The sequence below is a fragment of the Oreochromis niloticus genome, linkage group LG3, assembly GCF_001858045.2.
Source record: "Oreochromis niloticus isolate F11D_XX linkage group LG3, O_niloticus_UMD_NMBU, whole genome shotgun sequence".
NCBI lineage: Eukaryota > Metazoa > Chordata > Actinopteri > Cichliformes > Cichlidae > Oreochromis > Oreochromis niloticus.
This window is the reverse complement of record NC_031967.2, coordinates 62,641,648-62,710,420: the sequence shown is the minus strand read 5'-3', so window position 1 is coordinate 62,710,420 and position 68,773 is coordinate 62,641,648. Positions and strand designations below refer to the sequence as shown.

Genomic DNA, 68,773 nt, shown 5'->3' with positions numbered 1-68,773 from the left:
TGGGCCACGAAGGACACACCCGACCCATCCTTCAAATTCGGGGAAAAGGAGGACGCATTTGTCGGCTGCATTCGGAGGAGTCTACGAATTTGGACAGCCTTCGGCGCGTCGCTGTGACGTAATCGGTCTACAAATGCGGCCTCAGGAGGATGCAGCCCATGAATTTGGACACGACCACTGTGTGAGTACTCAGGTCGCATCAGAGCATCGGGTCGTATAGTGTGAGACCCTGCATCGTGACCTATGAACTTCTAACCCCTGCGAGTCAATCGTACAGTTTGAGCAGGAGCTGAATCGCGCGACTGAAAAAATCGCACAGTGTGAGCCCGGCATAACGCCAATTAATACCAAGCAATCTATTATTCTCAACAGAGATAAACTCAACATAAACTGAACCCACATTAAAGTTAGCTCGGTGCTTACCTTTAGATGAGCCCACAAACCGAGAGAAACTCCGTGATGAAGCTGGAAGTCTTTCCGAACACAGGAAACAGATCAGGGAGCAGAGACCCACGTGGTTCACGCTGATCTCAGCTAGGATCCAGGAGACAAGGGTGTGCAGATCGATGCAGATATCGATCCAAAGGTTGGTAGTGGTATATGTTCCTGTAGGTTCACTACTTTACTCCCGTTTCATGAAAAAGCAGCTCTCTCTGCTGGATTCCTCTCCTGCACACACAACACTTTGTCCGCCTCCTTTTCCTGGCTCTCTGGTGATTTGTTAGTGTACGGTCACGTGACTCAGCTGCACAACGTAACCACGTGGGGGTGTGATTTCGAAATTCGCCCCTATCTCCTTTTCCTAAACTCTTTTCCTTGGCCTCGATGAAAACGTCATCGTGGGAAGGAGATTTGCTAAGGACTCAGGGAGAGAGAGGAGCGGTGCCTTAGGCTGTATCCCAATTCAGGTTCTGCAGTCTCAAAGTATGCAGCCTTAACGGTCCACAAAGGCCGCGTACTCAAAGACCGCTAAGACCGGAAGTGCGAGGCTTGTAGGCTTGTGAAATGGGACGGTCTGGCCTCCGTCGCGCTGCCCAGGTTGCCTAGCAACCATGATGCCAACCGCTGGAAACGTTTCATACAGCTTTGTTTGACAGAAATGAAGAATAACATATTTCGTTCTCTGTATAATAAAATAAGTAAGTAAATAAGTAAATACACTGTAGATAGACTGCATGATTTTGTCAGTTTGTTGTAAAGCTAAAAACAAAAAAAAGAAGGTGGAGTGGAATATTTAAGTTTTAAAATAATTTCTTCAAGGAACAAATGGTTACTGAATGAAAAAGACACGATTGGGAACGCCTTCCTGAAACACGCTTTTAATCTGATGACTGGAGATAAGTTATTGCGTAAAGGTAATAGCAAAATTTAAGATCTACCTGGAAAAGTGTTCATTTTTCCTGAGAAAGCTCTTCTGGCTCAGTTCCAGGATGAGAGACGTGTTCACACTCGCTCTGTGTTGTTGAACAGTTTAAGTGAACTTTCTGTGAGTCTGCATTTCTGCTGAAGTTGCCTATGAGAAATTTTGTAATAAACTGTCACCCCAAAAAATCTATACATTCTCTGATATTTGGAAATATGTGAAATATATATATAAAAATAGACTGTGAATAATATGTTTACTGTAATGTAACATAAAAAAGTCAAATTGTTAATATACAACAACAAACTGTCAAAAATACACAGATCTGTAGTGTATTGTAAAACTGTTGAAGTCTATTTTACTGCTCCAAATTCAATGAAAGCAGTGAAAATTAAACAAAAAGAGGTGCATGTTCTGTCATTTTCCACAGACTTGTTGGTTAATCAACAGAGTTGTAAAATAACAAAAAGTTTTTGTTTTTTTTGTTTTTTTACCATAAACAACATAAAATAAACGTATGAAATTTCTGAGCAATATTACAAAGTTATAACTGAAAACTGATGCAATTAAACATCGATCAGCACATCACATGACCTGGCTGTGTCGAGCGGTCAGTATGGAGCGTCTCCACCTAAAGCTCAGAGGAGTGCAGCAGGCTGTCATGCAGGAATACTTTTTAAACTTGTACTTAAAGATGACGTTGTTACGTCCCCTCCGAAGGGGTCTAGGCGTGCAAGTGAGGGGACCAGTAACAAATGGGTCCGGAAACAGAATGAAAAGCAAAACACAGAGAGTTGTTCTATAATAATATAGTTTTATTACAAATAATATAGTTCTGTTACAAACAAGATTAACTTAAAGAGCCGGCAACATCGATCAGCACATCACATGACCTGGCTGTGTCGAGCGGTCAGTATGGAGCGTCTCCACCTAAAGCTCAGAGGAGTGCAGCAGGCTGTCATGCAGGAATACTTTTTAAACTTTTACTCATGATGACGTTTAGATTGTTTAATGTTGGATTATAATATGTGTGAAACGTGTCCGTCATGAATGATATCAGGTCGTCTTGAGCCACTAACAGGATTCCTGTAACAGGGCTGCAATCAATTTTTGGCAAGGTTACTTTTATAAAACCTTTGTTTTCGCAGTTTTAAAAAAGTATTTTCTGCATCAGAACTGCATATTTAAAGAGCCGAACAACATAGAAATCTCAGTAAATACAACACAATAGCTCCATATAGGTAAACACTTTACACATAAAACCCCCCACAAAAAAACCAGGAGGAGAGCAGCTACCTGAACGCTACTCCAACAGAGGTTCATTATCTTTTTAATAACTTTGCTTCTTCACGATGTACGACTCTGGATGCTGTAGCTCCTGTAAAAAATAAGGCCTCAGATAAGAAAGAAGTTGCCACCACGGTACAACTCGTCATCTGCCTACTTTCCTCTGTGCTGGTCTGCTTTGACAATGACAAATACAGATTAACAATGAAAATTTCACTCAGCAGCTGCTGGGCGATCAACATACACACCAGAGCACACTGATTACATCCAGATTTTGTTTCTTGCTTGTTTTTTTGTTTTTGTTTTTTTTGTAAACATGCACACACCTTATAATATTGTGTAAGATGTAGTTTTACTCATTTTCAAACAATGCAGTTGAAAATTTGTGGATTTTAAAATCTCATAGAATGTGTTTTTTAAGTATTTTTTTTTAATGATGTACGGTGGCCCTGAAGTGCAAACCACAAAAACAAATCACAAAACGCACAACAAATTGAAAAGCGCAAAAACAAATTGAAAAGTGCAAAAACAAATTGAAAAGCGCAAAAACAAATTCACTTAACGCAAAAACCAATCACAAAACACACAACAAATTGAAAAGCGCAAAAACAAATTGAAAAGCGCAACAACAAAAACCAAACCGGAAGAGGTAGGTACCAATGCTGCAACAACAGGCATCACTGATTGGATGATGGATCCCGTAGCCTTTTGAACCGGAAGTTGTTCTGCCGAACGTGGTTATGAGAAAGAGCAGTCAACGGCTGTATCCCAATTCAGGGTCTGCAGCCTTAAAGTACGCAGCCTCAACGATCCTCAAGGGCCGCGTACTCAAAGACCGCTAAGGCCGGAAGTGCGAGGCTTGTGAAATGGGACGGTCTAGCCTCCGTCGTGCTGCCCAGGTTGCCTAGCAACCATAACACCAACCACTGGAAACGTTTCATACAGCTTTGACGGAAATGAAAGAGAACATATTTTGTTCGTGTTTGTTTCTACACGAGCTTTGTGTGATTTAATAAGTATCTGAGGCTGAGACCACAGGACTGTAAAATATGATTGCTGGCCTTCATATCTGTACTGAACAGTCATTTAAGATTAGCTAGTAAATAACAATTAGCTAATGTTGTTCATGAGACTAAAGTCAGTGTAAATATGATATGGCCAATATTATAGTTATTATATTAATCATAAGTTATTACAGCAGTGAGTTTGAACTCTCAAATGAAATCACTTCTATTGTCACATCACATGTGCAGGTACACTGGTACAGCACATGTGAGTGAACTCTGTGTCTAATACTGAGCTTCAGTAAAGATTCAAGTTGCAGTTATTTATATGTCCTATCACCTTAAATCTTCACTCAAAGACAAGTATCTTTGACAGTGCATATACAGATGTATTATATATATATAAGAGACAAAGGCTACGTTCACACTGCAGGCGAAAGCGCATCAAATCCGATTTTTTCGCCCCTATGCGACCCATATCCGATCTTGGTATGACAGTGTGAACGGCACAAATCCGATATTTTCAAATCCGATCTGGGTCACTTTCATATGTGGTACTGAATCCGATACATATCCGATGTTTTAGAAAGCGACTGCTGTGTGAACCGTCAAGTCGCATTAAATCCGTCTTTTACGTCACTGACACAAGACAGACGCCAATTATCAGCGCCGGAGAAGCGCCCGATAGGACATCGCGAACGATTTCCTACCATCCGGTGAAACTGTTGGGAAGACCACGTTGGAGAAATGTGAACATTTTATTTTTACTGTATTTTCTGCAGATTCTGACAGAAATCTGCAACTATCCTTTGAAGCACCGCCTCTCTAAAACAGCAATAAGGATCATTATTAGGTTATCTACATTATTATGTAAATAACAAAATAACTTAAAGCAAAAATCTGGAAACATAAAGTCTGAAGTCTTTATATTTTTTTTTTTTCCAAGTTTATTTACATTGCCACGCTATACATTTCAGACATATCAAGCTGGGATTTACATTAAAGGCATAGTTTCATCCAACAATATTCATTTTGTCACAAAAATGTGGAATGGAAATAACTGTTTGCATTGTTTAACAAAGCTTTATATCCTAGAAACAAACACCCTGCAAAAAAAAAAAAAAAAAAAAAAGAAGAAGAAGAAAAAAAAACACAGCCTGGCTGTTCAGTTCAGGAAACAAATGCTGTGTAACGCATATGTTTTAGAAAACACATGCACTGAATACTTGCTTCGGCCAAAGAAAATAAATTTTTTCTATCATGGAACATTGTTGATCTCATTACAGAGATGTGAAGTTGGTTTTTTTTGGGGGTTGTTTTTTTTTTCCCTTCCCTATTTCTTCTTCCCAAATCAGGCAACAAAGTATATATCTCATTTACAGTGACAATTTTTTTTTCTTTTCCCTCCTTTCTCTCCTTCCCCTTCCTCTCCCCCTCCTATTTACATAAAATATAATTACCATTATATAAACAATCATATATCTATGTCTGTACATATACATTTAGATGCCTAAATAAGTATATACAAAGGAGGGGGGAGAAGAAAAAAAAACAACGACAAAAAAAAAAAACAAATCAACAACAACAACAACAACAACAAAAAAAACCCCAAAAAGAACAATACACCTGCCCAAACCAATGTATGTAATCTTAGAGCCAATATGGGAGGAGGCCATCCCTCCCAGTTTTACTTATTAAAGTAATCTATAAAGGGTTGCCAAATTAGGTAAAACTGTTTTACATTATCTCTCAATGAAAATTTAATTTTCTCCAACTGTAAATAATACATTGTGTCCCTTAACAAAGCAGAGTGAGTTGGGGGGGCTTTATTTTTCCAGTTTAGAAGTATAAGGCGTCTTGCAAGCAATGTTATAAAACTCAAAACACAAACTTGTTTATTATTTAAGTATTTAACTGTAGCTACACCAAAAAGTGCTATTACTGGGTCTGGGGAGAGCTGTTTTTTAAAAATATCAGACAAAGTTTTAAATATTTTAGACCAGTAAATGGCAATATTAGGACATGTCAAAAACATATGTGACAATGAGGCAGGATTCTGACCACATCTATCACATCTTGAGTCCGTTCCTGGAAACATCCTTGAAACCTTCAATTTAGACAGATGGAGCCTATGTAGGACCTTAAATTGTAATAATCCGTGCCTGCAGCAAACGGAAGTCTAAAACAGCAATAAGGATCATTATTAGGTTATCTACATTATTATGTAAATAACAAAATAACTTAAAGCAAAAATCTGGAAACATAAAGTCCGAAGTCTTTATATTAAGGGCAATCAGTCAAACAATATTGTTTGCTCTGGGTCTAAACAGAGCGAGTTCTGTGTGACATCTTCTTTTGCGCATGCGGGCCGCTTTGAGCGTTCACACTGGAGAGCGTTTGATGTCGCATTTTATGTGTAGTGTGAACAAGCAGACAAAAAAATCAGATTTGATCAAAAAATCGGAATTGAGCATTAAGACCTGCAGTGTGAACGTAGCCAAATATTGTCCGTGTAATATGTTGGCATTACTAAATTTGGCTCAATGCTTACATATATGTGTAAAAAGAAAATGTACGAGCTGTGATAACTGTCTGATAGAATGAAGAGTAGACTGATATATGAAATATTCCTTTATTGGGTGAGAAAATCAGACCATGTCATAACTGCTTTAAGTCACACAGAATAGATATCAGAGCCTTAAACAGGCTGACTTCTGCTAAATGGGTCAAACTGGGCAGAAAGTATACAAACACATAACATCCTTATAGATTATGATGTAACACTATAGATCAACTTACCTCAGAATATATAAAGCATATAAACAATTACAGCAATATGATGCAACAAACACAGCAGTGCTACTAATCCAAAATACTCAAAGCTTCATAGAACTGAAACAAACATTTATTTTTAGCTCCATTCTGCTGCTGATACATACTTTAGGTTTCTGAATATTAAACTTGTTGCTGCCTTTCATAGTGTGTAACTTGAAGGCCCTGAGTACTTTCTCCCACACTGAAAACACTGGGATGATCAAATTATCTGAACATTACCTAATAATGATTCAGGACAGACAATTAGTTATGTTAAACTTTCCTAGCAGTCCTTCACAAACAGGGAACAGTCTGTCTATTCTCTCCATCTGTCAGCTGCTGCTGGCTCTTCCTCCTCCTCTTCCTCACACACTGCTGAGTTTGTCCTGGTGGATCATCAGGGGTGCAAAGCCTCACAGATGATGTGCAGCAGTGGGTCCCTCAGTCTGTCCTCACTCTGGACACTTGCAGTTGTCACACATGGAAATCAAATGTGTGATAAGCTGCAGGATTCAAACACAAGTGTAACTTATAAATACATGTTCATACTTTTATTCCACAATCAGAGAGAAAGAAACAGAGAGAGAGTGCAGGACAGACAGACAGGTGACAGTCTCAGGTGTACACACTGCTACAAAACAGCACAAGAGAAGGAGGATTTAGTGTTTGTGTTATTACGAGTGCTAAACAAGAAGAGTTCCAGATGGTCCAGTGGACACATGTGTGACTCCTGTGATTAAAGCATCTTTCTTTCAGCTTAACGAGTGAACCGTCAGCTCGTTCAAACACACGTTAAAGTCCGTTTGGCTCGACACCACCGAACAGAGGCAGCAATATAACATAGCTAACATTAACAGTGCAGTGAATCCTGCTTGTGCCGTCATATTCAGGACTGCAAACCGAGCAGCATCACTGACTTTCAGCTTGTTGTGTTTGTGGATATATGACTGACTTTAATTATCCATAAAATCATCACATTCTCTGTAAGATTAAGGTCAACTATTGTATTATTATATTTTAAATGCTTTAAAACAAAGTAAACGCTGAAAGTACAAACATCCCTAATGGCAAATAACTTTGCCGACATGTGGCCAACAGTAATGTTTTAATGTTCCTCATTATTAAACATTTGCACATAAAAAAGTGACATCATATTCAGTACTTACGTTTAACAGTTTACTCTTCGGCTGCTACGCTTCTGCCGTCTGCGGCAAAATTATCCACAGTGACTGCCGCGCTATGAATTGTGGGATATGTTGGGCCACGAAGTCTACACTGCCACAGCCTTAAAATTCATGGAAATGAAGGCCGAATTTGAGGGCCGCGTTTCGAGCAGCCTTTGAATTGGCTGCTTTAAGGCTGCAGACCCTGAATTGGGATACAGCCAACATGTTTTGTCCAAGTTGTGGAAAAAACTTGGTAGAGCAGTCACCAAACTACCGTACAGAACAACTTCCGGTTCAAAAGGCTACGGGATCCATCATCCAATCAGTGATGCCTGTTGTTGCAGCATTGGTACCTACCTCTTCCGGTTTGGTTTTTGTTTTTGCGCTTTTCAATTTGTTTTTGCGTTAAGTGATTTGTTGTTGCGCTTTTCAATTTGTTGTGCGTTTTGTGATTTGTTTTTCCGTTAAGTGAATTTGTTTTTGCGCTTTTCAATTTGTTTTTGCGTTAAGTGATTTGTTGTTGCGCTTTTCAATTTGTTGTGCGTTTTGTGATTTGTTTTTGTGGTTTTCACTTCAGGGCCACCGTAGTGATGACTTCATTTACTAATTCCAGAGTTATGTTAAAACTGAGCGAATGCCCACCCCAGACCAGCAGCCAGACCTTGAAATTTAACAGCTGACTACAGCAGCGATGAGCAGTTTGAAATCTCTGTGCTGGTTTTCATTTTTGCTTTGTGCCGTCATACCTAAACATTGAAAGAGAGATCGTATCTGTTGGTGTTGATTTGTTTTGGTGTGTGGCGCTGTAGCCTAAAACTTGTGTTGTTAGTAGACAGTGTGTTTCAGGTTCTTTTACAGACTAATGAAAAAGTAATGTACTGTATTGTAACAAATTACTTTCTTCAGAATTCAGTTAACTAACGTACCGCATTACTTTTAAGGAAAGTAAAGAGTAATGTGTAATATAGGGCTGCCACGATTAGTCGACTAGTCACGATTACGTCGACTATCAAAATCGTCGACGCCTAATTTAATAGTCGACGCATCGTTTAAATGCCGTAAAATCCTGAAAGGTGCAGGAATACAAGTAGGATTTAAGAGTGTAATAACGGACTGAAACAGAAGATGGCAGCACTGCGTGTACAAGGATAAACGCCAAGGACGAAGAAGAAGAAGCAGTCTCCGTTATCATGGCTACTCGGCAACGGAACTCGAAAGTCTGGGAGCATTTTGACCAAACAAAAGAAAAGAATGTCCAATGCAAAATCTGCAAAATGGAACTTGCCTTCCATGGCAGTACAACGGCGATGCACGAGCATCTAAAAAGGAAGCACGTTGTGGCATCCAACGACGAAGTGGTACAGTCGCCTCGGTAAGCTAATTGGCTAGTTAGCTGCTAACATTATCGTAAACAGCAAGCTGCTAATTATTTGTGCTGTCAGCGTTAATCTCGTTAATATGATGTTAACGCCATAACCGCATTAACGCGGCAAATCCCCGTTAGTCAGTGCCGTGCAGCCCTCGCACCGTGTTATCGAGCTAACGGGGATTTGCCGCATTAACGTCGTATTGACGAGATTAACGCTGAGAGCACTACTTATTATTGCTCATATTAATAGCTGTTAACGTTGTGTTTCAGGACTGCTAAAAAAATACGTTCGTCTTCAATGGACGACTTTGTCACCAAGCCACCAACGTGTACACCTCGGCAAGCAGATGTCCTGACTGAATCAATCTTAAACATGTTGGTGACGGACATGAGACCCCGGTCTATGGTTGATGATCAAGGTTTCAAAGAGATGATCAAGCAGTTCAACCCAGATTACCATGATAACTATCTACCAGGCCGATCCCACTTCACCAAATTGATGGAAAAGAAATATGATGCTACCTTTGAGAAGGTTGGTCTCTCTTTCTCTCCACTCTCTCACACCACAAACACAAAATAGCAATTTGTATTAGAATTTAATACATTTCATGATGAAATAATATTAAGAGCTTGCTGACTGAGCAACCAATAAATTAATCTTGGTTAAAGCATGTAATGGAAAGTTGTTTTGGTTTTTTTTGTTTTGTCTTTTACTGATATGTTGAATGTTTGTTGTTTAACATACGTAACTGGATTTGATGTAACTGAAAAAAAATATACTGTAATATATTTCCCTAATGCTTACTATTGTTCCAAATCATCTCATATCTTTAGGTAAAGCAGACTCTTGGTGGTGTCAAAGGTTTCTTCACCCTGACTGCTGATGTCTGGACCAGTCGTGCAACAGAAGCCTACCTGGGTGTGTCTTGCCATTTCCTGAGTGAAGATTGGAAGATGAAGAGCTTCATCCTTGATACCATGCCTCTTGAGGAGAGGCATACTGGTGCCAATATAGTGACATGGATGGAAGAGGTGCTAACAAAGTTTGAGATCTTGCCTGCCAAAATAAAAGCAGTAGTACATGACAGTGGTTCCAATATGGTGGCAGCAATGCGACTGCTTGAAGAAAAACATGGATGGGCCTCTATCCGCTGTGCTGGACACACACTCCAGCTCATAGTCAATACTGCTCTCAAAGACACCACCATAAGCAGAGCACTAGGTGCTGCTAGGCAGCTAGTGGAGCACTTTAAGAGAAGCGAGCTGGCTAGTACAAGACTAAAAATGAAACAGGAGCAAATGAATGTGAAGAAAAATACACTGATCCAAGATGTCAGTACAAGATGGAATAGTACATTCCACATGATAGAGAGACTCCTCGAACAGCGCTGCCCTCTCACTGCCACCCTTTCAGATCCCGAGGTAACGCCAAGGGGGAAACACTATTTCGACTTGAAGCCAGACCAGTGGGCGCTACTTGAAGAACTGAAGCAAGGTTTGGCACCTTTTGAGACTGCTACTGTTTACCTTAGTGGACAGCAGTACACAACAGTTTCAGGTCTTCCACAGGTGGTCAAAGGGCTGACACGGGCTGTACACCAAAGCCAACTGGAGACAAGCTCAGGAAAATCTTTCATTGCCAGTGCAGAAAAAGGCATAAAACAGAGATGGGGGAGTATATGCACTTTCTCAGCAGACAAAGAAAACCCTGTTATTCTCGCAGCTGCCTTGGACCCCAGATACAGAAAGTTGAAGTTTTTGGCTCCTGAAGATGTCATCAGAGTGCAGGGGACTGTTGAAGTGCTTGCTGTCAAAGAAGCAAATGCTGGGACACATGAGCATGCAAAAGTGCAGACAGACAATGGTTCAGGTAGAACTGAAAAGACTGCTCTGGACAACCTCCTTGAGTCTGACACAGACAGTCAGGGTGACAATGAGGAAGCAGCATCTAAGGAGGACCAAGATGTCCAAGTTGTGAGAAGTGAAGTTCAGCTGTACTTTAAAGAAGCCACAGTTTCTAAAAAGGATGATCCTCTTAAATGGTGGAGCGAAAATGAGGGACGTTTCCCCACACTATCAAAGCTAGCTAAATCTTTTCTGTGCATTCCTGCAACCTCCACCCCATCAGAGTGGATCTTCTCCACAGCAGGGAACATCTGCTCTCAAAAGAGAGCAAGCCTTTCTGCAGAACATGTAGAAAAGCTAACTTTCCTGGCTATGAACAATAATCTCGTGTAGATTGCTATACTGACTATGTAGTCCCAAAGTTATAGTTGTTGTATGTTAAGTATAGTTGTGAGGACTGAGCACAAAATGCTATTGTTATATTTTTTTGGTTTGCTTCAAACTTGAAATTTCATTAAAAGTTTAATAAACTATCATCTTGTCTTTATTTTTAGTTTCACATACCTTAAACACTTAAAGCTGTAAGCTAATGATAGTTATATAAGAGCAGATGCATGCTGCTGCAATAATCTGTACGTTTTACGTCCAATGGATGCATGATCCGATTAGTCGACTAATCGCAAGAATAATCGGTGACTAGTCGACTATCAAAATAATCGTTTGTGGCAGCCCTAGTGTAATACATTGCATTTGTTGTGTAATAACGCTAGCACTGGTTATTACAGGTGCAGATGCAGAAATTGTTCAATCATAGAAAGTTTGTACCAAAAAATAAATGAATAAATAAAAACTGAACCTCTGTACATGACAAAATTCATGAATGCAAATCTTTATTAACAGAGACGATGGAGAACTTTGCATTGCCATCATTTGGATTCCCTGCAAGTCAAGAAACTGCCAGATAAAACAGAAACATGCTTCACGGTTCAGGATCGGAGGGATATCTGAGTCTCTCCAAAAGTTGAATCTGTTCATCTGGACGTAGCGTTTTGTGGGAGAAACGTTTCGTCACTCATCCAACTTGGATCAGTGACGAAACGTTTCTCCCACAAAACGCTACGTCCAGATGAACAGATTCAACTTTTGGAGATTTACTTTCCTGGATGATTGAGAATGCATCAAGACGATATCTGAGTCTGTCAGATATCCCTGATGTCACTGATGCCCTCTTAACCCTTGTATGGTGTTCGGGTCTGTGAGACCCATGCCATTTAGAGGCCGTTGCCCCTTTAGGCAGTATATACCATCAAAACCTGCAAAATATGGTATAAGGATATGTACACTTGATTAGAACTGATTTTATTTTTTTTATAACATTTTATTGACAAAAAACGAGAAGCACATTAATTCATAAATGTGATCGAACAAAGGTAAAAGGAAAAAATTAACCATGTTTGCTGTTCACATGGCTCGTAATTGGGACATCTGTTGAGTAATTTAACATAAAATTGTTTGATAGTGTTAATTGGAAAGCCAAAACTCTAGCGGGTCCCCCAGACCCATGAACACTGGCTGAGTAACAAAAATACGAACACCATACAAGGGTTAACCCAATGGAGGTAGACAGGGACGGGAGGACACTGAGTAAGCTGTCATCCCTTCCACCCCATGTAGGCACCTGGTACATATACCTGTGGCTGAGTAAATGTTAGTTAAAGCCCAAAGCAAATGCTGATGAACCATATCTGCACTAAAACACAGATACTGTCATGGTCCTGAGTCTGCAGACTCAGTGGTTTTGTTTTGATTAACTTTCTCATGTTCTAGTTTTATTCTGATTTTGTTTTCTGTCTGGGAACTTCCTGTTTTACTTTGTAGATCTCTGTCTGATACTCATTCACACAAGCATTTTTATCCACACCCGAGTGTTTTCAGTGCAACATTCACACTCTGACGGATGCCTCAGAGAGCAGCTTAATGTTTTTTCAGTTAACATTTTCTTTCAATTATTAGCCAACCGGCTCAACGTCCTGAGCCACAGTCGGCCCATAAATATTCAACAGGACTCACAGATGGAGTAGAGAAGTCAGAAAGTGTTGTTTCATATGCATGTGACATTGGAGGCAGACATTTTATACACCCGGGGCTTAGCCCTAAAGGGTAGTATGTATGTGGGATTAGTTTTTTGGGTGGGGGGGTGGGTAACAAAAAAATATATCATATATGCAGGACACCTTAAACAAGTTCTTTAATTAAGCAGCAAGGGAGAGCAAATCAGGGCTGTATCAAGACACGAGGACTAAACCCCAATTCAACCAGACCCAGAACTGATCTGGAATTAAAACAGGACTACAACAGTTCAGAATCAGGACTACTTAGAACTTAACCAAGACAGAACCAGAATCAACCATTTGACTAGCATGTGTGTCTCACCTGCTGTCTCTGTTCTGTCCTCTCTCTCCCTCTCTGCTCCTCTCTCTCTCTCTCTCTGTTCCTCTCTCTCCCTCTCTCTCCCTCTCTGTTCCTCTCTGTTCCTCTCTCTCCCTCTCTGTTCCTCTCTGTTCCTCTCTCTCCCTCTCTCTCCCTCTCTCCCCCTCTCTGTTCCTCTCTCTCCCTCTCTCTCCCTCTCTGTTCCTCTCTCCCCCTCTCTGTTCCTCTCTCTCTCCCTCTCTCTCTTCTCTGTTCCTCTCTCTCTCCCTCTCTCTCTCTTCTCTGTTCCTCTCTCTCCCTCTTTGTGCTGACAATCAAGCCAAACACCAACATCATCAAATATACAGTTGAAACCAGATATTTACACACTCTTCAGATAAAAACACAAACACTTTTTTAAGTGTAAAACCTCAAATCACACAATTTTTTTAGACTGATAAATATAAAAAAAACATATTTGTTAAATTTTAGAGTAAAGAGAGAAACTTTCTGTATTTCTTAATTATAAATGGCACCAAACTGTATTCAAAATTGAGCCACACTTATGGAGCTCCACAATTCTTTTCCTGGTGTTTTGGTTGACATCTCTTGATTTTCCCCTGTCACAGAAACAGGCTCTGTGTTTTGCCTTATATGCATCCACAGGTGTGCCACCAATTTACTCACATGGACTCTACTAACCAATCAGAAGCTTCTTCAGCTCAGAATGGAATCGTCTGGAGTTTTCTTATTAATTAACAATAAACTTAGTGTGTATGTACTCCTAAATTTGATGAAGGTGATTAAAATAGACAGCTCTCTCTCTCTTTATTCTGACATTTAACTAATTCAAAAGATATTTCAATATTTATTTACCTAAAACGAAAACATTTAAATTGATGTTTAACAGTAAAAAGTGTGTATGTACTATCTGGTTTCAACTATGAATATACTGCTGTGTATTAAAAAATCTCTTGTTTTGCATAGAAATATATTGAAGAACACACAAAGCATAATGTATAAGATAAAATTTACCTGAGTTTTTTCTTTGAAAGAACCCTCTAATGTCCATCTACATCAGTACATAACTGAAACCGATGTCGTGTTTTATTTAGCCGTGTAAGGTAACAACTGAATATAAGATATGATATAAGACACATGTAAACCAAGACTCTCTAAAGAAACAGCGTTGTTGTTGTTCTGCTTTTTATTTTGCCATTTGTTGATTCACTCGAAGAGCAAGTAACGCACATGACAGGTGTGTGATTCATCTGGAAGTTATGTGCGGATTAGTGTACAATGAGAGCAATTTAGTATGTTTTTAGAGGCCCATGAGCAGTGTTGGTGCCCAGTCTGGATTTGTTACATCCATTTCATATGCTGCTTTGCCTGCAATAACGCTAAATCATAAGCTACTCAGTCGACATGATGACATGACGTGGTTCTGCAGCGTCACACATTAGCATGTTTTATCTCATTATCTATGACCTCAGCACATTGAAAATAACACTAAAAGCATTTTAATAGTGATATGAATTAATTTAGAACTCACCGGAAAGAAGATGCGGAGACCAAACCAACAAAAAGCTGGGGATTGCACAGAACTCGATCCGCTCGTCTCACCGCTGCAATGCAAGCCTGACGTCTTTGTTTAGTAATATCGGATACATGGGATCCCTCACGTTGCCTCCAGGTTGAAAAACGATGAAAAGAGAGCCCATTATCCAGCTTCTTGCCTTCACGATCGTGTGATCAAACGTTGCAACTGATAACACAACACGTACGAACCATAGCTGAAGCTGTATCCTGTGTCTAGCCTACTGTCATGGCGGAAAGGGGGCGTGGCCCACCTCCAGTGACGTCAACTCCAAAGCCCTATGAGGGGGAGAGGGTCACTTCGCCAGAGAGTTCCCCGAAAGGAGTGTAGACGACCACACTCACAAAATGATGACAGGCTGGATGCATCTATGCGTGTTTCTCTGTTTTTAAAGGAGTGGAAAGATGACAGCAACATCCCCGGGAGCGTGTTGATTTAACCTTTTAAATGCCACTTTCTGTGTCTGTGAATTTACCAGCGGAGTGTTATTTATGACCTAGTATTGCCAAATGCAGAGGTCACTGTGAGGATTGTGTATACACCTGCGCAGCGCTAACATTAACATTCTCTTTTCTACAGCAGAGGGTTAATCATGTGATCTGATTTATAGGACATACAATAGGTTCATTTTTTTTCTCTCACAGGATTACTGGGTTTATGTGTAAAGGCAACTGTGATTACAGGTTATATGTTGGTTATGTAATTACACTGTGTTGTTGAGAAAATGTTGGAGAAAATGTGAATACAGTGTCAAACATACTGTGTTTGAAACCAGCATTACTTCTTTTACAGCAGAGTGTTAACTTTAGGACCTTTTTGCAGCACCTCTGGAATCTGTTGATCCAGGAAAAATCTCCAGGATGCTTCATATGTTTTGCTAATGTTTGTTTCTCTCTAAGAGTGCTTGTGAAGGATTCAGCACAGACAGACAAGTGATGTTAGAGTAGAAGTGCAGTGATTGTGTGACATTTGTAGTGTTGGGCTCCTTATCTGATTACTGTTGAGCTCATAGTGATGAAAAGTGTGAGTGACATTGCTTAAAGAAAGTCACCGGTGACAGTAATGTTGAATAACACATGGGATGGTCCATGTCTGGGGCAAATTATGGCAATAATTGTGGATTAATGATTTGAGAAAACTTGCACATGATACTTGTATTTGATGCTGTAAACTAGGGCTGGGTGATATGGCCTGAAATTCATATCGCGATATAATTTGAAGCATGTGTGATAACGATATATATCACGATATATTCTTTTCTTCTGTATAACGTATTTTCCAAACTATAAGGCACACTTAAAATCCTTTAATTTTCTCAAAAATCGAGAGTGTGCCTTATGTATGAATTCTGGTTGTGCTCACTGACCTTGAACCGATTTTGGCGTGCAGAAATCTGTTAAAAAATGTTTTAGTACAACTTTGGTAAGCCTGCTGATGGACTGCTTGATGGATTGTCAGAGCATTACGGCTGCCGTAGTGAGGAGTAATCTGGGTCCAAAACTCCATCCCCTTCAGGTCCCAAAGTCAAACGAACACTGAGAGTTAAAAACAGTCTAAATTCTTTCATCTTTAATTAAATCATCAGCGTTGCTGCTTTATCGGGTGTAACAATTAAGTTTAACATCCATGCATCCATGAAAACCGAATTTATTAAATTTAACAGAGTTAGAAGTTAACAGGAAGTTCGCTCGCTAGTTTATACCTAAACATTTCATACCATGTTCTGACAGAGATTTTTGAAACTAATTAAAACGTACAGCTCTGCTACCACTTCCAACATAAGTGAAGACAGAAAACTAAACAGCAGTGGCGTTTGCAGGGTTACCGAAGTTGGACTACCTGGTATATAATGTTGTGCTACGTGATTGCTAGCGACACAGCTATGTTAGCATAACATTAGCACAGTGAAGCTGGAGGATGAACGTCAACTTTTTTTCCACTCGATAAAAGTTAACGTGAGGGATTCTGGTGGTCAGGGACAAATGCAATTGCATAGCAGGATGCTATACACGGGCCAAACTTCAGTCAGGAGAACATAATTTACTGATGATAATGGTTGTAGCCGCTGTGATACTTTCTACCAAAACAGGCGCAGCTTGATGACATCATCAACATGCGCTATCGCGATATACTCAAAATCTCTATCGTTGGCCAAATCTATATCGTTTCTATCGTATATCGTTTATATCGCCCACCCCTACTGTAAACTTCATTACTCTTATGATCTACAATTTTTTGCAGGTGTGAAGTTTGATTTACCTTCCAGATCTTGTTTTCCAGGCAATGATGGTGTGTATGCAGGCTCCTGGCAGAGCCAGGTGTTAAGCAAACTTAATATGCAAAACACACTGACATCTTTTATTGCAGGGTTACAGAGCTACTCCGGAGGAGACGTCCTGATGTTGCATTGGCAATGATCTAACTACCCCTTTTCTTTAAGAAAGGAGCCTAGTTCTGATGAGTTGACTCATGGGAGTGTCCATGTGTCAAGAGGAGGGATTCCAGGTTTAACATGAAACAATGTAACATGAAACAATGCATTCTGTGTTTTCCACGAGTTTTGTCATGATGTTTTTGTCCATGGCTTTTTACTGTGACTTGTGGGATTAACAGTTCATGTACAGGTATTAAACCTCTACAGGATGGTTAAGTCCATGTTCAGATAAGGTTTTAATGATCTTTAAGTAAACTTCACTGAACTTAAAGGAAAATGTGGTTTGAAGCCTCGCTTCTGTCAGTCTGCCGCAGGGCAGCTGTTGCTACGACTGTAGCTTGCCTCCACCAGTGTGTGAATGTCAGAGTGAATGAATAGTGGAATTGTAAAGCGCTTTGAGGGTCTCGAAAAGCGCTATATAAATGCAATCCATTATTATTTTTATTATGATGGTTGACATGTTTTGCAAATGGTTAGAAGTTTTAGAAGTGACTGGAGTAAAAAGTGACTGGAGTAGTTATAGCATGCAAGTTTTTTATTCTATTTTATTCTACTGTATATAGTATTTTATTTTATTCTATTCTGTACAGTTGTGTACTGTATTTATTCTTATTTTATTTTATTCTAATTTTTGCTTCATAACTTTTGCACTGTCCACTTCCTGCTGTGACAAAACAAATTTCCCACGTGTGGGACTAATAAAGGTTATCTTATCTTATCTTATCTTATCTTATCTTATCTTATCTTATCTTATCTTATCTTATCTTACAGCAACCTAACAAATAATTGTGTATATATTTTAGGGTAGCTAGACTGATTTTCTAGCATGTCAGTTCCTGATGCATAGGTGCATTAGGCCCATATTGTCTGAGTAAACATAGTAAAAACAGTTGTGAGTTCTTTTGACATGTGTACTCAACTTTGACACATTGTTTGACACCGTAAAGATAGGATTTTGGGTTCATCGCATTTCATTGAGGGATTTTTGTAGGCCTCAAACATGCTGGAAGCACCTAAAGCAGAAGGCTGTTCTTCCAGAGTTAAATGTGGTTGTTTTGGTTTCCCCAGTCACTGATGTGGGCACAGTAAAGATAATTGTAAATGTCTTTGAGAGGGTTTACACTGCTTAAATGGGTCAATTGCCCTACAATAGTAAAGAGTACAGTGCACTGCATAGATAGAGAGGAAAGATCTATAATTTTGTTGTAAATTTAGCTCAGAAGTCTTTGATATATGTTGGCTGTGTGGAAATTCATGGCTACTTCTGGGTTTTACTCTGAAACTCGGGAAGCACTAACATCAGTGTTGGTATATGTTTATGGTATTAATTTACCTACAGGTTCGGACATTCACTGTCTTTGATGGCAAACAACTGGACAGGGCAAAGCAAATGGCACAAAAGAGTGTGTGTGATGTTTGGTGATGCATGTGTACCTCAATCCCTAATAACACTGGGGATGAGGTTTTTTTTGTTTTTTTACAGAAACAGTTACTAAATTGGGAAACATGGGTTGATGAATTTAATGATAATGTCACGGTTCTGGGTCAGTTTGACCCAGTACTTTGAGTTGTTGTGTTTTGGTTTGTCTTTTGCATTATGGATTGTTTTCTTTTTCTCTTGTAGTGCTTGTGTTGGTGTTGGTGATGATGCTGATGGTTATTAGAGTTCCATGTTTCAGTTTATCCGTGTTTAAGGATTTGTTGTCTCATGTATTGTGTGCCCATTCCCTGATTACCACCCTGTGTAAATTAACCCTGTGTTTTCCTCAACCCGGTGTCGCGTCGTACCCTCAACAAGCTGTGTGTTTTGCCTCCATGTTTCCAGTCTTTTGTCTCCCGGCTCCAAGTGTTTATTAGTACTTTTGTGTTCTCAGTTTAGGGTTGTTATTTTGAGTCATGTTTGGAGTTTCTGCCACAGCGCAATAAAGCTGCCTTTTCCGTTTACCGAGTCCAGAGTTTGGGTCCTCTTCTCCTACCCTCACACAGCACACCATGACAGATAAAGTGGAAAATATATCACACACTGAGAAACTTCCTTATCTAAACAATGGGTGCTTATGAAAGAGCAGCTTGATGTATCTAAGGTTGAAGTTTTGTTGTTTTTTTTGGCAGAGCCCAGAGACGGAGTGCCCCCAGAACCCCACGCCTGTCCCGGACCCATCCAGGGAAGCCAGGCTACCAGGTCAGTAACCCACGTCCATCAGCACAGACCCTCCCCTAGCCCCGCTGCACGCAGCCACGAGGAAACCGTCACCTAAGAGCCAACAGAGCCCTTAATAGGCCATGACCGCTACCCCGGGTTGAGCCCCCCAAGGAAGATGCTCCTGGGGAACCCCCCGACGCCCTAAGCCTGTCCCTACCGCCACACCAATCACAACAGTGAAGGTAGGACCAAACTATGAACCCCCACCCCCACTAGGTGATGGAGCTAATCAAAGGAGCCCAGAGCAATTGATCTGATGTGGTGGCAGAGGCTGCATCGAGACTAATGTAATCTAATAGATAATTTCTATATTGGTTAGAATTAAGATTATTTTTATTTTTCCAGTTCATGAGGGCTGTTTTCTTGGCTATGCACAGGGCAGTGAAAACCATATGGGCTATATTCTTTTCTGTAGTGACATTATCTAAGCTGCCCAACAAACATACTAAAGGGGAAGTTGGAATGTTACATTTCAGACACTTTGATAAGTCTTCACATATCTCGCGCCACAACTTCTGAACTGGTGGACAGAACCAAAGAGCGTGGATATAATTGTCCGGTGAATTGGTCTGGCAGTGTGAGCAGTTGTTGGTAGACGTAAAGCCCATCTTGAACATCCGATGACCTGTATAGTGCACTCTATGTAGTATTTTGTATTGAATTAATTGAAGACTGGGATTTCTAATTAGATGAAAGGTTTTTAAGCAAATCTGAGACCAGAAGTTTTGGTCTAAGTTAACTGATAAATCCGCTTCCCATTTTGCTATAGGAAGTGATATTGATTCATCTGTTTTAGAAAGCATTCTGTATATTTTGGATAGTAATTTGGGGGTTTTAAGAGTAAGAAATTGAACCACACTTGATGGTGTTTGTAGTTCAGCTTGACCCGGTTTAAATTTCTTTTTTACTATGGATTTAATTTGTTGATATTCTAAAAATCTTTTCTTGCTGATCCCATATTGTGTAACTAGTCTGTCAAATGGAATAAATTCTGTTCCTTCTAATATATGTTCTAAGTACAGGGAGTGCAGAATTATTAGGCAAATGAGTATTTTGTCCGCATCATCCTCTTCATGCATGTTGTCTTACTCCAAGCTGTATAGGCTCGAAAGCCTACTACCAATTAAGCATATTAGGTGATGTGCATCTCTGAAATGAGAAGGGGTGTGGTCTAATGACATCAACACCCTATATCAGGTGTACATAATTATTAGGCAACTTCCTTTCCTTTGGCAAAATGGGTCAAAAGAAGGACTTGACAGGCTCAGAAAAGTCAAAAATAGTGAGATATCTTGCAGAGGGATGCAGCAGTCTTAAAATTGCAAAGCTTCTGAAGCGTGATCATCGAACAATCAAGCGTTTCATTCAAAATAGTCAACAGGGTCGCAAGAAGCGTGTGGAAAAACCAAGGCGCAAAACAACTGCCCATGAACTGAGAAAAGTCAAGCGTGCAGCTGCCAAGATGCCACTTGCCACCAGTTTGGCATATTTCAGAGCTGCAACATCACTGGACTGCCCAAAAGCACAAGGTGTGCAATACTCAGAGACATGGCCAAGGTAAGAAAGGCTGAAAGACGACCACCACTGAACAAGACACACAAGCTGAAACATCAAGACTGGGCCAAGAAATATCTCAAGACTGATTTTTCTAAGGTTTTATGGACTGATGAAATGAGAGTGAGTCTTGATGGGCCAGATGGATGGGCCCGTGGCTGGATTGGTAAAGGGCAGAGAGCTCCAGTCCGACTCAGACGCCAGCAAGGTGGAGGTGGAGTACTGGTTTGGGCTGGTATCATCAAAGATGAGCTTGTGGGGCCTTTTCGGGTTGAGGATGGAGTCAAGCTCAACTCCCAGTCCTACTGCCAGTTTCTGGAAGACACCTTCTTCAAGCAGTGGTACAGGAAGAAGTCTGTATCCTTCAAGAAAAACATGATTTTCATGCAGGACAATGCTCCATCACACGCGTCCAAGTACTCCACAGCGTGGCTGGCAAGAAAGGGTATAAAAGAAGAAAAACTAATGACATGGTAAGAGAGGTGGTGGGACTGCATCATTAACCAATAACACACTCACCACCAAACAAATTTTATTTGATCATTTTACCACTTTCGAATTTCATGCTATTGTTTTTAGCAGCCCTCCACTTTTATCTGTCACAATTTATCGACCACCTAAAGACAGTGCTGCTTTTTTCAAGGAATTCTCAGAATTTTTAACAAACATACATTCAAAGTATAATATGATAATTTTAACCGGTGATTTTAATCTGCACATAGATAATCCTTCTGACCCTGCATCAAAAGAATTCTTAAACATTCTTCATTGTATGGATTTTACCCAGCACGTCACGCAGCCGACTCTCAAGAGGACACACTCTGGACCTGGTCATCACCCATGGGCTGTCCACCAGTGTGTCCTCTGTTGTTGACTTGGCTGTCTCTGACCACTACTGTGTGTTTTTTAACATCACCGGTTTTATTCAGCTGGAGACCTCGGTGCGAACTGTGAGGAGGCGCTATCTAACCTCTGAAGTGGCTGCAAATTTTACCAGGGTTTTAGACGAATGCCCCCCTGTGATTTTACCTGCACCCTGTGATTTTATTTTTAATCATTTTAACCTCAAACTGAAGAAAAGTCTTGACTCCGTTGCTCCACTCACCACCAAAAAGATTAACGTAAAACGTGTATCACCCTGGAGAAACGAAGAAGTCAAAAAACTCAAAAGAAATTGCAGGGCAGCAGAAAGGAGATGGAGGAAAAATAAAAATGCAATCAACCATCAAATACTTTGCGAGCTACTTAAAATGTACAATAATACACTAAGGAATTCAAGAAATTCATACTTGGCCAAAATAATCAGTAATAACAAAAATAATCCCAAGGTCCTCTTCTCCACCATAGATCACTTATTTAACCCTGATTTTAACAGCTCCCAAAGAACCCCCACAGACTCGCTCTGTGAGCAGTTTGCAGCCCACTTCAGGGCAAAAATCAACACCATCAGATGTGATATTTTATCTTCTCGTGATATGATTTTAAACACATCTGAGGGCTCGACTGTACCTGAGGAGACACTGGACAGCTTTGTCCTGGTTAATGCTGAGAACCTTAAGAAAGTTTTCTCCACAGTGAGAACCACCACGTCTTTTAGATCCAATCCCCTCTTTACTTTTTAAAACACTTTATGGATTTTTTGAAGCTGAGCTTTTATACATGATGAATTGCTCTCTTCAGTTGGGTGTCTTCCCTGCTGCCTTTAAAACGGCGGTGGTGAGGCCCCTTCTGAAGAAGAGCAATTTGGATTGTAATGATTTTTATAACTACAGACCTGTATCCAACTTACCATTTTTAAGTAAAATTTTAGAAAAACTTGTTTTTACTCAGATTAATGATTTTCTGAATGATAAACAGATCCTAGAAATATTTCAGTCTGGATTTCGGGTGAACCACAGCACAGAGACCGCTCTCCTAAAGGTTTTAAATGATCTTAGATGTAACTGGGACTCCCAAAAGCTCTGTCCTGGTGCTACTGGATCTAAGCGCAGCCTTCGATACAGTAGACCACGCTATACTTTTAAACAGACTGAAACACATGGTGGGCCTCTCTGGTGCTGTACACAACTGGTTCACTTCCTATTTCTCAGACAGAACTTTTATGGTGTGTATGGATATATGCTCCTCTAAGATCCATAAAATGACATGTGGTGTGCCTCAAGGGTCGGTTTTAGGCCCTGTACTTTTTAATTATGTGTGCCTATGCCAAGAGGCACACATATTACTATTCGTCGGATTTATTATTCTTATTATTATGTGTGCCTATGCCAAGAGGCACACATATTACTATTCGTCAACAGTTTTGACAATAGGGGTACATATGTTACATCATTTTGTGCGGCTGGAGCTGGGCTAGTATGGTGTGACTTTTGGTGTTTATAACTTTTATAGTTTTTGAAATATTTAGATTTTAGTGCAAATTTAGGCCAATTTCTAGGCTCCTGAGAAAGATTCTGCTTTTGGCACCATAGAAACAGACTTCATTTGTGGTGTGTTGGCTCTCTCTAGTGGTATACCGGGAGTAGTACGGCCTAAAGGGTGCCATGCTTGGTGAAAACTACATATCCCACAATTCATAGCATGCCTCTACCGAGTCAAACAATGGCGGACACCACTTCGTTTTATATGTCTTTTATTCGTGTTTCTAGGTCACAAAATACACTTTTAAGATATTTTCAGGCGAGAATGTAGGTGTGTAAACTTCAAATATCTGCTCGTTTTATCAAGACATCCCATATTAGCGACAATTCTCTTAAGTGTTGCTGATAGCCGGCTAGCTAGCTAGCGCCGCTAGCTTTGCTAGCTAGCGCCCCTTCGTGAAAAACCACCCAGGCTTGGCTGATAGTGAGGTGGCTAAAATTTGTTTAATCACCCGATCGCTCGGCAAGGGTCTGTGTCTTAGCTGGACTTATTTTTCGTTTATATGGGCCGATGATGCTGGTCGATGTGGAAAAAATAACTGAGTTGTTTGGTGGTGGAGCTACAACAGAGGGCAGCTATCCACCGGTGTGTGACAGAAAGGACATGCCGCGAACGAGACATACAAGGCGGTGAGGCTACCGCCGATCGTCTGGTGTTTGCTAACGCGGAGGTCAATCGTGGATCAGGGAAAGCGAAGGCAGGAGCGTGAGGTGAACTGAATTTCAGGTAAGAAGTTATGACCTGCACTCTATTTGGGTCAGATATAAACCGAGTTTAGGTGTAGTTTATTTAGCAACAGTTCTCTTATGTGTTGCTGATAGCCGACTGGCTAGCTAGCTAGCGCCGCTAGCTTAGCTAGCTAGCGCGGCTAGCGACCCTTCGTGAAAAACCACCCAGGCTTGGCTGATAGTGAGGTGGCTAAAATTTGTTTAATCGCCCGATCGCTCGGCAAGGGTCTGTGTCTTAGCTGGACTTATTTTTCGTTTATATGGGCCGATGATGCTGGTCGATGTGGAAAAAATAACTGAGTTGTTTGGTGGTGGAGCTACAACAGAGGGCAGCTATCCACCGGTGTGTGACAGAAAGGACATGCCGCGAACGAGACATACAAGGCGGTGAGGCTACCGCCGATCGTCCGGTGTATGCTAACGCGGAGGTCAATCGTGGATCAGGGAAAGCGAAGGCAGGAGCGTGAGGTGAACTGAATTTCAGGTAAGAAGTTATGACCTGCACTCTATTTGGGTCAGATATAAACCGAGTTTAGGTGTAGTTTATTTAGCAACAGTTCTCTTACGTGTTGCTGATAGCCGGCTGGCTAGCTAGCTAGCGCCGCTAGCTTAGCTAGCTAGCGCGGCTAGCGACCCTTCGTGAAAAACCACCCAGGCTTGGCTGATAGTGAAGTGGCTAAAATTTGTTTAATCGCCCGATCGCTCGGCAAGGGTCTGTGTCTTAGCTGGACTTATTTTTCGTTTATATGGGCCGATGATGCTGGTCGATGTGGAAAAAATAACTGAGTTGTTTGGTGGTGGAGCTACAACAGAGGGCAGCTATCCACCGGTGTGTGACAGAAAGGACATGCCGCGAACGAGACATACAAGGCGGTGAGGCTACCGCCGATCGACCGGTGTTTGCTAACGCGGAGGTCAATCGTGGATCAGGGAAAGCGAAGGCAGGAGCGTGAGGTGAACTGAATTTCAGGTAAGAAGTTATGACCTGCACTGTATTTGGGTCAGATATAAACCGAGTTTAGGTGTAGTTTATTGTCGTTGTGCTGACTTTTTCAATCACTTACAATAACTCGTACTGCGTGCTAGCTAGCACTACGGAGTTTGTATACAGCTGTGTGCGCGCTAAGTTACCGATGTTACCGATGTTGAACTTTATGACAGCCTCCCCTGTCATTCTCTCGCCTGTTGAAACTTCAGTCATGAAACTGATCAATGATCGGCTTTTCTCTCTTGTTTGTTTATGGCGCTAAACAACAGCAGCACGTTTAAGCTTGATCAGCTGTTGTTAGAATTCTTTTGATTTTAATTTCTAGTATCAGCTGATGTTTGCTGGAGCATGAAGATGAAATCAGGAGATGTCCTTACTGAATCATCAGAGCTGAACTGGTGATGGAGAAACAGGTTTACCCTTAGGTGACATGAATGAGTTGAAGGGAAGTTATGAACTGTTTCTGACAGACAAATATACACCAAGCTCCTTTTTTTGTGTAGCTGACAGCTGGTAACTGTGCAGGGGCGGATCTAGCAAAGCTTTTGCCAGGGGGCCAGGTAGGGCATTAACAGAGAAAGGTGGACACAAAGATATACTTTTCTTTCTTACTCTCATATAAAATATTTAGCTTTTATTAAATAGTTATCTGAATCTTACAACCAAAGTTTGTATAATAATACACAAGATTGGCTGTAGACCATTGTTCATCATTCAGAACACTGTGTAAAAATAACAAAAAACAAAAAGTGAATGCAAAAGTGCATAAATATTTATTTTACGTGTTTGATGTGTGTGGCGGGGCGTGGTCTGCAGTGCCGCTGCAGGGGAAGTGGACCCACCTGAGCGGCACCTGCAATCACGCCTCTCGGGCGTAGTCTGTGCTCTCTCAGCTGTTTTTGGGTGTGTGTCGGGCTGTGAGTTGAAAAGCTACAGCCGGCTGTTTGGGTACACCAACCATGTGTGAAAAGTGGTCCATAACGTAATGCTTCAAAGCGTGTTCATGCAAACATTGTCGGATCTGCCGTGGTACAATGGGACTTCTGCTCATGAACCTGTGTGCACAGCGTCTGCAAATCGGCGCTGTACGAAGTAACTTCATCTTTACACAAAACTGTAAGCTGTTATCTGTGAAGCGTGAGCGGTGTTTGTTTTTACCATAGTTCATGGTGGAGAATGGGTGCTCTTCTGAGTTTTGCTCTCTGTAGCTGTATGAATGGCAAACTACACTGAATAGCAGCGGCATAGGCACACATAAAATTTCTTCTGAAATTTTCGCTTTCTAGTTATTATTATTATTCTCCATCTTCCGCCTAAATTTCGGCACGTATCACGCCCCGCAGTTTTGAGAAAAGCTTCATATATGTTACCTCATTTTGTGCGGCTGGATCTGGAATGGTGTGCTATGACTTTTGGTGTTTATGACTATTATAGTTTTTTAAATATTAATATTTTAGTGAAAATTTTCCCGCGCTCCTCTGCCAAACAGTTTTGACAATAGGGGTACATATGTTACATCATTTTGTGCGGCTGGAGCTGGGCTAGTATGGTTTGACTTTTGGTGTTTATAACTTTTATAGTTTTTGAAATATTTAGATTTTAGTGCAAATTTAGGCCAATTTCTAGGCTCCTGAGAAAGATTCTGCTTTTGGCACCATAGAAACAGACTTCATTTGTGGTGTGTTGGCTCTCTCTAGTGGTATACCAGGAGTAGTACGGCCTAAAGGGTGCCATGCTTGGTGAAAACTACATATCCCACAATTCATAGCATGCCTCTACCGAGTCAAACAATGGCGGACACCACTTCGTTTTATATGTCTTTTATTCGTGTTTCTAGGTCACAAAATACACTTTTAAGATATTTTCAGGCGAGAATGTAGGTGTGTAAACTTCAAATATCTGCTCGTTTTATCAAGACATCCCATATTAGCGACAATTCTCTTAAGTGTTGCTGATAGCCGGCTAGCTAGCTAGCGCCGCTAGCTTAGCTAGCTAGCGCGGCTAGCGACCCTTCGTGAAAAACCACCCAGGCTTGGCTGATAGTGAGGTGGCTAAAATTTGTTTAATCGCCCGATCGCTCGGCAAGGGTCTGTGTCTTAGCTGGACTTATTTTTCGTTTATATGGGCCGATGATGCTGGTCGATGTGGAAAAAATAACTGAGTTGTTTGGTGGTGGAGCTACAACAGAGGGCAGCTATCCACCGGTGTGTGACAGAAAGGACATGCCGCGAACGAGACATACAAGGCGGTGAGGCTACCGCCGATCGTCCGGTGTTTGCTAACGCGGAGGTCAATCGTGGATCAGGGAAAGCGAAGGCAGGAGCGTGAGGTGAACTGAATTTCAGGTAAGAAGTTATGACCTGCACTGTATTTGGGTCAGATATAAACCGAGTTTAGGTGTAGTTTATTCAGCAACAGTTCTCTTACGTGTTGCTGATAGCCGGCTGGCTAGCTAGCTAGCGCCGCTAGCTTAGCTAGCTAGCGCGGCTAGCGACCCTTCGTGAAAAACCACCCAGGCTTGGCTGATAGTGAGGTGGCTAAAATTTGTTTAATCGCCCGATCGCTCGGCAAGGGTCTGTGTCTTAGCTGGACTTATTTTTCGTTTATATGGGCCGATGATGCTGGTCGATGTGGAAAAAATAACTGAGTTGTTTGGTGGTGGAGCTACAACAGAGGGCAGCTATCCACCGGTGTGTGACAGAAAGGACATGCCGCGAACGAGACATACAAGGCGGTGAGGCTACCGCCGATTGTCCGGTGTTTGCTAACGCGGAGGTCAATCGTGGATCAGGGAAAGCGAAGGCAGGAGCGTGAGGTGAACTGAATTTCAGGTAAGAAGTTATGACCTGCACTCTATTTGGGTCAGATATAAACCGAGTTTAGGTGTAGTTTATTTTCATTGTGCTGACTTTTTCAATCACTTACAATAACTCGTACTGCGTGCTAGCTAGCACTACGGAGTTTGTATACAGCTGTGTGCGCGCTAAGTTACCGATGTTACCGATGTTGAACTTTATGACAGCCTCCCCTGTCATTCTCTCGCCTGTTGAAACTTCAGTCATGAAACTGATCAATGATCGGCTTTTCTCTCTTGTTTGTTTATGGCGCTAAACAACAGCAGCACGTTTAAGCTTGATCAGCTGTTGTTAGAATTCTTTTGATTTTAATTTCTAGTATCAGCTGATGTTTGCTGGAGCATGAAGATGAAATCAGGAGATGTCCTTACTGAATCATCAGAGCTGAACTGGTGATGGAGAAACAGGTTTACCCTTAGGTGACATGAATGAGTTGAAGGGAAGTTATGAACTGTTTCTGACAGACAAATATACACCAAGCTCCTTTTTTTGTGTAGCTGACAGCTGGTAACTGTGCAGGGGCGGATCTAGCAAAGCTTTTGCCAGGGGGCCAGGTAGGGCATTAACAGAGAAAGGTGGACACAAAGATATACTTTTCTTTCTTACTCTCATATAAAATATTTAGCTTTTATTAAATAGTTATCTGAATCTTACAACCAAAGTTTGTATAATAATACACAAGATTGGCTGTAGACCATTGTTCATCATTCAGAACACTGTGTAAAAATAACAAAAAACAAAAAGTGAATGCAAAAGTGCATAAATATTTATTTTACGTGTTTGATGTGTGTGGCGGGGCGTGGTCTGCAGTGCTGCTGCAGGGGAGGTGGACCCACCTGAGCGGCACCTGCAATCACGCCTCTCGGGCGTAGTCTGTGCTCTCTCGGCTGTTTTTGGGTGTGTGTCGGGCTGTGAGTTGAAAAGCTACAGCCGGCTGTTTGGGTACACCAACCATGTGTGAAAAGTGGTCCATTGTCGGATCTGCCGTGGTACAATGGGACTTCTGCTCATGAACCTGTGTGCACAGCGTCTGCAAATCGGCGCTGTACGAAGTAACTTCATCTTTACACAAAACTGTAAGCTGTCATCTGTGAAGCGTGAGCGGTGTTTGTTTTTACCATAGTTCATGGTGGAGAATGGGTGCTCTTCTGAGTTTTGCTCTCTGTAGCTGTATGAATGGCAAACTACACTGAATAGCAGCGGCATAGGCACACATAAAATTTCTTCTGAAATTTTCGCTTTCTAGTTTGTTATGCTCCCTCTTGGCAGCGTCATCAGGAAGCATGGAGTGAACTTCCACAGTTACGCTGATGACACTCAGCTGTACATCTCCGTGTCTCCTGATGACACCAGACCAATGGATGCTCTTAACTGTATTCTAGATATAAAATCTTGGATGGCAGAAAACTTTTTACAGCTTAACCAGGACAAAACTGAAGTTTTAATCATCGGTCCTGAGGCTCAGAGAGAGAAACTCTTGTCTAAATTACAGGCATTTTCACTATGCCCTTCACTACAAGTGAAAAACCTGGGTGTTATTTTTGACTCTGAGCTTGGTTTTATCCCACATATTAAACATGTAACCAAAATTGGATTTTATCATCTAAAAAATATAGCCAGAGTCCGCCCTATTCTCTCTCAGGCCAACACGGAGATGCTGATGCATGCTTTTATTACCAGTCGCATTGATTACTGCAATGCCCTGCTCTCTGGTCTCCCCAAAAAGAATATTTCACCTTTGCAACTTTTGCAAAACTCTGCAGCTCGTGTGCTGACGAAGACCAGAGGGCGGGCCCATATTACACCGGTTTTACAATCGCTGCATTGACTCCCCGTGTGTTTCAGGATCGAGTTTAAAGTTCTTTTATTGGTTTTTAAATGTCTTAATGGTCTTGGGCCTTCTTATCTTTCAGACCTGCTTTTACCATATGAACCCTCGCGGACCCTGAGGTCCTCTGGTACTGGCCTTTTGATTGTCCCTAAAGTCAGGACACATACTCACAGAGAGGCAGCTTTTCAGTGGTTCGGTCCTCGACTGTGGAACAGCCTGCCGGAGGAGCTCAGGGCCGCAGAGAACGTACATGTTTTTAAAAACAGGCTCAAGACCCACCTTTTTAATTTAGCTTTTACCTAACGTTTATTTATTTTATGCTTATTTTATTTATTCTATCCTGTTATTCTATTTATCTTATTAATTTAGTTTTAGCTAATATTTATTGATTGTATTCTTATTCATTTTTTATCTTCTTAGTCTGTTTATACTTATATTTATATTGTATCCCACTCTTATTTATTTTATCTTTTTATCCTGTTTATATTCTTATTAGGTCATATCTCCAGTGTTTCCTTGGAGGGGGCTCTCTGCACCAGGGCTGTGATCGACCGTGGCTGCTGGGGCTCTATGGGTCCTCTCAGCCTGGCTGGGGGGCTTCTTTGCCTCCCTCCTGCTGTGTGCCCAGCCTGGAGGCTGCGGTCTGTGACCGGCTCCCGGTGCAGACGGCTCCCTGTGATAGTGTTTCCTCACTTGGCTAATGCGTACCCAGCCCAATTTTACTCTTTATGTGTGTGTGTGTGTGTGTGTGTGTGTGTGTGTGTGTGTGTGTGTGTGTCCATGACCGTTTCTGTTAATGAGAGTGTGGGGAATGAGTGGGAGGGTGGGGTGGGTGGGGTGGGGTGGGCTGCTTTTAACCATATGAAGCACTTTGTGCTACAGTTTTTTTTTGTATGAAAAGTGCTTTATAAATATTGATTGATTGATTGACATGGCCTCCTTGTTCACCTGATCTGAACCCCATTGAGAACCTGTGGTCCATCATCAAATGTGAGATTTACAAGGAGGGAAAACAGTACACCTCTCTGAACAGTGTCTGGGAGGCTGTGGTTGCTGCTGCATGCAATGTTGATGGTGAACAGATCAAAACACTGACAGAATCCATGGATGGCAGGCTTTTGAGTGTCCTTGCAAAGAAAGGTGGCTATATTGGTCGCTGATTTGTTTTTGTTTTGTTTTTGAATGTCAGAAAAGTATATTTGTGAATGTGGAGATGTTATATTGGTTTCACTGGTAAAAATAAATAATTGAAATGGGTATATATTTGTTTTTTTGTTAAGTTGCCTAATAATTATGCACAGTAATAGTCACCTGCACACACAGATATCCCCCTAAAATAGCGAAAACTAAACACAAACTAAAAACTACTTCCAAAAACATTCAGCTTTGATATTAATGAGTTTTTTGGGTTCATTGAGAACATGGTTGTTGTTCAATAATAAAATTATTCCTCAAAAATACAACTTGCCTAATAATTCTGCACTCCCTGTATTTGATTCCTTTACCACTCCAATCTGAAAAGTTTATCATGGTAGGTCTGAAATCTCTAGATTATTGCAAAGTGCTTGTTCTACATCTAACCAAGGTTCATCTAAGAGGATATGTTTTAGCCATCCTGTCACGATCCTGGGTCTTATGACCAAATGTTTTGAGTTTAGTTTATTTGGATGTTTATATGATTAAGCTCATGAGTTTTTCTTGTTCTTTGTTATTAGATTCCGCTTGTGTCTTCCAACCCCTGTTAAGTCTCCCCTGCTCTTCATGTGTTTCATGTCTGTGTCTTACGTTGTCAAGTTCTGGTTGTCATGTCTGTGTCTCATTATGTTTCCTATTTTATTTTGAAGAGATCTTGTGTTTTTATATTATGGTTAATGGATCCAGCAGCTCACAATCCCTCCGCTGAGCTCCAGGAGGACATGATCTACACGGTGGAGTTTCTATGTCAGGAGTGGTTTGCCCTGCCTTTTAAAGAATACCAGGAGGAGCTAGCTATTTGGTTACAGAGAATGGTTTCTGGGCTTCCCTGGCTATTTGGCGCGCTACTGTGGCACCCCTGTGAGGGAATGACCACATTAATATTATTTTGTGCAAAATACTCATGTAACGGGACATTTTTCATTACTATATGAATTTATTTTCAGTTTCTTTAAAAGGATAGAAAATCCATGTAACAGGGATTCATTTTATGTTAGAAAGCAGTGAGGGCGGAACTTTGGTGGTTGCTCCGGGGTTTCGGGGTTCAGTAAGTGGAGCCCACCTTCCGCTGCTTCCTCAGACACGTTCTGAAGGAAAGCAGAGACGCATCGTGTCTTCCTTACTCCGCTCTTCACCTGCTTTTACAGGTAACATATTTGTCATCGTGGTCTTCATCCTTGGGACCCGTAACACTACACCCACTCATTCAAGACTTCCTTGTTTCAACTGTACATGTCCACCCTGAGCAGCTGCTCCTGTGTGAAGAGCCGGAGGATTTTCAGCCGGGTCTGCTGGAGGATTCGCGGGCTGACTTGTCTCCTCCCTCTTCCAGGAGAAAGCGGCGTTCACGCCACCATCGCTCCACGGTGGCTGAGCAGACAACTTCCGTGAGTGAAAATGACTGTTTGCCCCATTCTGATTCAAAGCCTTCTGCCATTTCATCCACGGTTAGTCATGCTGCTCCTATGAACACTTTAGTTTTTCAACCAGCTCCTCGGAACCTTCATGATTCCGATCCTGTATCTGAGACTCTACGTGATGCTCCACCAGTACCTCACTGTATTTTGTTCTGTGCCTCAGATGGAAAACATAAATAGTAACAGAGTGCCTCCTACCATAGTTAAACTGACTAAAAGACTTGGACTTGATGCCACTGAGCTAATGAATCAAGTTGAATTTTGTGTTCCACAGCCAGCCATGTTCAAACACACTCACCATGTTTTAGAGTCAGACCAAGTTCAACCTGCACCTCAAGTGACTGTTTTGGGTGTGGCTTCACCCCTGGACTTTGCTGCTCACCAGTCAGCTTATTCTGAAACTGACTTTGCAAACCTACCTACTCCTGTGACCACTCCTGAGCTCCGCTCTCCACCACCTGTCCCTGCTCAGCATTCCGCGGCTCCCACGCCGCCGCCTGTTCCTGCTGGAGGCCCAGGAGAGCCCGTCCAGCTTCATGCCACGTCAGCTGGAGGGCCCGAGGAGTCCGTCCAGCCTCATGCCACGTCAGCTGGAGGGCCCAGAGCACCCATACACTACCTCTCCGTGTCTGCTGACAGCTCTGAGTCCATTCAGCCGTCAACTGCTTCACCACCTGCGACTCCCATGCCCGTCCTGCCGCGTCCACGTCCGGTTTGGCATCAGCGGCCACCTTCCAGGCCACTGACTGGACTTCTTCGCCGGCGCGGCCGGCCCCTGGACCTGCTTCGTCGCCACCGCTGGCTCCGCGGTCGGCTTCCAGAACTGTTCAGTCATGAACTACTGAGCCGTTGGCCTCCTGGTCGGCCTCCCCACCTGAGTTTTTGGACTGTCCCCTGTGCCTTTGTTGGACATTTTGTTTTCGACCTAGTTTTGGCCCTCCAACCTGGACCCCCGCCAGCTGCCCTGGGTGGGTTGTTTTTGGTTTTGTTTTCCCGGCTTGGGGCATCTGGAATCCGCCCTTGAAGGGGGGCCTCTGTCACGATCCTGGGTCTTATGACCCAATGTTTTGAGTTTAGTTTATTTGGATGTTTATATGATTAAGCTCATTAGTTTTTCTAGTTCTTTCTAGTTCTTATAAAGCGCCTTGAGGCGAATTTTGTGATTTGGCGCTATATAAATAAAATTGAATTGAATTCTTTGTTATTAGATTCCCCTTGTGTCTTCCAACCCCTGTTAAGTCTCCCCTGCTCTTCATGTGTCTCATGCCAGTGTTTCTAGTTTTACTTCCCTTGTCTCGTCCAGCCTGATTACTCCCAGCTGTGCTTTCCTTCTGTGTCTCATTCCCTTGTTATACCTCTGTGTATTTAAGCCCTGTGTTTCTCTTTGTCAGTGTCATAATCTCCCTCATGGCTGTGTTTCCCTGTGTGTTAGTTATCCATGTCCCAGTTTAGTTTTGTTATATTTTTCGTGCTAGCCTGCAATAAAGCAGTGTTTTGAGTTCACTTTTGTCTCGGTGAGTTTTGCGTTTGGGTCCTTCTCCTGCCTGCACGCAGCTGAAACATGACACATCGTGAGATAAACTGAAGCCTGTTGGCTAAGATGTAGTGCTGAAAGTTAGGTAGTTCTAATCCTCCTTTATCCTTGGTCTTTTGTAGTGTTTTTAAGCTTATACGTGGGGGCTTATTTTTCCAAAGGAATTTGGACATACTTGAATCTAGAGATCTGAACCAATCTTGTGGCGGTTTAGTTGGGATCATTGAGAATTAATAATTTATTTTTGGTAAGATCATCATTTTTATAGCGGCAACCCTTCCCATAAGTGATATGGGTAGACATTTCCACCTAGCCAGATCACCTTCTACTTTCTTTAAAAGCGTGATATGGTTTAATTTAGTTAGATTTTCAAGCTTGGGAGAAACATTAATACCTAAAATATTGTATATTTCCCGATTGCAGTGGTGTAGAAGAGGAATTATGGAAGGAGCAATTAATCGGAAGGACTGTAGATTTTGACCAGTTAATCGAGTAATCTGATATTCTTGCAAAAGAGTTTATCAATTCAGTCACCCCAGAGATATTGGTTTGTGAATTTCGGAGAAAGAGTAACACATCATCCGCATAAAGGCTGATTTTATGTTCCACGTTCTTGCATTTTATGCCCTTAATTACTGAATTCTGTGTAATTGCTGCTGCTAGTGGTTCAATAAAAATTGCAAACAGTGAAGGGGAGAGTGGGCATCCCTGCCTGGTGCCCCTCAGGAGACAGAAGCTGGAGGATGTCTGGTCATTTGTTCTGACACAAGCTGTTGGGGAATTATATAATATTTTTGAAAGAGGATCCAAAACCAAATTTGTGTAAAGTTGCAAATAGAAATTTCCAGTTAACTCTGTCAAATGCTTTTTCTGCATCTAAAGAAAATATTGTAGTTTCAAGATTTTTACTGTATGAGTAGACTATCAAATTAAGTAATCTACGTGTATTTGTTGATGAGTGCCTACCTTTTATGAAACCAGTTTGGTCAGGATGAATTAAGAGGGAGGTTATTTTTGAGAGAGCTTTGCAGATTATTTTAAGGTCTACATTTATAAGGGATATTGGACGATAGCTTGAGGGATATACAGGGTCTTTGCCTGGTTTTAGCAGGAGATTAATGTTTGCAGAATTCATATTTGATGGAAGTCTGCCCCTTTCTTTGATTTCCAACAACGTTCTGTAAAAAAACTGGTGCTAGAATCGTCCAGAATTCTTTGTAGAATTCTGCAGGAAAGCTGTCTGGACCTGGAGCCTTATTATTGGGCATACTTATCAGGGCTTCCTGGAGTTCACCTGATGTCAGTGGCGAATCCAGTGCCATTGCTTGAGTGTCTAATAATTTTGGAAGAGTTATGTTGTCCAAAAATTGATCAAATTCCTTTTTAGATGGGTTTATTTGTGGTGAATACAACATTTTATAGAAATCCCTGAAAATGTTGTTTATTTGTTTCAGGTCATATATTGTGTTCCCAGATGAATTTTGAACAGCACATATAGTTGTTTTTTCTTTATTTATTTTTAGCTGGTTTGCTAGAAATTGACCGGATTTATTACCATGTGGCGAGATGCTCCCTGAGTCTGACTATGTGTGTGCATATTTACTAATATGAGTAGGCTTGGCTTAAGTGTGTGTATCCTATACGACTGTGTGCGCTGTCTGACTGATGTAAATGTGCTGTTGTTGAGCGCATGACGGTGCGTGATCGTGCGGTGCGTATGTATCGAAATAAAGGATGTTGTTTGTGGATGAGTGTGGAAGCAGGTGATTGAAGCAGTTAAAGAAAGAAAGAAAGAAACATTAAAACAAGAGGGGGAAAGAGAGAGAAAAAAAAACAGAAGGAAAAAAACCCCCGGAAACATTCCAATCAAACCATTGACGGAGAGTGACGGTGTTAATTCTGCTATCATATCACACTTAAGATGCGATTTGATACCGGTAAGGTAAACAGATGGGTTTTGATGAAGCTTTTTACTGTAGTCAGAAAATACCAGATTATCACGCATGCTACAAGCTTGTAGATCAATAGCTGTTTCTTTTATTTTTTTATTTTCTCTATTTAGCTCAGTAACATTGTCTGTGAGACATTTCACCGACTCCCTTAGCGTGACATTTTCAGCAGCAAGCGTTTCAACCTGCTGCTGGCTGAACTCCAGGGATTCTCGCAAGGATTTAAATTCACGGTGAAGAATCTCCACCAAGGACAGCCTTGCGTCGAAACTGGACAATCGTTGGTCGATTGACTCTAGTATGTCGACAATATCTTTGCTGGCTGGCGATGTTGTGCCGTGGGAATCTGCCGGGCGAACTCTTTTCGATGACGTCGTCTCAGATTTGGCCGGGGAAGCTGCACTCTGGGCCTTCTTCATCACGAGATCCTGGAAGCACTGATCAATGTAATCTTGGAGAGCCTCTAAACTCTCCCCGTTGTTCTCCAGGTTGTTGGAGATGATTTAGACAAATGTTGTTAGTTATAAGACAATTGATAAGTGTATTTGGTAAAACTGAAGCTTAAAGGAATTTGTTCAAATCTAAACTACCATTCGCTTTAATTTTCCGCCAAAATCTCCGGCGTCTGACGTCAGTTACAACATGAGTCCCTTACCTTGTCCGTCACTTCTGTCACTTACCTCACCTACCGCCCCTTGGGATTTCTTTCCACTGTTATGCTGATGACTCCCAGATTTATTTCCCACTTAAAAAGATAAATGGCTTCTCAGTAGACCCTCTGCTCAGATGCCTTGATGAAATAAGTGCCTGGATGGCTTTGAACTTTTTACATTTTAATACGCAGAAAACACAAGTGATGGTTTTTGGTGGCGATTCTGAAGCCACTACTTATTTGTTTTTAAATCTCATTAAGAGATTTAAAAACAAATAAGAGACCTTTCGGAGCTACTACAACCATATACACCTGCCCGTTCCCTTAGGTCCGCCATTCAGCAGCTTCTTAAGGTACCGAAAACTAAGTGTAAATTTAAAGGTGATCGTGCTTTTGCTGTAGCTGCTCCAAAGTTGTGGAATGATCTGCCCTTGCACATTAGACAGGTCTCTTCTCTGAGTTTAAAAGTCTTCTTAAAACATATTTATTCGCTGAAGCCTTTGGCACTGATTAAAGGGCCTGACTCAATTTGTTTTCAAATGTTTTCATTTATTTTAGTTATTTATTTTATTTTATCTTATTTTTAATTTACTTTACTTTACATATGCTATTTGCATGTACAACACTTTGTAAACTCTGGTTTTATGTTAAAGTGCTTTATAAATAAAGATGGTATGGTATGGTATTCATCCCTTCATCAGAAGGTCTTGCACGTACTCTTTAACCTCCCGTAGCAGCAGCTTAGGTATGGAAGTATATGTTCTCTGCACTGGTATGTCATCCTTTAGGTTTATCACCATTTTCAGATCAGGATTACAACCAATATTGTTCCCATCCCACGCAAAGACCCTGCACTCATCAAACAACATTCTCTGGACAATCTCTTTTTGTTCCTCCTCCAAATGATCAAGATTCACTGGCGGATACCACGACATTGGGAGAGGTCCAGCTGACTCCACCATTATCTTGTGGACTGTTATTGCAGGTGGGCACTCGTTTGAGGCCTCGACCTCCACAATACGTTCAACCAGCTGTAAGGTGCCCAGGGCCGTCTTCCTTGTCAAGGTGATATCATGTTTGGTGTCATTACTCAGAGCAATGGTGATGTACGGCTTAGGATTCTGTATTTCAACTAACCCCGTCAAGACATCGAACTGCTCTAGGGCCTGGTTACCCTCATCAGCCTCAAACAGCACTAAACAATTCATGGTTGATGGAACGGGGCACTTTAACCAGGTGACCTGTTCAGCATGGATAATCACATCCCTTTCAACTGTCCTCAAGCACCCTTGTGTAATGTTTGGCTCTACTGTCTGGATGAAGCTTACGACCACCTCACCTTTCTCAGGGTGAAGACAGATGGCATTCACAGCAAGGTAACAAGAGTAGGTATCAACTGCTCTAGTTGCCCCTCAATAATCTGTTCCAAGACATTGAAACCGATCAATGGTTTGTCCATAGGCAAGGTACTGACAAGGACCGGAGTACTGACGGAGAGGGTGGGGTCTTCACCCTCGGGTAAGTTAATCATGATGGGTACCCAGCCATCAAATGATGTGGTTTCCCCGTTGACTGCGCAAACTTTCAACTCATCAATTTCAAATTCAAATTCAAATTCAAATTTTATTTGTCACACATACACAGTATAACATGGGGTGAAATGCTTGTAGCTGTGCAATGCCCGACCATTAAATGACAGTGGTTTTACAGTATTTACAATTTACAGGTTTACAATTTACAGGTTACTACAAAAATTTACAGATTAACTTAGAAATTTACAGTAAAGAAATGTGCAAATAGCAGAAAGCCATTCAAATTGCAATGTATGAGAGCTTTATTACCGATTAGCTTAGCAACTGCCCCACGTTTAGTGTGGGGTGCCATAACACCAGACGTAGCGAGTGCCTCACCCTGCTGCTGGTTATATACTTCTGATGTGACTTGACTGGCGAGGGGAGACTTGGTTTGCTACTGTTAAGGTTAGGTTGGGTCCCATGTGAAGTTGTTAAGAAGGGGAAATTTTAGGAGTGACAGCAGTGTTTTGAGATGTGAGAGATTTGCGACGTTTAACGCAAATCTTGCGAATTTTGTGTGTAGTGTAGTCAATAGTTTTGTTGTGCATGTCAGAACAATGACGCGACTGCTAAATGTTACAGGAGTGATACATCTCCTGTTGTCAGGCCTGCAGGTATCAGGCTTTTGATGTTCTCCTTTATCTCATAGTGGACAGAAATTATGTTTTCGAGAGGCACAAATAATTTGTGCGGCATCAGGTTTGATGCAGAACAGCTGATTGTTCCGTAAATAGTTTGAAATGTTTGTTTAAAAAAATGCCTTAGCAGCATTTTTAGGTAAACAGCTGCAAAAATCTTTGTTGTTTGCAATACTCAGTAACATTTTTGAAGAACTATATAATTATTGCCCAGCATTGGTCTTTATATATTGTATTTTGCAGAGAGAGTTACAAAGTTTCAAAGTGGTGCTCCATGACAGTCCTGTAGACGAGCAGGGGGGAGAACGCAACTGCAAACCGCTGTTGCAATGCAGGAACATCTGCTTTATTGGAATGTGTGAGATGTTAACCACAAAGACTCTTAAAAACACTGTCTGAAAACTTCATGCCAACAGCACGTTTTTTAAGAAAAATCAAACATATTATCCTTGAAGATCATTTTAGAGTTTTTAATGAGCTGCAGGATCCTTGTTCTGTGTGAGTGGAGAACAGCCAAGTCTCCTCCTCTGATAAACCTCCACATGTACCACTGAAAACAGTTAAATTAGTTTGAATCTGAAATCATGGCTCAAACTACTTGTTCTGAGACCAATTCTTTATTTTTCACACCAAACTGTTTAATAAGATAAACTCTACACAGACTTCATCAAATATAACTAACACTTTAACATTATCAGGATTTCATAATACAAACTTCAAATCAACAAGAAAACAGCTGCAAACATGTGGATCAAAATTCATTAAAAAAAAACGTGGACTACAAGGACTAAATACACTAAAGTGAAAGGAGGAGCAAAAAATAGAGGTTTAACAGAATTTGAATTAAGTAAAAGTAGTCACCTGTTATCTTTAAAATGGTCCAGATGTGTGCTGCTGTTTTTAACTTTTAACATTTCTTTGCTGCCACTGTGAATATGAATGTTCTTTGCCTAATTGAATAAAGGTTACACTGACTCACTGCTTCATCTTCTGGTACAAACTGGTATTATATGGAAGTACAGCCCAAAACCAGTTTAGCTTGAGTTTCTTTTTTCTGGACATAAAGTCACAGCAGGTGTTTTTTCAAAGCTGGTGGACAGATTTAGTTCATTTTGGAGTTTTTAACAGCAACTGCTGTGAAATTATTTGCAGTTTTGGGAGAAAATGATTTAAGAGAAGATTTTACAACAGCAAAAGTTTAAATATGAATGAAGAATTTAAATTTAACTGAGGTAACACATTAAATGAATACATTAAAAAAAGAAGTTAATTTTGGAAACACTAAGAAAGTACAAATGAAAGAAATTGAAATATATATCCATATCTGCAATTCTGATACATTATTAGTTTGGTAAAAAAAGACATTCCTATAACTTTAATAATACAGTAACAAGTACAACTACTAAACACTACTGTGTCCTAAGGAAACAAAGGCTAAAATGTAACAGGGATAACATAAACTTTATATGCATATCTATACATGCAGCTTCCTAAATGTAACATTCAGGATTATTCACTGCAGGTCCAGAAATCAGAGCTACCTCATCAGATCCAAGTGTGACATCAGCTGACACTCTTTACAGGAGATTCCATCTGAACTCTGTGGAGCCTGATCTCAAGGTTTTTAAGTCTGACCATGAAGCCAGAAGAGGATCTTTCTCTCTCTTCAGATTCATTGTGATCCAGTGATTTCAGTCCTGCATGATCAGGCTGATGTTTGCACAGAGCAGATAATGAAATGAATGTTTTTGCACATTGGTAACAGTGAAACAGTACAGTGAGGGATCGTTTGTGTTCGGAGTATGAACTGAGATTCCTGAAGCTCTTGTCACACTGGTCACAGCTGAAGTTCACTTCCATGTGTGTACGTTCATGTTTGTTACGATGATCTGATTGTAAGAAGCTTTTGTCACAGTGTCTAGACTTGTATGGTGTCTCTCCTGTGTGGATTCTCTTATGCTTTTTCTTTAAGCTCATGTGCAGTGGTGAAGGATGACCCACACTGGTCACAGATGTGCTTTTTGACCCCACTGTGGAAGAGGTCATGTATTTTTAATGTACTTGGTGTGTGGAAGCCTCTCCCACATTCTTTGCTGTAGTTCATTTTGTCTCCAGTGTGTCTACGTTGATGTCCTTTTAGGTCTCGTTCGTGATTGGAGGTTTTTCTACAAAGGTCAAAGAGAAACTCTTTCCCACCACCACAGTGACGACAGGGTTGAGAACTGGATCCATGTGCTTTGCTCCACTTCTAAACAAAGACAGTGTAAGTCAGGGAATTCCTTCAACGTTTTTATCCTGAACGTCGCCTGAATTAAAGAGCATCTCTGCCAATGTCCAGTTACGTTTTACTGTTTACATTATAACACTCAACTTACTGGGCGAAAATGAGTCTTTATTTTTCCAAACAGTTCATTCAGTATAACTCCATAAGTTTACTGATCAGACTTGTTCGAAACAATCAGGTTAAAATTACAAGATAAAAATAAATACATCCTCACAGTAACTGCACTTGTAGAGTTACTTTCTGGTGTGGATCTGTTGGTGTTTTTTCAGCTGATGTGGAGATTTAAAAGTCTTCTCACACAGGTCACATTTATAAGGTCTCTCCTCAGTGTGGCTAAACATGTGTTGTTGTAACTGTGCATCTGTTGTAAACAGTTTCCCACACTGATCACAGCAGGAAACATCAATTCCAGTGTGAATCTGCAGGTGAATATTTCGGTAGTGTTTGTCACTGAACCTTTTTCCACAAAAGTCACAGCTGTACGCCTTAATTCCAGAGTGGGTAACTAGATGCCTCTGTAAGCTGCTATTTTGAGCAAAAGTCTTACCACACAACTCACAGCTGTAAGGTTTAACTCCACTGTGCATGATATGGTGTAATTTTAAGCCTTTACGATGGGTAAAAGACTTTCCACACAAGTGAGAGTTTTACGCTTTAAATCCACTGTGGAAGAGTTGGTGTCTTTTTAAGTCTCCAGCCTGGGTAAAAGACTTTCCACACAAGTCACAGATGTACGCTTTAAATCCACTGTGGATGAGTTGGTGTCTTTTTAAGTTTCCAGCCTCGGTAAAAGACTTTCCACACAAGTCACAGCTGTAAGGTTTAACTCCACTGTGGATGAGTTGGTGTTTTTTTAAGTTTCCAGGCTGGGTAAAAGACTTTCCACACAACTCACAGCTGTACGCTTTAAATCCACTGTGGATGAGTTGGTGTTTTTTTAAGTTTCCAGCCTCGGTAAAAGACTTTCCACACAAGTCACAGCTGTACGCTTTAAATCCACTGTGGATGAGTTGGTGTGTTTTTAAGTTTCCAGACTTGGTAAAAGACTTTCCACACAAGTCACAGCTGTAAGGTTTAACTCCACTGTGGATGAGTTGGTGTTTTTTTAAGTTTCCAGCCTCGGTAAAAGACTTTCCACACAAGTCACAGCTGTAAGGTTTAACTCCACTGTGGATGAGTTGGTGTTTTTTTAAGTTTCCAGCCTCAGTAAAAGACTTTCCACACAAGTCACAGCTGTAAGGTTTAACTCCACTGTGGATGAGTTGGTGTTTTTTTAAGTCTCCAGCCTGGGTAAAAGACTTTCCACACAAGTCACAGCTGTAAGGTTTAACTCCACTGTGGATGAGTTGGTGTTTTTTTAAGTCTCCAGCCTCAGTAAAAGACTTTCCACACAAGTCACAGCTGTAAGGTTTAACTCCACTGTGGATGAGTTGGTGTCTTTCTAAGTGTCCAGCCTGGGTAAAATCCTTCCCACACAAGTCACAGCTGTACGCTTTAATTCCACTGTGGATGAGTTGGTGTTTTTTTAAGCTTCCAGCCTCGGTAAAAGACTTTCCACACAAGTCACAGCTGTAAGGTTTAACTCCGCTGTGGATGAGTTGGTGTCTTTCTAAGTGTCCAGCCTGGGTAAAATCCTTCCCACACAAGTCACAGCTGTACGCTTTAATTCCACTGTGGATGAGTTGGTGTTTTTTTAAGCTTCCAGCCTCGGTAAAAGACTTTCCACACAAGTCACAGCTGTAAGGTTTAACTCCGCTGTGGATGAGTTGGTGTTTTTTTAAGTTTCCAGCCTCGGTAAAAGACTTTCCACACAAGTCACAGCTGTAAGGTTTAACTCCACTGTGGATGAGTTGGTGTGTTTTTAAGTGTCCAGCTTGGGTAAAATCCTTCCCACACTCATCACAGCTGTAGGTTTTCTCTCCCTTTCTTCTGTGAGGTTTGTCGGCCTCCTGAGAGCGCTGACTTCTCGCTCCGTGTTGGTCCTGCAGTGACAGAGATACAAACAGAGGCAGTGAGTGAAATGCAGTCGTGGAGCAAACTGAAACTCCCTCCATTAGTGGAATCAAACATGTCAACAAACACATTGTTGGTGTGTTACCACCACCTTCTGGTGATATTATCACATAACAATGATGTGCTACAATGGGAGGTGTAATGAAAAATACATATTGAAGAAACCTTGATAAGTGGAGAAAATCTTTTACTCATAAAAAATTGCAAGTTCAACTCATGATATTGTTGTTTCAATGTGTGTAGAGAAAATATGATCTTTGTATTTTCTTGTAACATCTGAGTTTTTTGGTTGTGAATGTAGATTCTGTATATATGGAGGAGCCCAGGATGCAAAAGATAAAGCTGCTGTTAACATGTTTTTAAAAACCATCCAGCTGAACACACAGGTTCAACAATAGTGTAACTGTGATATTTTTCTCACCTGTGTTGAAGTCATTGTTTCCTCTGTAGTGGCTCAGCTGAGTCCAAGTGGCTGAAATTGTTCCTCTGTTGAACCATTAGACTCTTCTCTTCCTGTTACTCAGCTGGGACACACACACACATATATACATACATGTATATATATGTATATAATCGGACGTCTGTATTTGCGCTGGAAGAAAATAAAATACAGATGCATCTGGAGATCATCCTATGAAGTCCTATTCTAAAGGCTGATTGCCCTCCCCCACGCTTGTACCTGTGGCTTCCTGTCCTGGGGGTTGGCTCTTCTCCTGCCCTGCACCCTTTGTTCATATTCAAAGACTATTTTTCTGTATGTATTCTTTCCCCCTAGCAACCGCCAGATTATAATGCTGCAGAAAATCACAAACTCTACAGTCTGTCTAACTCCAATCTATACCAAGCAATCTATTATTCTCAACAGAGCTAAACTCAACATAAACTGAACCCACATTAAAGTTAGCTCGGTGCTTACCTTTAGATGAGCCCACAAACCGAGAGAAACTCCGTGATGAAGCTGGAAGTCTTAAGAAACAGATCAGGGAGCAGAGACCCACGTGGTTCACGCTGATCTCAGCTAGGATCCAGGAGACAAGGGTGTGCAGATCGATGCAGATATCGATCCAAACGTTGGTAGTGGTATATGTTCCTGTAAGTTCACTACTTTACTCCCGTTTCATGAAAAAGCAGCTCTCTCTGCTCGACTCCTCTCCTGCACACACACTTTCTCCGCCCCCTTTTCCTGGCTCTGCTGTGATTTGTTACTGTGCGGTCACGTGACTCAGGTGGACAACGTAACCACGTGGGGTGTAATTTCGAAATTAGCGCCTATCTCCTTTTCCTAAACTCTTTTCCTTGGCCTCGATGAAATCGTGGGAAGGAGATTTGCTAAGGACTCAGGGAAAGAGAGGAGCGGTGCTGAGAATTGGAACAGCCTTAGGCTGTATCCCAATTCAGGTTCTGCAGCCTTAAAGTGCGCAGCCTTAACGGTCCACAAGGGCCGCGTACTCAAAGACCGCTAAGGCCGGAAGTGCGAGGCTTGTAGGCTTGTGAAATGGGACGGTCTGGCCTCCGTCGCGCTGCCCAGGTTGCCTAGCAACCATGATGCCAACCGCTGGAAACGTTTCATACAGCTGTATTTGACAGAAATGAAGAAGAACATATTTCGTTCTCTGTAAAGTCAGATACACTGCATGATTTTGTCATCATCATATAATATTCTTGTAAAGCTAAAAACAAAACAAAAAAGATGGTGGAGTGGAATATTTAAGTTTTAAAATAATTTCTTCAAGGAACAAATGGTTACTGAATGAAAAAGACACGATTGGGAACGCCTTCCTGAAACACGCTTTTAATCTGATGACTGGAGATAAGTTATTGCATAAAGGTAATAGCAAAATTTAAGATCTACCTGGAAAAGTGTTCATTTTTCCTGAGAAAGCTCTTCTGGCTCAGTTCCAGGGTGAGAGATGTGTTCACACTTGCTCTGTGTTGTTGAACAGTTTAAGTGAACTTTCTGTGAGTCTGCATTTCTGCTGAAGTTGCCTATGAGAAATTTTGTAATAAACTGTCACCCCAAAAAATCTATACATTCTCTGATATTTGGAAATATGTGAAATGTATATATAAAAATAGACTGTGAATAATATGTTTACTGTAATGTAACATAAAAAAGTCAAATTGTTAATATACAACAACAAACTGTCAAAAATACACAGATCTGTAGTGTATTGTACAACTGTTGAAGTCTATTTTACTGCTCCAAATTCAATGAAAGCAGTGAAAATTAAACAAAAAGAGGTGCATGTTCTGTCATTTTCCACAGACTTGTTGGTTAATCAACAGAGTTGTAAAATAACAAAAAGTTTTGTTTTTTTTGTTTTTTTACCATAAACATAAAATAAACGTATGAAATTTCTGAGCAATATTACAAAGTTATAACTGAAAACTGATGCAATTAAACATCGATCAGCACATCACATGACCTGGCTGTGTCGAGCGGTCAGTATGGAGCGTCTCCACCTAAAGCTCAGAGGAGTGCAGCAGGCTGTCATGCAGGAATACTTTTTAAACTTGTACTTAAAGATGACGTTGTTACGTCCCCTCCGAAGGGGTCTAGGCGTGCAAGTGAGGGGACCAGTAACAAATGGGTCCGGAAACAGAATGAAAAGCAAAACACAGAGAGTTGTTCTATAATAATATAGTTTTATTACAAATAATATAGTTCTGTTACAAACAAGATTAACTTAAAGAGCCGGCAACGCCGTTTTACCTTTAATGCCAAAAAAAACAAAGGAAACACTCGCAGCAACAAAAGACAAGAAAACTACTAACCAAAGAAGGGAGGCACTTCCCACACTTCCAACTTTTACTCCTCACCACAGGGAGACACTCTCAGGGCTCACAAGCCCGTCTACTCACTACTCAGAAGGAGGCTGTCTGTCCAAAACCTAGCACAAAAACCATGTAGAGCCACCAAGGGAAAAGCCACCCTGCTCACTGCTCATCCCCAGCTTAAATAGCCTCAGAGGTGATTGCTGACTGGAGTCAGGTGGGAAACGAGGCTAATCACGAGCAGCTGTGTCCTGGGGAGAGAGGAGAGTGAGAGAAACAGAGGGGGTAGGCGTGGCAAGAGGGGAGGAGGCGGGGAGAACGGGCAAACACCCCACCCACACACTCCCACAGCCTCACAGGATGTAACAGACGTTTAGATTGTTTAATGTTGGATTATAATATGTGTGAAACGTGTCCGTCATGAATGATATCAGGTCGTCTTGAGCCACTAACAGGATTCCTGTAACAGGGCTGCAATCAATTTTTGGCAAGGTTACTTTTATAAAACCTTTGTTTACGCAGTTTTAAAAAAGTATTTTCTGCATCAGAACTGCATATTTAAAGAGCCGAACAACATAGAAATCCCAGTAAATACAACACAATAGCTCCATATAGGTAAACACTTTACACATAAAAACCCCCACAAAAAAACCAGGAGGAGAGCAGCTACCTGAACGCTACTCCAACAGAGGTTCATTATCTTTTTAATAACTTTGCTTCTTCACGATGTACGACTCTGGATGCTGTAGCTCCTGTAAAAAATAAGGCCTCAGATAAGAAAGAAGTTGCCTCCACGGTACAACTCGTCATCTGCCTACTTTCCTCTGTGCTGGTCTGCTTTGACAATGACAAATACAGATTAACAATGAAAATTTCACTCAGCAGCTGCTGGGCGATCAACAAACACACCAGAGCACACTGATTACATCCAGATTTTGTTTCTTGCTTGTTTTTTGTTTTTTGTAAACATGCACACACCTTATAATATTGTGTAAGATGTAGTTTTACTCATTTTCAAACAATGCAGTTGAAAATTTGTGGATTTTAAAATCTCATAGAATGTGTTTTTTAAGTATTTTTTTAATGATGACTTCATTTACTAATTCCAGAGTTATGTTAAAACTGAGCGAATTCCCACCCCAGACCAGCAGCCAGACCTTGAAATTTAACAGCTGACTACAGCAGTGATGAGCAGTTTGAAATCTCTGTGCTGGTTTTCATTTTTGCTTTGTGCCGTCATACCTAAACATTGAACGAGAGATCGTATCTGTTGGTGTTGATTTGTTTTGGTGTGTGGCACTGTAGCCTAAAACTTGTGTTGTTAGTAGACAGTGTGTTTCAGGTTCTTTTACAGACTAATGAAAAAGTAATGTAGTGTATTGTAACAAATTACTTTCTTCGTACCGCATTACTTTTAAGGAAAGTAAAGAGTTGTTGTGTAATAACACTAGCACTGGTTATTACAGGTGCAGATGCAGATGCAGAAATTGTTCAATCATAGAAAGTTTGTACCAAAAAATAAATGAATAAATAAAAACTGAACCTCTGTACATGACAAAATTCATGAATGCAAATCTTTATTAACAGAGACGATGGAGAACTTTGCATTGCCATCATTTGGATTCCCTGCAAGTCAAGAAACTGCCAGATAAAACAGAAACATGCTTCACGGTTCAGGATCGGAGGGATATCTGAGTCTCTCCAAAAGTTGAATCTGTTCATCTGGACGTAGCGTTTTGTGGGAGAAACGTTTCGTCACTCATCCAACTTGGATGAGTGACGAAACGTTTCTCCCACAAAACGCTACGTCCAGATGAACAGATTCAACTTTTGGAGATTTACTTTCCTGGATGATTGAGAATGCATCAAGACGATATCTGAGTCTGTCAGATATCCCTGATGTCACTGATGCCCTCTTAACCCTTGTATGGTGTTCGGGTCTGTGAGACCCATGCCATTTAGAGGCCGTTGCCCCTTTAGGCAGTATATACCATCAAAACCTGCAAAATATGGTATAAGGATATGTACACTTGATTAGAACTGATTTTATTTTTTTTATAACATTTTATTGACAAAAAACGAGAAGCACATTAATTCATAAATGTGATCGAACAAAGGTAAAAGGAAAAAATTAACCATGTTTGCTGTTCACATGGCTCGTAATTGGGACATCTGTTGAGTAATTTAACATAAAATTGTTTGATAGTGTTAATTGGAAAGCCAAAACTCTAGCGGGTCCCCCAGACCCATGAACACTGGCTGAGTAACAAAAATACGAACACCATACAAGGGTTAACCCAATGGAGGTAGACAGGGACGGGAGGACACTGAGTAAGCTGTCATCCCTTCCACCCCATGTAGGCACCTGGTACATATACCTGTGGCTGAGTAAATGTTAGTTAAAGCCCAAAGCAAATGCTGATGAACCATATCTGCACTAAAACACAGATACTGTCATGGTCCTGAGTCTGCAGACTCAGTGGTTTTGTTTTGATTAACTTTCTCATGTTCTAGTTTTATTCTGATTTTGTTTTCTGTCTGGGAACTTCCTGTTTTACTTTGTAGATCTCTGTCTGATACTCATTCACACAAGCGTTTTTATCCACACCCGAGTGTTTTCAGTGCAACATTCACACTCTGACGGATGCCTCAGAGAGCAGCTTAATGTTTTTTCAGTTAACATTTTCTTTCAATTATTAGCCAACCGGCTCAACGTCCTGAGCCACAGTCGGCCCATAAATATTCAACAGGACTCACAGATAGTAGTAGTAATATACCTGTAGCTTTTTTGCCCCCCCACCCCACTTCCCCTTTACACCTGCGCGTCCATGTGAGTGCGCGTACGCGTGCGTGACCCTCTGTAGTAGGTGGCTTTGCTCGTGCATGTGAGTTCGGGGGTCATGTGAGTTCACATGTGTTTTATTTAATGAAAGCATTATGTGTTTTAATTAAAGTGTTTTAAAGGATTGTATAGGTCTCAGCGCTCTGTTATTTAGACATGGATGATTTAATTTAACTAGTTAGGAGCATTTTACTTTTTCTTTAGCGCTCCGAAAAGACACAGAGGCTAATAGTTTTAAATAGAGCACCACAAACAACAGGTATTCCTTTAGAAATAAACTTTTCTTGTGTTACTTCTAGGGATGGGTATTGATAAGATTTTAACGATTCCGATTCCATTTTTGATTCTGTTTAACGATTCGATTCTTTATCGATTCTTGTTTTTAAAAAGGAGAACACTAAGGTTGATTAGCTTAGAACTGTTTTATATCTTCTCTTTGAACAAGATAGAAATTTAGGAGTAGCATGGCCTTACAAACCCAACAGTGAGATCTTAAGAGATCCACAGCCTACGGCTCTTCAGTGGGGTGTCACAGGGTCCCCAGGAAAAAAAAATGTAAGTGTAAAATAATAAAATAAATATTCTTAACGTAACATAAATTATTCTGTAGCAATTACACAAGAATATCCAGTAATGTCCCTGCCTACAATTAAACACATTCACTTACCATCTGCTGTGGCAAATGGCTGCAAGGTTTTGACCACAAACTAGTCACTGCTCGGTGACATGCGGGCCTGAAAAGAGACGCTACCGGTGGACTGCAGCGACAACTGCCAGCGAGCGCCAGCCAGACTCTGTCTGTCTCATCATGGTCACCTAAATGCACAATGACAGGTTTTGTAATAAAGCAGATCGCGCTAACATAATATGCACTGTTAGTTGATTATTTACCTGCCGCATTAACGGGAGAGGACGTGCAAACGTTACCGCTGCTGCTGCTGGGTTGAGATTCACGAGTCCGGAGCGGAATTAAAGACATTCATTTAAGTTCATCGCGTGTTTTGTGAGCAAATGCTTTTGCATATTCGTAGTGTTTCCTCCCTTAATGAAATATCTACTTTGCAAGTATCGCAAGTTGCCCTGAACGGATGACAATCCGTTCTCGTAAAGTATAAACAAACTTTTAAGCGTTTGAGCCGCTTAGGCGCCGTGTTTCCTGCCAGGTACGCTCCGACGCTCCGCAACGTGGTGACGTCATTCGGGGCGACTGGAATCGATAAGGGAATCGTTTGCAAAAATGGCAAACGATTCCAAGGAATTGAAACAGTGGGAACCGGTTCTCAACAAGAAACGGTTTTCGATACCCATCCCTAGTGTTGGAGCCCACTTTGCTACCCGCACAGAGCGTTTCTGACCTACGGGCGTTGCTTATACAATAGAGAAAAGCAACAATACAGCGTGTTTCTCTGCTCCAAGACATCCGCGGGCCTTTCACACAGTAAGCATGTCTGTTATACCCAGAGCATAAATGTCTGTATGTCAGTGCTGATTATTCCAACCCTGTTTAAAATGTGACACACGTGTTGTCCAAAAACATTTCCTCTAAATTTGCAAAGTTACTGATTTAAAAATTATATTTTTGAATTTTTAATTGCATGTCAAACATATGATAGACTCTTGAGCATATTTATATATGTTGTGTGTTGTATATAGTATTTGTATATATACATATATATATATATATATATATGTATGTAGTATTTGTATTTCTATTTTATTCTATTGTATATAGTATTTTATTTTATTGTATTTTATTGCATTCCAGTGTTTTCTAATTTCTGCTACATAACTTTGCACTTTTGCTGTAACAAAACAAATTTCCCACCTGTGGGACTAATAAAGGCCATCTTATCTTATCTTATCTTATCTTATAGCTAAATTCACGATGGTATAACCGTGCTATATGAAAGATGCCCAAGCACCAACGCACTCTAATGCAAGCCTCTAAACTGTATGTTTGATAAGTGCATAAAGTGTACCTCTACCTCTACAGCTGAAAACAGTTTGTATCCGCACTCTGAGGGTCTGCTGAATTGTTTTTAATATGGCACTTTTTGATGAACTGCAGATGATGAATTCCTCTTTATTGTAGAAACTGTCCCTAAGCTATTGTTGCTCATACTTACTGAGTTCCCTAGCTACTTCTTTACTATGTCAGTAAACTTTCTGAAAAGGAAGGTGTTGTAGATTTAAAGAAACATCCTAATTGAAGCAAAGGCAAAAAATTTGAGTGAATTTTATGTGACTGTTCATATTAAAGCCAACAACAAGTGAAAATCCAAAAACCGGCTCCAATCCTTTGTATTAATGATCTCCACCTCTCTCTCTCTGTGTGTGTCTGTGTGTGTGCATGTGTGTGTGTGTGTGTGTGTGTGTGTGCATGTGTGTGTGTGTGTGTGTGTGTGTGTGTGAGTGTGTGTGTGTGTGTGTGTGTGCCCTCACAGAAGGAAGGTCACAGCAGGAGCTTTTCTCAGACGCATTGCCAATCAGTTTATTTTTTACAAGAAGTGTAGCTCATACAATGGTATAAATGTATTCTTTGCAATACTTTATAACTATGAAACTCTAAAGATTTTGAGTTCATGCACATTGTGAAACAAGAATCTAAATATTTGTGTCACAATGATTTCTATAAAAACATGTTGTTTATGGGGATAATGTAACAAATCTTTTGTGGCCCTAATAATGATCAATGGTGATTGAAGAGGAAGCTGAACCCAGGCTCTGGACATTTTCATGACAAGCGACAGCGCAGACATCTACTAATGAGAGAACATGTTTTATCATCATAAACACTGTGATATGAAGCATCGTTAAAGTGTCACTTCAATAATGTTTTTAATAGATGTCTTTAAAACACTAAACGCTAATTTCTGTGGTTTATTTTAAGTTTACAGAATATAACATCTGGTAAGACGATGAGTTTTACTTCTCACAGGTCGTGTTATGTGTATCTATTTATCATGTATGCTACTTTGCTCTGTGGACTGTAAAATGTTTCATTGTGTTCATAAAATAAACCAGACTTTCACCGTCTGCATCTTTTACTGTTTTTCTGCTTTTGTTCACTCCAAGTTTGACAAACCCACAGACATCCAGAGTTAACTCACTAACAATGTGGAGCAGTCTCAGTGTATTTAGCTGCTTTTACCCTAAACACAACCAACTGAGAGAAACGCTTGTAGTCCTCACTTTGGTCATTTTGAACGCTGAAGGAGATTTGTTCCATAGACACCTTATACTAGTGTTTCCTGCACTTAATCCATCACTACTATGTTCTATTTAAATTCAGATTCCTTTTATAGTTTGCAGTTTCTTTACTAACACATTTGTAGATAAGTTTATTGCTGAACGACACAGTTAGCAGTCTGACTCACTCTCTAGGTTTTGAAGTTTTGTGTGTGATGGTTTAGTCTATCAAACCTTACCCTTTTTCTCCCCAGTATCACAACAGTGTGACTCCCAAAGTACGGTTCAGTAAACAACCAATGATTCTAAAGCCAGAACAGAAAGATACAGTTGGAAGATGCATGATTGCGTTTTTATGACGCGTAGTAAAACTACCCCCTCTTCTTCTCTGTGTTGTTGTTGTTCTTGTGTGTGTGTGTGTGTGTGTGTGTGTGTGTGTGTGTGTGTGTGTGTGTGTGTGTGTGCGCCTTAGAAGTCAAATAATACATTAGTCATACTTAAAAAACAAAAAAACATCTGAATTTCATTTAGAACTTGTAACATGTTGAGCTATGTTTGCATCAGCCACTAGATGGCACTGTGTTGCTGCAATGTGTGTATTCTACTGGCGAGCAAGAAGCTCGAGGAAAAAATGATAATAGGAAAATAAAGTGGAATCGGAGCAGAGATCGGTGTGTGCGTGCATTTAATAAGAAGCTCGGTATACAGACAAAGATAATACATGGTGTCAGAGTAGCGGTTTTCTACGCAATCCCTCGCCGTCGGACAGCGCAGACATGGAGGCTTACGGCGTTCCCACACCGCGCATGGATTGGGACTCTAGCAACCTGCCCGAGGCATGGCGGCGTTTTAAGCAGCACGCCGAGCTAATGTTCGCTGGTCCTCTTCGGGGGAAGGAGGAGGCAGACAAATGCAGCTACCTTCTTCTATGGGTCGGTGAGAAAGGACGGGACGTCTACAACACGTGGACGCTCACTGCAGACGACTCCCGAAAGCTTCAGACGTACTACGATAAGTACACTGATTATATCACACCGAAAGCTAACCCAATCTACGCCAGATATAAGTTCCATGAAAAGATGCAGGGTGAAAATGAGGCGTTTGAACAGTTTATTACAGAGCTGAAACTGCTTGCTAAAGACTGTGGGTACCCAAATACAGATGAAATGGTCAGGGATCGCATCGTATTTGCCACTAACTCGCCACACGTCCGAGAAAAGCTACTCAGCCAAGGCGCAGAGCTCACGCTAGAGAAAGCTATAGATATAGCACGATCACATGAGCTAGCAAAGCAACAGCTAAGATCTATGGGCCACCCCAGGGGCCAAGAAACTGTGCACGCCATCGGCAGGAAACCGCACAGACAAGAAAATGAAACAAGAAGCGTGAAACCAAAAGGACACGCTAATGTAACGCTAAAAACATGCAGCTATTGTGCCGGACAACACAGTAATAAAGACATCTGCCCAGCAAAAGGGAAGCAATGTGCAAAATGCAAGAAAATGAACCATTTTGCAAGAGCATGCAGGTCAAAACTCCCTTCGCAGACAAAAGCCCACCTCAAATCAGTACACACTGTGAGAGAGAACATAGAAGTGACAACTGAGGACACAGATGAGGAGCAAGACTGTTTCTACATTGATAGCATCACCATAGAAAATGAAGGAAGAAATGATGAGCAAGCATATGCAGACATGCAACTTGGTTTCCCCCCACAGGCAGTGAGGTTTAAAGTTGACACTGGGGCACAAGCAAACACAATTCCAGCCAACATGTTCCACACACTCTTCCCACATGTGGCACTGAAGCCTGTCACACACAAGCTCACAGATTACGGGGGACACTCACTCAGCGTGGAAGGGAAATGCCAGCTAAAATGCAAACACAAAGACAAAACCCGCACGTTGGAATTCCATGTTGTTAACACAAGCGCCCCACCTGTATTAGCAATGAAAGCTTGCCGTGACCTTAACCTGGTCAGGATTGTGATGGCAGTGACGGAGGAAAGAAACAAGACAACCAACAGTTCGCAGGCAATACTAGACGAGTATGCTGATGTATTTAAAGGGATAGGAGAATTTCCTGGTGAATGCAGTTTCCATGTAAACCCAGACGTCGCACCCACAGTCAGCCCACCTCGTCGGATTCCCATCGCTCTGCGAGCCCGACTCAAAGACGAGCTTGACAGCATGGAAAGGAATCAAATCATATGCAAGGTCACAGATCCTACGGACTGGGTGAATGCACTTGTTGTCGTGGAAAAACCCAAGACAGGCAGACTCAGAGTATGTCTGGACCCCAGACCCCTCAACAAGGCTATACAAAGACCCCATTACCCTCTACCCACCTTGGAGGATGTCACCACAAAACTTGCTGGGGCCAAGTATTTTAGTGTTTTGGACGCCAGATCAGGCTATTGGGCCATTAAGCTAAGCCACGAATCATCTCTGTTAACCACATTTAATACTGTGTTTGGCAGGTACCGCTTCCTCAGGCTGCCTTTCGGCATAATCTCAGCCCAGGATGAATTCCAGCGACGTGTGGATGAGACCTAAGAGGGCCTGAGGGGCGTGGCAGCCATTGTGGACGATGTGTTGGTCTTCGGAGCAACCAAACAGGAGCATGACGACAACTTGAGGGCCATGCTGCAGCGCAGCAGGGAGAGAGGTGTAAAACTGAACCCTGACAAGTGCACCATCTGCGTCAAAGAGGTCAGTTACTTCGGTCACACATTGTCACACGAAGGACTAAAACCAGATCCACAAAAAGTAAAAGCAGTCCAAGACATGGCGCCCCCACAGAACAGGGCAGAACTGGAAACAGTGCTAGGGATGGTTAATTATTTAGCAAGATTTGCCCCACACCTGTCAGAGATAAATGCGCCACTCCACCAGCTGTTAAAGCAGGACAGTGAGTTTGTATGGGACAAGAACCATGACAGATCCTTTCAACAAATGAAGGAGCTGATCACTAAAGAACCAGGCCCAGTTCTCTCCTTCTTCAACCCCAAGAAAGCGCTACGACTCCAGGTTGACGCATCCAAAAGTGGCCTCGGTGCTGTGATGCTGCAGGACGGCAAGCCAATCGCCTACGCATCCAAGTCACTTAACAGCACTGAGCAGAACTATGCCCAAATAGAAAAGGAGCTGTATGCTGTTCTCTTCGGCTGCAAGCGGTTCCACGAGTACATGTACGGTCGACATGTGACCATTGAATCGGACCACAAGCCACTAGAGTCCATACTCAAAAAACCACTAGCATCAGCACCACCACGGCTACAGAGGATGATACTACAGCTGCAAAAGTACAACATCAGCATCATCCACAAGCCAGGGAAAGACATCCCGGTAGCCGACACGCTCTCCCGGAAATCCATAGAGTTCCACGATAAATCACTATGTGACGGGATGGATGCGCAGATCCACTCAGTCCTCAGCAACATGCCTGTCAGCGATCAGAGACTCTCAGAGATAAGAAACGAAACAGCCCAGGACCCTCAGCTCAACACTCTGAGAAGGACCACATTGAGTGGGTGGCCGGATAAAAGGTCTCAATGTCCGCCTGACATCCAGGAGTTTTGGAACCACAGGGATGAGATCTCACTGATAGACGGGATCATGTTTAAAGGTGAGAAAATGATCATCCCAAAAAGGCTCAGAAAGGACATGATAGATCGGATTCATTCCAGCCATATGGGCATAGAAAAGAGTAAAAACAGAGCCAGAGACCTTCTGTTTTGGCCAGGCATGGGAAAGCAGATTGAGGAAGCAGTCGGAGCCTGCAGCACATGCCAGGAGAGACAAACTGCTAACCCCAAGGAACCCCTTCTGTCACATGCAATACCAGAACGACCGTGGCAGGTCATAGCCACCGATCTGTTCACTTGGAACTCGGAAGACTACATCATCATCGTAGATTACTACAGTAGATTCTTCGAGTTGGAAAGACTGCACAGCTGCACTGCGGAAGCAGTGATCCACAAACTAAAGTCAGCCATGGCCAGGCATGGTATTCCAGAGTCAGTGATTAGTGATAACGGCCCGTGCTATGCTTCAAGTAAGTTCCAACAGTTTGCAAAGTCATGGAGTTTCACCCACACCACTACTAGCCCCCATTACCCACAGAGCAACGGCCTAGCCGAAAAGACAGTCCAGACAGCAAAAAAACTACTGGACAAGGCCAAAGCTGAACATAAGGATCCCTACTTGAGCCTATTAGAATACCGGAACACCCCTGTGGACAACTTAAAGTCGCCTGCACAACTACTCATGAGCCGGAGACTCCGCTCCATCCTCCCTGCAACACCAAAACAGCTGGAACCCCAAGTAGTTTGCCAGCAAACAGTGCGTGAGAGGAGAGAAGTCTGCCAGCAGCGCCAGCAGACTTATTTCAACAGAACAGCCCGACCCCTGCCTCAACTATATCCTGGCACACCGGTCCGGTTCCGGCAACAAGATGGTTCCTGGAAACCAGCTGTGGTCACACGTTGTGCTGACACGTCCAGAAGCTACAACATAACCACAGATACAGGACAAGTTTATCGCCGTAACCGCCGACACCTCCGCGAAAGCAGAAACAGCGTAGGAAGTGAGGAGTTCATTCAACCGACAGTCAACAGCAATGACAGCGCTGTGGTTTCCCAGCCCCCGCCTGTGGAGCCCCCTGATAAAGACATTACAACACCCGGATACACAACTCGATATGGGGGTGTTACTAAACCAAGACAGGTTCTGGACCTGTAATATTGTAAAGGGTGCAGGCGGATCGCTGCCCTAAAAAGGAAAAAAGGCTGTTCACATGTTTGTTGTTTCAATGATGTCACTAAATGCATCTGTTTATTATGGTAATGATGTAGCCAGTATTGAGCCGAATGCTATGTTATTAATGGATGTTACTCAGGATGTTATTCCCGTAATTTCAGTTGCCTTACAAATTTTACAAGCCTGAGTTGCTTTGTTGTTTTTTTAAGAAGGGAGATGTAACATGTTGAGCTATGTTTGCATCAGCCACTAGATGGCACTGTGTTGCTGCAATGTGTGTATTCTACTGGCGAGCAAGAAGCTCGAGGAAAAAATGATAATAGGAAAATAAAGTGGAATCGGAGCAGAGATCGGTGTGTGCGTGCATTTAATAAGAAGCTCGGTATACAGACAAAGATAATACAGAACTGAGATTCTAAGTTGTAAGCAGAAATCTTATCCTCAGCCACAAACATGTTTCCCCACTTTCACAATGCTGAGGTGTCAAATCCACAATCCCCAACAAATGGTTTGTTACACGCGGGTGTGAAGGGCAAGCTTTACTTACACAGCCTCACACACAGTAGATTTTTAAAGTTTTTGGGGACAATAGTTTAGCCACAGATGCAACTTCCACTTTTGATAAAGACCACTCCACCTGTTTATTTCTTAAGAAATTAAGCACCTTTATTAAGCTCTTATTTACAAATGTCTACACAATAATAGACACTGTGTGCTCTGTGACATTGTAGTCTTCTACTTCTGCTTCCATTGGTTTGCATTTTAAACTCACAACCTTTCAGGTTGTTATGAACGACTTATATTTCTAACATTTTGTGATATAAAAGTGAACCATGTGGGTTTTTTTTATTTTCTGTGTGATGGAAGGACTTAAGACACGAGTTATTTAAACAATTCTAAATGACAGTGTGATGGCCATAGTACTTTATGCTGGACCAAATATGTTAAGGATAATGTTTATCAATGTAAAATTGCAAAGAACCTTTGGATAGATTATAACATTTTGTAAACAGTTACCTCAGAAGCTGTACTGTCAGATCTATGTATGTAAGGTAAAACTTTCCACAGTACTTCCACTTAAGTAACTAAACACATAAAGTCACCCTTTACCAATAATCCACTGCTCCTTGAAAAAAAGTAGCACAAACAGACAACTGACTCAGCAATGATGAGTAGAGCTAGCCCGAGGCTGAGAATCAAGCAGAAGAAAATTAAAAGTTGTTGTTTTTGTGGCTCAAAAAATTAAAGAAAGTATATTTAATAATTCAACAAGACCTACACCTTCAACACATATACATTCAAATTTTGGAACAGGCTCAACAATGCTGTTTGTTCAATAGTTTTTAGCCATTCGAAAAAGTCATTTTACGGCTTTAATGTTTCCAGCTGATAAGGAGAATGAGTGCATTTCAAATGTGCGTCCAAAGGCTTTAAACATCCGCTTTGTCTGTAACGACAATATCAAACTACAGAGCATTGTTTTTACTAAAATTCAACATTTTCAGATGAAAATTTGGCTGCTTTTTGTTTTTTCACTGTAACACACCCCTCAGTGCCATTTTTAGGATTAGAGTGCGTTGGTGCTTGGGCATCTTTTATTTAGCACGGTTATACCATTGTGAAATTAGCTATATAAATATGCTCAAGAGTCTATCATATGTTTGACATGCAATTAAAAATTCAAAAATATAATTTTTAAATCAGTAACTTTGCAAATTTAGAGGAAATGTTTTTGGACAACACGTGTGTCACATTTTAAACAGGGTTGGAATAATCAGCACTGACATACAGACATTTATGCACTGGGTATAACAGACATGCTTACTGTGTGAAAGGCCCGCGGATGTCTTGGAGCAGAGAAACACGCTGTATTGTTGCTTTTCTCTATTGTATAAGCAACGCCCGTAGGTCAGAAACGCTCTGTGCGGGTAGCAAAGTGGGCTCCAACACACATCCAGGAATCCGTGTGAAAGAAAGGTGTCGCTGCAGCTAGGCTTTCAGGATAGTCAGGCTTTTATTTATATTTGCATTCTGGTGCATTAAAACTAGCAGCCTCTGTGTCCCGCTTGGATCCTCATTCCGAAAATTCAGATATTTAAATAAAATGGTGAATTGGCTAGTGATGCGGAGCCACTTAGATCCGTAAAATGAGGTTTGATTGAATGAAACTCTTATGAACAGCTATGAATTCTACCTCTCTGCTGATGTGTTCCAAGCAAACGATGTTTTCTACATGTCCAAACTGTGTGCTAACCACCTCGCACCGCTGTGTCTGGGATCCGAAAAAATAAAAAGTTAAAACGATATACCTTGCGGCAGTTGTGAAGTGATGAGGAAAATACTGTGTGTCTGATGGGGTGTTTTTATATAGGTGGATTTGGTTTCAGTTGACCTCTGACATGATAAGATAAAGGAACTGTTTGTAATGAAAAAGGTTGAAAAACTATGGAACTACAGTTGGGATGTGTGAGTGCTGGGACGCTCTTGATAAGGAGGCCGCTTTTATTGTTTTATGACTTCTTTTGCTGAATGTTGGGGGTCTACCTGTAACCCCCTCTGTCTAACTGTTGCAGTGTGTGGCTAGTTAAGAATATGCGGTTTTTAGAAGTAACACAAGAAAAGTTTATTTCTAAAGGAATACCTGTTGTTTGTGGTGCTCTATTTAAAACTATTAGCCTCTGTGTCTTTTCGGAGCGCTAAAGAAAAAGTAAAATGCTCCTAAAACAGTTAAATCATCTATGTGTAATCAACAAGTCTTACTGTTCCAATGTGTTTGTGACTATTAGATAATTATAGGACTATCTGCATTAAAGGAACATTGTGGGGTTGATACAGTGCTAGTGTGGCTATGTGGGAATACACGGTTTTTAGAAGTATCGCTGTTTATTTCTAAAAGAATACATGTTGTTTGTGGCACTCTGTTTAAAAACTATTAGCTCCTGTGTCTTTCAGAGTGCTAAAGAATGTGAAATGCTCCTAAACTAGTTAAATTAAATGCTGCGTGGGAATACGCTGTTTTTAGAAGTATTGCTGTTTATTTCTAAAAGAATACATGTTGTTTGTAGTGCTCTGTTTAAAACTATTTGCTCATGTGTCTTTTCGGAGCGCTAAAGAAAAAGTAAAATGCTCCTAGTTAAATTAAAAGGGGGGCCAAAAAATCTACAGGTATATTACTACTGATGGTGTAGAGATGTCAGAAACTGTTGTTTCATATGCATGTGACATCAGAGGCAGACATTTTATACACCCGGGGTTTAGCCCTAAAGGGTAGTATGCATGTGGGATTCGTTTTTTTGGGGGGGGGGTAACAATAAAATATATCATATATGCAGGACACCTTAAATAAGTTCTTTAATTAAGCAGCAAGGGAGAGCAAATCAGGGCTGTATCAAGACACGAGGACTAAACCCCAATTCAATTGTTCCTCTCTCTCTCTCTCTCTGTTCCTCTCTCTCCCTCTTTGTGCTGACAATCAAGCCAAACACCAACATCATCAAATATACAGTTGAAACCAGATATTTACACACTCTTCAGATAAAAAACACAAACAGTTTTTTAAGTGTAAAACCTCAAATCAGACAATTTGTTTTATAGCAAACATCTGGACAGGGAAAAGCAAATGGCACAAAAGAGTGTGTGTGATGTTTGGTGATGCATGTGTACCCCAATCCCTAATAACACTGGCGATGAGGTTTTTTTTTTTTTTTACAGAAACAGTTAATAAATTGGGAAACATGGGTTGATGAATTTAATGATAATGTCACGGTTCTGGGTCAGTTTGACCCAGTATTTTGAGTTGTTGTGTTTTGGTTTGTCTGTTGCATTATGGATTGTTTTCTTATTCTCCTGTAGTGCTTGTGTTGGTGCACTACATCACTTGCATCGAAACTGGACAATCGTTGGTCGATTGACTCCAGTATGTTGACAATATCTTTGCCGGCTGGCGATGTTGTGCCGGGGGAATCTGCCAGGTGAAGTCTTTTCGACGACGGCGTCTCAGATTTGGCCGGGGAAGCTGCACTCTGGGCCTTCTTCATCACGAGATCCTGGAAGCACTGATCAATGTAATCTTGGAGAGCCTCTAAACTCTCCCCGTTGTTCTCCAGGGTGTTGGAGATGATTTAGACAAATGTTGTTAGTTATAAGACAATTGATAAGTGTATTTGGTAAAACTGAAGCTTAAAGGAATTTGTTCAAATCTAAACTACCATTCGCTTTAATTTTTCGCCAAAATCTCCGGCGTCTGACGTCCATTACAACATGAGTCGCTTACCTTGTCTGCAGGGGCGATTTTAGCCCATTTTTGGGGGTTCTTCAGCACCCCCAAAATGAATCAAAGCACCCCCAAAGATTTCTTACTTTTTTTGAACAATATTTGCTGTCTGCGTGACACACTGCTAAAAATATAAAAACCATACAGTACTTGGTTGAGACATAACATCAAAATGGTTCCAGCTCGGCTCTCCCCTACTCTGGCTCTAGCGCAGTTGCTGCCAGAGTGGCTGAGACGCAGCGGAGCGGAGGTGGAGTGCCTGGCTTAAAACAGGACATATTAGCTGCATTTAACCTGCAGTTACTCTTTATATAGTTAGATAGGAGTCATGTTTGTTTTTAGCTAAAAAACCTTACACCCAGGTAACCTCCAGTGTTGAAAACATGTTTTCCGACGATGTTTGCTACTCTACAATCCGTCCTACTCTGTAGTAAAATCAGCGACATTTGACCGTCCTGTTGCTCCCATTGAAATGAATACAGCCTATTGAAAATCTAAAACTTAAAATTGTCCGTAGCCTGCTGTTGTTACCACTGTCCTGTTTGAAATGGATACTAACTAGCTAACTGACTGGATGCCCATTAACCTTATAACTCCTGTTGTGTGTGTGTGTGTGTGTGTTTATGTACAGAGAGACAGCCAGGTTCATAAGGGATATAAGGAAGTTTTTTCAAAAAAAGGAGCCACATTCAGATAAAAGTGTAAAATCAAATGATCCGTCAATCAAAAATAATGTTGGATCAGTGTTTCAATATTTATATCTTTTATGAGATGTTCATGTGGTTTGGTTATTTGCCTTTTGGTTGAAAGTACACTGAGAGAGGACTTTTTGTTAGTGATCTTAATGGTATTTTTTCATATTAATGTAATTTTTCATCTAATTGAATACAATCTATTTGTGTATGATTGTCAGTCCAAAGAGGGAGAGAGGAAAGAGGGGAACATGAGGAGAAAGTACAAGGTCAGGAAGAACCAGGTAAGAAAACAGACAGGGAACAGTGACGGGCAAAACAGAAACTGTTAAACTGGCAAAGAGAAAAAACCTGATTTTACTCATACAGTCTGGAAGTTGTGTTCTCCCTATATTAAAGCTGCTATACAGAATCTGCAAAACAAACTGGGTTGAAACATGTTTGACCCTCTTTAACAACATTCCAACATAACATTATCATTGATTGGGGAGATTAAAATTAATGATATATTTTTATGTGGTTCAGCCACAACTCCATTAAAACCTCAGCCAGTAATAGGTAGGCCAACTTTTGGACTGTCCAGTTGTCTGTATGACTGCCGCAGTACAGTATCAGAAAGTGCCAAACAGCCCTGGTGGAGTGAGGAGCTGTAAAGAGAAGCAGAGTGCTCTGTTTATATTCTAAAAGTGTTTTAAGCTGGCTTGTTTCAAAGATTCTGTACAGCAGCTTTAAATGTTTTCCAAAAGCACCTTATCAATGTTTCTCAAACTTTTTACAGTGTGTACCACCTGAGAAAAATGTCAAGCTCTCCCAAGTACCACTATGAAAGCATGAAACTCATAAATCTTACAACACAAAATTAGTATTATTAAATTAGTAAAATTAGTATCTGCAGTAAAGATTTTTATTTGTAATAATTTATTCTGTTTTGGGAGTGTTTTTTATGTATCTGTATTATATTATACATACACATTAAAAGTGAATCTCTGTCCAAAACATGCACTCAGTTTACTTCTTACTCACTATGAGCATCATTTAAATAACCTTTATCAGATTTGATGGTTTTGTTACAGACTTTTCAAAAAAAAGTGTTTGCCTTTCTTTCTCAAATGTGGGGATTAAATTATGTTAAAATGTACAAAACAGTGATGTCGTCTTTTGTGACGAGGACCCAGGCACAGAGAGACTTGTTGAATTTAAGAATCATATGATTTAATAAAGAAATTTGCAGACTTGCACAGAGATGGTAAAATTATGATGACTGATAACGGAAATGAAGACAACAGACGATGAGGACAGGGAGGAACAGGAGTTTAAATGCACCCAGGAGACAGTCAGAGGGAACTTGGGACAACTGGAGACATTTAAGGATGCAGGGACTGACAGAGACAGGGAAGAAGTCTCATTGTGACGTGTAAAGTTTATCTTGCCTGGCTGGGCAGCTCTGGGTGCTCAGCACCCCCAAAGCTCTGATCCGAGAATCGCCCCTGCTTGTCCGTCACTTCCGTCACTTCCCTCACCTACCGCCCCTTGGGATTTCTTTCCACTGTTATGCTGATAACTCCCAGATTTATTTCCCACTTAAAAAGATAAATGGCTTCTCAGTAGACCCTCTGCTCAGATGCCTTAATGAAATAAGGGCCTGGATGGCTTTGAACTTTTTACATTTTAATACACAGAAAACACAAGTGATGGTTTTTGGTGGCAATTCTGAGGCCACTACTTATTTGTTTTTAAATCTCATTAAGAGATTTAAAAACAAATAAGAGACCTCTTGGAGCTACTACAACCATATACACCTGCCCGTTCCCTTAGGTCCGCCAATCAGCAGCTCCTTAAGGTACCGAAAACTAAGTGTAAATTTAAAGGTGATCGTGCTTTTGCTGTAGCTGCTCCAAAGTTGTGGAATGGTCTGCCCTTGCACATTAGACAGGTCTCTTCTCTGAGTTTAAAAGTCTTCTTAAAACATATTTATTTGCTGAAGCCTTTGGCACTGATTAAAGGGCCTAACTCAATTTGTTTTCAAATGTTTTCATTTATTTTAGTCATTTATTTTATTTTAAAGTGTTAAAGTGCTTTATAAATAAAGTTGGTATGGTATGATATTCATCCCTTCATCAGAAGGTCTTGCACGTACTCTTTAACCTCCCGTAGCAGCAGCTTAGGTATGGAAGTATATGTTCTCTGCACTGGTATGTCATCCTTTAGGTTTATCACCATTTTCAGATCAGGATTACAACCAATATCGTTCCCATCCCACGCAAAGACCCTGCACTCATCAAACAACATTCTCTGGACAATCTCTTTTTGTTCCTCTTCCAAATGATTAAGATTCACTGGCGGATACCACGACATTGGGAGAGGTCCAGCTGACTCCACCATTATCTTGCGGACTGTTATTGCAGGTGGGCACTCGTTTGAGGCCTCGACCTCCACAATATGTTCAACCAGCTGTAAGGTGCCCAGGGCCGTCTTCCTTGTCAAGGTGATATCATGTTTGGTGTCATTACTCAGAGCAATGGTGATGTACGGCTTAGGATTCTGTATTTCAACTAACCCCGTCAAGACATTGAACTGCTCTAGGGCCTGGTTACCCTCATCAGCCTCAAACAGCACTAAACAATCAAGCGGATTCATGGTTGATGGAACGGGGCACTTTAACCAGGTGACCTGTTCAGCAGGGATAATCACATCCCTTTCAACTGTCCTCAAGCACCCTTGTGTAATGTTTGGCTCTACTGTCTGGATGAAGCTTCTGACCACCTCACCTTTCTCAGGGTGAAGACAGATGGCATTCACAGCAAGGTAACAAGAGTAGGTATCAACTGCTCTAGTTGCCCCTCAATGATCTGTTCCAAGACATTGAAACCAATCAATGGTTTGTCCACAGGCAAGGTACTGACAAGGACCGGAATACTGACGGAGAGGCTGGGGTCTTCACCCCCCAGTAAGTTGATCACGATGGGTACCCAGCCATCAAATGATGTGGTTTCCCCGTTGACTGCGCAAACTTTCAACTCATTGATTTCCTTGATGATTTCAGACAGAGGTCGCATGACTAAGTCAGGCAAGTATCAGTCGTTCCAATGTTTACTTATGATGCAAACTTGAGCACATGTGTCAAGTACTGCTTTCACTGCTAAGCCATTCAAATTGCAATGTATGAGAGCTTTCTTACCGATTAGCTTAGCAACTGCCCCACATTTAGTGTGGGGTGCCATAACACCAGACGTAGCAAGTGCCTCACCCTGCTGCTGGTTATATACTTCTGATGTGACTGGCGAGGGGAGACTTGGTTTGCTACTGTTAAGGTTAGGTTGGGTCCCATGTAGGGATGGTGTGAGGAATTGAGGTGTTATTTTTCTGCCATTTTTATTATTTCATTTTATTAATTTTATTTTTATTATTTTGCTATTGCATCATAATCATATAACAAGCATCTGCATTGACGCATTATTAAGAGTTATGTTGCATTCAGATGCATTCAGATGTTCAAATATATTGGTATCATATCAGTCTTTATTACAGGTGCAGTTATAACCACTTTAAACTGTTGAGTTGAATTTATAATCTTAAATGTTTATATGCAGACTGCATGGTGAAAGAAAAGGCCCCACGCAGAGTAACTCTGTGCCAGAATAAGACAGGAAGTTAAGATCATCACAACACAGGATGGCCTTAGCCTGGTTGCCTAAGTTGAGGTCAACTAAGGTGCAGAGAGCAGATGCACACTCTGTGCACGCACAGACAGACATACACACACATACACACACACACACTGTTAGGGTGTAGGTGAAAGTTGACTGATGAAGCAGTAGATGCACGATGCGAGAGCTGAGCTGGCTTACGGGAAACCACCGGGGAGAAGATGGAAGCCAGTGTACTTTTAATTGTGTCTTAAGTTGTCAAATAGAACATTTGTGGTTTTGAAGCTGATGTATGTGATGACGCAATGAGGGGGCGTCACTAAATATACTCTGATGCATATAAAATTGTAGTTTGATGTTAGGAGGATGAGATTTTGGGGCTGTCTGCACATAGAGTCCGCTCATTCTCCCACGCGTGTTTTCTCATTAAAATCATCGTCTTTACCCTTTGGACCAGTGTGGTTACTTGCCCTCCGCCTGTATTTACTTCCCTATATTTTTTAACCTTAACAATGGGTATTGATAAGATTTTCACGATTCCGATTCTATTTTCGATTCTGTTTAACGATTCGATTCTTTATCGATTCTCTTATCGATTCTTATTTTTAAAAAAGGAGAACACTAAGGTCGATTAGCTTAGAACTTTGTTTTATATCTTCTCTTTGAACAAGATAGAAATTTAGGAGTAGCATGGCCTTACAAACCCAACAGTGAGATCTTAAGAGTTCCACAGCCTACGGCTCTTCAATGGGGTGTCACAGGGTCCCCAGGAAAAAAAAATTGTAAATGTAAAATAATAAAATAAATATTCTTCTGTAGCAATAACAAAGTATAACATAAATTATTCTGTAGCAATTATACAAGAATATCCAGTAATGTCCCTGCCTACAATTAAACACATTCACTTACCGAAAATCGGTGCAAGCCTTTGACCACAAACTTAGTCACTGCTCGGTGACATTCGTCTATCCTGGCCTGAAAGGAGACTCTATGGGTAGACTGCAGCGACAACTGCCAGCATCTGAGCCAGCCAGACTCTGTCTCTCTCATCATGGTCACCTAAATGCACAGTAATGGCAGGTTTTGTACTAAGGCAGATCACGCTAACATAATATGCACTGTTAGCTGATTATTTACCTGCCGCATTAACGGGAGAGGACGTACAAACGTTACCGCTGCTGCTGGGTTGAGATTCACGAGTCCGGAGCGGAATTAAAAACACAACATTCATTTAAGGTTATCGCGTGTTTTGTGAGCAAATGCTTTTGCATGTTCGTAGTGTTTCCTCCCTTAAATGAAATATCTACTTTGCAAGTATTGCAAGTTGCCCCGTTGTCATCCGTTCTCGTAAAGTATAACCAAACTTTTGAGCGTTTGAGCCGCTTAGGTGCCGTGTTTCCTGCCAGGTAAATAACGGTCCGCAACGTGGTGACGTCTTTTGGGGTGCCAGGAATCGATAAGGGAATCATTTGCAAAAATGGCAAACAATTCCAAGGAATTGAAACAATGGGAACCGGTTCTCAACAAGAACTGGTTTTCGATACCCATCCCTAGTCCCATGTGAAGTTGTTAAGAAGAGGAAATTTTAGGAGTGACAGCAGTGTTTTGAGATGTGAGAGATTTGCGACATTTAACGCAAATCTTGTGTAGTTAGTGTGTAGTGTAGTCAATAGTTTTGTTGTGCATGTCAGAACAATGAGGCGACTGCTAAATGTTACAGGAGTGATACATCTCCTGTTGTCAGGCCTGCAGGTATCAGGCTGGTGTTCTCCTTTATCTCATAGTGGACAGAAATTATTTTTTGGAGAGGCACAAATAATTTGTGTGGCATCAGATTTGATGCAGAACAGCTGATTGTTCTGTAAATAGTTTGAAATGTTTGTTTAAAAAAACTGCCTTAGCAGCATTTTTAGGTAAACAGCTGCAAAAATCTTTGTTTGCAATACTCAGAAACATTTTTGAAGAAGTAACTATATAATTAATTGCCCAGCATTGGTCTTTATATATTGTATTTTGCAGAGAGAGTTACAAAGTTTCAAAGTGGTGCTCCATGAGAGTCCTGTAGACGAGCAGGGGGGAGAACGCAACTGCAAACCGCTGTTGCAATGCAGGAACATCCGCTTTATTGGAATGTGTGAGATGTTAACCACAATGACTCTTAAACACACTGTCTGAAAACTTCATGCCAACAGCATGTTTTTAAGAAAAATCAAACAGTTTTTCCTTGAAGATATTTTTTAGAGCTTTTAATGAGCTGCAGGATCCTTGTTCAGTGTGAGTGGAGATCATCCAAGTCGCCTCCTCTGATAAACCTCCACATGTACCACTGAAAACAGTTAAATTAGTTTGAATCTGAAATCACGGCTCAAACTACTTGTTCTGAGACCATTTCTTTATTTTTCACACCAAACTGTTTAATAAGATAAACTCTACACAGACTTCATCAAATATAACTAACACTTTAACATTATCAGGATTTCATAATACAAACTTCAAATCAACAAGAAAACAGCTGCAAACATGTGGATCAAAATTCATTAAAAAACAACATGTGGACTTCAAGGACTAAATACACTAAAGTGAAAGGAGGAGCAAAAAAATAGAGGTTTAACAGAATTTGAATTAAGTAAAAGTAGTCACCTGTGATCTTTAAAATGGTCCAGATGTGTGCTGCTGTTTTTAACTTTCAACATTTCTTTGCTGCCACTGTGAATAAGATTGTGTTCTTTGCCTAATTAAATAAAGGTTACACTGACTCACTGCTTCATCTTCTGGTACAAACTGGTATTATATGGAAGTACAGCCCAAAACCAGTTTAGCTTGAGTTTCTTTTTTCTGGACATAAAGTCACAGCAGGTGTTGTTTTAAAGCTGGTGGACAGATTTAGTTCATTTTGGAGGTTTTAAGCGCAACTGTTGTGAAATTATTTGCAGTTTTGGCAGAAAAGGATTTAAGAGAAGATTTTACAACAGCAAAAGATTAAATATGAATGAAGAATTTAAATTTAACTGAGGTAACACATTAAATGAATACATTAAAAAAAGAAGTTAATTTTGGAAACGCTAAGAAAGTACAAGTGAAAGAAATTGAAATATATATCCATATCTGCAATTCTGATACATGATTAGTTTGGTAAAAAAAGACATTTCTATAACTTTAATAATACAGTAACAAGTACAACTACTAAACACTACTGTGTCCTAAGGAAACAAAGACTAAAATGTAACAGGGATAACATTTTAGAGAATTCAAATCCCTCAAAGGAAAAAACATAAACTTGATATGCATATCTATACATGCAGCTTCCTAAATGTAACATTCAGGATTATTCACTGCAGGTCCAGAAATCAGAGCTACCTCGTCAGATCCAAGTGTGACATCAGCTGACACTCTTTACAGGAGATTCCATCTGAACTCTGTGGAGCCTGATCTCAAGGTGTTTAAGTCTGACCCTGAAACCAGAAGAGGATC

At 41.1% G+C, this 68,773-nt stretch overlaps 3 protein-coding genes and 1 long non-coding RNA gene across 6 annotated transcripts; 2 read left to right on the top strand and 2 right to left on the bottom strand.

Annotated features, from left to right (window-relative positions):
* The first annotated feature begins 8,204 nt into the window (after positions 1–8,204).
* On the top strand, positions 8,205–11,241 carry LOC109196592 (zinc finger BED domain-containing protein 1-like). Its single transcript, XM_019350834.2, has 3 exons — positions 8,205–9,006; positions 9,274–9,535; positions 9,838–11,241. Exons 1-3 carry the CDS (start codon positions 8,825–8,827, stop codon positions 11,239–11,241), a joined length of 1,848 nt encoding a protein of 615 aa, XP_019206379.1. The 5' UTR covers positions 8,205–8,824.
* An 8,163-nt stretch (positions 11,242–19,404) lies between these two features.
* Positions 19,405–33,869, top strand: LOC112846304 (uncharacterized). Of its 2 annotated transcripts, none has more exons than XM_025905805.1 (2): positions 19,405–19,470; positions 32,211–33,869. In XM_025905805.1, exon 2 carries the CDS (start codon positions 32,569–32,571, stop codon positions 33,502–33,504), a length of 936 nt encoding a protein of 311 aa, XP_025761590.1. In that variant the 5' UTR covers positions 19,405–19,470; positions 32,211–32,568; the 3' UTR covers positions 33,505–33,869. The 2 variants fall into 2 exon arrangements, with proteins under 2 accessions (XP_025761590.1, XP_025761591.1); XM_025905806.1 differs by lacking the exon at positions 19,405–19,470 and adding an exon at positions 31,883–32,210 and having other exon boundaries at positions 32,313–33,869.
* Positions 33,870–41,577: 7,708 nt separating this feature from the next.
* Positions 41,578–43,015, bottom strand: LOC109201376 (zinc finger protein 271-like; the record flags this gene model as incomplete). The annotated part of the gene is made up of 1 exon (XM_019357047.2): positions 41,578–43,015. A coding segment is annotated over one exon (1,257 nt), but the record flags the coding sequence as incomplete, so codon positions are not given.
* Positions 43,016–43,043: 28 nt separating this feature from the next.
* LOC109201425 (uncharacterized) lies at positions 43,044–44,082 on the bottom strand. 2 transcript variants are annotated; one of them, XR_002061464.2, is made up of 3 exons: positions 44,041–44,082; positions 43,546–43,648; positions 43,044–43,093 (listed from the first exon to the last, which is right to left on the bottom strand). It is a non-coding gene; the product is annotated as an uncharacterized LOC109201425 (long non-coding RNA). The 2 variants fall into 2 exon arrangements; XR_003219294.1 differs by having other exon boundaries at positions 43,546–43,716; positions 44,041–44,070.
* Between the last annotated feature and the right edge of the window lie 24,691 nt (positions 44,083–68,773).

Bases quoted from the DNA above. Each gene is read 5' to 3' on its own strand.
- LOC109196592 (XM_019350834.2), top strand. From the start codon at position 8,825: ATGGCTACTCGGCAACGGAACTCGAAAGTCTGGGAGCATTTTGACCAA. The intron at 9,007-9,273 runs GTAAGCTAATTG...GTTGTGTTTCAG, and splicing joins GAAGTGGTACAGTCGCCTCG to GACTGCTAAAAAAATACGTT. The intron at 9,536-9,837 runs GTTGGTCTCTCT...TCATATCTTTAG, and splicing joins ATGATGCTACCTTTGAGAAG to GTAAAGCAGACTCTTGGTGG.
- LOC112846304 (XM_025905805.1), top strand. From the start codon at position 32,569: ATGATTCCGATCCTGTATCTGAGACTCTACGTGATGCTCCACCAGTAC.